The 72089-nt window shown below is 32.6% G+C and overlaps 3 protein-coding genes across 3 annotated transcripts; 1 reads left to right on the top strand and 2 right to left on the bottom strand.

The window, feature by feature from the left end:
• Nucleotides 1–22890: 22890 nt before the first annotated feature.
• Nucleotides 22891–36114, top strand: LOC128550738 (uncharacterized). Its single transcript, XM_053530411.1, has 2 exons — nt 22891–23014; nt 34717–36114. Exon 2 carries the CDS (start codon nt 34989–34991, stop codon nt 35763–35765), a length of 777 nt encoding a protein of 258 aa, XP_053386386.1. The 5' UTR covers nt 22891–23014; nt 34717–34988; the 3' UTR covers nt 35766–36114.
• Nucleotides 36115–39195: 3081 nt separating this feature from the next.
• On the bottom strand, nt 39196–42491 carry LOC123537766 (insoluble matrix shell protein 2-like). The gene is made up of 3 exons (XM_053530480.1): nt 42166–42491; nt 40866–40925; nt 39196–39341 (listed from the first exon to the last, which is right to left on the bottom strand). The coding sequence occupies exons 1-3, from the start codon at nt 42349–42351 to the stop codon at nt 39237–39239; spliced, it is 351 nt and encodes a 116-aa protein (XP_053386455.1). The 5' UTR covers nt 42352–42491; the 3' UTR covers nt 39196–39236.
• A 3359-nt stretch (nt 42492–45850) lies between these two features.
• On the bottom strand, nt 45851–53538 carry LOC123539482 (insoluble matrix shell protein 2-like). The gene is made up of 3 exons (XM_045324123.2): nt 52933–53538; nt 52139–52198; nt 45851–46087 (listed from the first exon to the last, which is right to left on the bottom strand). Exons 1-3 carry the CDS (start codon nt 53125–53127, stop codon nt 45983–45985), a joined length of 360 nt encoding a protein of 119 aa, XP_045180058.2. The 5' UTR covers nt 53128–53538; the 3' UTR covers nt 45851–45982.
• Between the last annotated feature and the right edge of the window lie 18551 nt (nt 53539–72089).

Genomic DNA, 72089 nt, shown 5'->3' with positions numbered 1-72089 from the left:
AGTTATACGGAAAAATATTCTGTTTTGGTTTGTTTAGATTTTTTACATTCAAATATCGCGCCATTTGGCGCTTTTTGTTCCGTCTAATGTGATCGCTCGCACTGGGTAGAAGCCGAAGTTGATGGGTTATCGAGGTGTAAATAATTCCGAAAGCGATAGAATTCGCTTTATTTCTGCAAAAGTAGCGTTCTTTGGTGGGGATTTCTTATTGTCATTGTTAAATTAATGTAAGACCTTCCGATTAGTACATGAGTGTCAGCGATAGCTTATTTCTATGGAAAGTTATGACCGGTGAAACGGGACGATGTCGGATTCCGTTCATTACCATGTTTTAATATACAGAGGACAGGAAGTAATATATAAGAAAGCACTATTACTTTGATATTTCATTATAAACTGCAAAATAAGGCATGCATTTATGAAAATAGGCCACTCAAAGTTAAATCTGCGGTTCTAGTGCCAGTGGATATCATGCAGTCCCAACATAAGAGCTGTGGAACGATTCCTTTTTCCAAAAAGCACATTCCTTTATTTACTATTAAAGTTAGTGTAGTAAAGTTTTGTAAAGTGTATTTTATACTGCCATGGTGTAATCTGAGGTTATATTTCCACAAATAACTGCTGAAAAAACATCGATACTTTTAAGTTTTCTGATAAGACTAAGTGAACATTTATAAATTCACAATGTAATAGAAGTTAACTGAAATTAATGGCAGAAAACTCGGTTATAGTATTTATTTTCCGTCAAATATACTGGGTAGGAGAGTATATCGCCACATTAAGGATGTACGGGATATCCGCCATTTTGAAAAATGTTTCGTCGAATATTTCTTTCTAACAAAATAAAATATGGCTGATAATGTACCATTTGACCAAACAAATTTTACTTTTTTCGAAAACAAATTGTCACCTTGGCTGGAATTTGCCTAATTTAAAAAAAAATTGATGTTAGATGTAAAAAGAGCTAGTTAATTTCAAATATCTATTAAAGTGGATCAGATTCGGTTCAGATATTTTTCTTACTGTTATATATAAAATAAGCTACAACCGAAATAACAGTTTTGAACATAGCACTTTATTTTATCTAGTAAGTTTATATTAAAACAGAAAGAATTAAAAATATCAAAATAAATACTTTTCAAAGTTTTTTTCTTGATAGATGTCTTAGATGCATGGCGATCCCACTATTTTTTTTTTCATTTTGAAGCATTTTTGTGTGTCATTAAAACAGCAAAATATTTTTAAAATCCTAAGAGCAGAATGTTTTTGGTAGATTTTAATACTTTTTTACCATTCAAAAAAGTGGGTGGGCAATTATGCAAACATGTAAATCTTAAAGAGTTTTTTTTAGTGACATTATTACTTGTATAATACTGATATCACCTTGTATTCAAGTATTAGTAACCTGTAAGGCCTGAAATTCCTGTAACATTATGTGGGATATTACTCGTTTTATAAAATACCCTCGTTTTTGTTCAATCTTGCTTAATATCAGAACTGCTTAATAGTGGATGAAGAAAATGCTATATATAATAAAAATGAGTGCGGTGACCCATATATTTCTTTGAAACTAATATTCTTCAAGCTCACAGAGTATAAAATATTCTTAAGGGTAGAAAACAAAATGATCATACATCCTTAAGCGGAAGTACATGATCGGTCTCTTCATATAAACAGTTGTTCAAGCTGCAGACAAGGATGCAAACATTAGATATAATGACGAAGGATAATAGTAAAACTTATTTGCAAGGTTTCAAGTCTTCATCACTCCACTGTTCACGTCTGAATTTGCTAAGGGTATTTTTTTTACAGCAGCAGCATTAATATTTAGCCATTCTAAGCAAATTTATGCATCAAGATAACTTCAAGAACCCTCAAATGGTAATATTTTGTATAATTCCGTTTACCTATACATTTGTAATTATGGTCATGACAAAGTCAGTTATAGAGGGGCTTCTAATTTTGACTGTGCAACGCTTCTTAAACATTATATCTGCGCTTGTGCATTCGAATCTTTTTGAATGTACGAGTTAACAAATGAAAAAACGAAATTTAAGCTTGCTTTGATAGAGCTGTTTCGCACATTTTTTTAAATAATGACAACTTCCACAATTTTAAAACTTAACCAGAATTACATCAGCCAATCAAATGTGGTCACATGCGCAATTTTCTGGTTTTTATACCTGTTTATGATTAATTTTGAAGCGATACACAAAGTGAATCATTTTGATATAATAAATATAACTCTCAACACATATTCATTGCTAAGGCCTCTTTTGAATTGCAAACCATACTCTGAACACATTGTACAAAGAATTCAAACAACAAGCATCAAACATTCAATCAGATAACAACTCTCTGGTGACGACGAATTACGCTATATGTGTACAACATAGAGAAAACTTCAAACGCCAGTTATTCTAATGGAGAATTTAAAGAACATTCAACTAATTGAATTATTTTGTTTGCTAGTCCTTAAGCGCTATTAAGTCTCATTTTGTAATTATTTCATGCTATCTAGGTGACAGAAGTCTGCCCAAAAGCTATTTTATGACAGAATTATACCATTGGAAACAAAAATATCCCATATATGCTTTTCTTAAAAACTTTGCCGCTTGATTTGTATTCAATCGGATATTCTTTTTTCCCCACTTTATTACCATATGATTTCGAAACCCACTTATGTTTAAACTACTGGGGGATACTTTTATCGTACTATTCATGACTACAGGAAAATATTGTATCATATTTTACTAGTTCATTACATGTTACTAGAGACTACTGGCTTAATCATTTTATCCTATGTAAAGTGTATAAACTTTACAAGGATGTTTTTCCTACCTGAAGAGTATTTAAAACAACCTTTTGAAGGGCATGTTTGATATAAGAGTGTTATATTGGCTAAAAAGTTACGGTTATACTATTGATGTATATGGCCCGGATGTCCACGAATAAATCAGAATAAGTTAGTGATTGACCTGCCATATGATTTCGGAAGAACAACATCCCGAGAAATGCACTTACAACACACAGGCCGCCTCAACACACAGGCCGCCTCAATGCGCTTATTAGTAGAATGCCCGCCTAGTGTGTTCAGTCTCTGGCTACCTATTACCGAAGAGGTGAGAACTGGTATTGGTTGCTACCTTGCTCGGCATTCAGTAATTAAATACTTATACCTGGAGGTAAAATAAGCCCAAATAAGTGTCTGTTGCTTTGTAGTTTATGTTGTCTACTGATTATATGCAACGTTATATAAACCTTACTTCTACCTTGAAACATCCAGTAAATAACACACATTCTGCTAGGCATGATTTGTTTATCTATTCTATTCCATAAAGATATTCGAACTTTGTTCTTATTGCTTTTGCCGGTGTGTAAAATAGAATGAACTTGTTGAAAATAGATTTGATATAGATTGCCTCTGTACATAAGCATGGAATAAATTCTTACTCATTGTAAATAAGAACTGACCAGGACAGTTTTGAGATTATTCTCACATTGCGGACCTGTCATATATTTGTTTTCAAATTCAGCATGAAGCAACATGATGATTGCTGAATGTATGAACTTAGTATCAAAATAAGTTTAATCTTTCAAATTGCTCACATCACGTTAGCGTTTTGATAAATGACATCTGAAGAATTGATCAACAGTATTAACCGTGCTAGTTCCCAACCAGAGGCAATCAAATTTCTATTCATCTGGACAATTTGCTCGGCTTCTACAGATTTCCTCAGAATATCAATAAATGTTAAAGGCATAACTCATTTTGATATTGTATAAATATTTCATGTTTGTCCTTACTGATCATACAAAAATACATGGCATATTCAGTACACAGGGAGATGTCTGAAAATAGTTTACAAATTTTGTACCTGCTAGAAATCTGACATCGTTTTTTCCTTCACATTACTTTGCGTGTTTTGAAATATTCGCTGAATTAAGGAACACAGTGGTTTAAAATCATTTTGCAGGTAATAGGATTATTGTATTAAGCTTACTGCAGTCGAAACAATTTTTAGTATCCTTGGTAAATTGTCTAGATCAGAGAAGTAAATTAAGAGGTTACCAAATGGTAAGGATAAAGAGAGAAGTTGGCAGTTACCTGCGGTAAGCAGGTTGGTACTGGTACGGAACATATATTGTATATATGTCTTAAATTGAATTATATATATATCGTAAAATTATCAAATGACTTCACACGCTCGTATAGATTTTTTCAAATTTAATAGAAAAGTCACAAACTAGTTTCGCCGTGAATGGCTCATCAGTGTGTCTAAATATATAACAATAAATGAAAGGGAAGCAATTCAATAGTTCTGATGTTGACGTCAAGGTAACAAGGTACGTAATTTTTTGACGTCAAACAGGGGAATTAATGACCTTATGACGTTATTTATATATCCGTATCATGTGAATTGTTCCGCATGTTTAATTTCGGTTTAAAACAGTCAATAAAGTATTTTTCTGTTAATATAGCTAATAAACTGTTCGTTTATAGTCATATAGACATTTATTGTAAAAAAAACCCCCAAAATTTACAATATTCCCATTTTGTAAAATGAAAACGAACAGTTTGTCAGCTAGATTAACGTTTCATGTCAAAACGCAATGGTATAACGGTCCCATAACGCATGATTTTACAAGTTAAGGAAGGCATTTTTGTCGAGCGACGAACGTTAAGCCAACATTATTCCGTGTTTTATATGAGTTTGGCTAGTATGTTATCAGAACCTTAAAATGTTTAAATATCCCAAAGCAATACTTATGAATTTTGAATCACGCGCCAAGGGAAAGTTTCTAGAGTAAGGTAATTCAATATTTGTAAAAAAAGTCGTCACCATGAGATTGGTCATGAATACACACCCAGACGTCCTATCTACTAACTTCAGCTCAAAACTCTTCAAATTGATCGTATTTTCATCTTCGTGTAGGATTTCTAAAGTATGAATTATTCAATGCAAAAAGCAGAGCTATGTTTGTTTTAAAAGATCAGTTAGCATATTCTCCTGATTTCAATCAATTCTAAGGTTGTATGACTTAACAAGAATTGCATTCGCCTCTCAATGATTACCTCATGTGCAGTTTCCTGTCTTTTATTGTGCTTTGTAATTAATTTGACGGCGAGATACAAAACGAAGCACTTTAGAAAAAGAATTAAAACTACTCCGCGTTGTATCACACAATCACTATAATTATCTAATTTTAAGTCAATACCTTAAGCTGTTTTGTTTTGCATAACTGCTCGTTTGCGGCTCATTGCTGCTTAACAGTAGTGCAACTGAGAACAAAAGTTCGTATGACGACTTACTCTATTTCGTTTCTTCTGGCATTTTCGTGTGACTTTTAGCTGAGTCACAAAGATATACAAACTTTACAGAATGTAAATACCGACAAAGGACGTCCTTGCTCCGGAAGGTTTTATAGGATATATCTCGTATAGATTTCATAAAGTATTAGTAGTACTAGACGGAATGGTTATTGTTATAAAACTGTGTACCAATGCACAATTGTAAGTAGTCAGTTCAAATGGATTTATTGGCGACATGGGAACAGAAGTAACATGCGGTTTATGTACAATGTACATTTATGCTAGACAAAATTTCTGTGAATTATCGAAGGTCATTCGCAGTTTTCTTAGTACTATATATGCACAATAAACTAAGATTTCTCAAATATATTTGCCAAAAACACAGCCTGTTATATTGCATATACTCCGCGTATTTTAAACAAAACCATTCTAAGAACAGGAATGTTAAATTCAATTAGACTGCAACCCCCTGGTGACGACAAATTACGGAAAATGTGCACGTTTAAAACAAAACTTCAAACAGTAATTATTCCAGTAGAGAGCATTTGGCAGCATTTTGGTTTATTGAACTGAATCTTCAAACGCTTGTAGGACTCATTTACTAAATGATTAGATTCCTGTACACAGGCTGAGAGAAATGTATAGAACTGCCTAGAACTTACTAAATTTTATTCAGTGTAGTTTCAATATACTATAGCTATCAACAGAAAACAATACTGTCTTTGTGTCTTATAGTAAGGCATACCCATAAATGTGTTAAAGAGCCGCGTCAAAGAAACGTAGCCTCTATATGAAAATAAATCTGTGTTTACCAAATACTCTAAATGATTTGATTGCAGGCTGTCTTAGGTCGGTCAGCGATCAGTCGATACTGCTAGTATGTGTCATATGTAAAGTAACATGGTTCTCGATCAGTAGGCCTGATTCATTTTCTTTTTGTACAATCAAAACTTTATAGAAATAGGAAATAAGTTAACGTTTTGTTGAAAGTAAAGATGTTTAGTTATAAAATTGAGTTTTGGGTCTAGACTCTGAAACATCTCAGTATACGTACTCGTTATACTAAATTTCGAAATATCATTGTTTGCTGGTTTATCATGATAGCGTTTTAGAGGTCTCATACGCAATATATTATGCAGTAAACGAACACTAATAAATGTTAATTCTTCTAGATGAGTTTCTGGTATTGTGAATTGAAAGATTAAAACTGTCAGACAGTATTCCCAGACCGATGTTCACATACTTTGTAATATACCCTTTAAAGTTCCATTGTTGCTGGAGAATCAAGGCATTTTATGACCTCTTCTTGCTTCTGCAAATATTTGTCTAGCACAGTTTTCTGATACAGTATCATAATCAAATAATCTAAATCACCCAGGATTCATTATGTAGCATGTGGCATAAGGTAGATTTTATAAATTCCGGAAAAGGGTCAATTTCAAAGAAATTCTTGAAATTATTCTTATGAATGCTGTTTACATATGTTACATAAGTTTATTACATATGAAAACCTGGTACTGAATTTGACAGCATTTTATTTTAGATTTACTTTTCCTTTATGTGTAACAGGTATTTTGGCAGTTATGTTTGCCTGCACCAGTAACTTTAAGGTTTTGTTTTTGATATATTATGATATCCAAATGTGTTCTCTGCTTTTTAATTGCTTGAAGCAAGATTAAGCACAATCTACATATTTTCTTGTACTATTTTACAAAAACTATTCACAATGTCAGCACCAGCTGTTTTTGTTTCGACGCAACAATGTGTTAATTATCTGTATTAATCAGAAGACGCAAGGGGACCACTTTGCTACATAAAATACTTATGCATAAGACATTGGGTGAGATCATTCAAAATCATCTCTTTAGTCTTGCTCTCTTGACTTGTCTGATATATGACGGATATGAATATATTTCAACGAAATAGAAAGACATGTCAAAAAATTGATTAACCTAAACTATTTGGTACAACAAATATTAATATCTCTTAGAACATTATTCACATTAATGCAGCACAAACAGCCTTTAATAACATATAAACGATAACAAGCTTATTATTTACTGTTTTGGGCATAACAGTCGTAGTCTTCGCTATCATGAGTTCGCGAATGCAGATGAAAGGTATTCGAATATATTTTAATTATTAAGGATTGTCGATGAATTCACATTGTCGATGAATTCATATTTTACAGTATTGAGTATGAATTAATATAAAAGTGTTTCATTTTTTAATCAACTGGCGCCATGTTCTGTACAATTATCCATTCATTGTATTAACTTTCTTGAGGACGAATGTCGATATTGCAATCTGACATGAAAATATGTTTTTCATAACAGAAAAAAGCAGTTAAAGATTTGAATAGATATTATAAAGTTGATTAATAAGATAGTACTGCGGACACGGCCAATACAACAGTCCTCGGCAAAGCAAGAAAGCAAATTTGAAAAATAATATTATAATATTATATTCAACCATCCCGTTGAAACGTAAGAGTTTGAACTAGTTTACTGACATATTTGTCAAGGGTGTTTTAAGATCATTAATGAAATGTTATTGTTCCAAAAGAAGTTTAAAGGTATATATAGTTCCTGCAGATGGATTATGTATATATTTCACATTAAAATAAACGTTTGCACTCGTAAGCTGTGTCACATTAAACATAGCGTATTTTGGCTCGAATACGTTTTCTGAATAAATGAGATTTGTGCTGTTAACAGACATTTATATTTGATGGGTTTTTAAAGAAATATTTATAGATCTTAATGATTATCTATAATAAGATATTGCTGAGTAAAATGAAAGAATGCTTAGATCGAATTCTGAGCAAATTTTGTATCTTTCGCCCTCATATTTCTTATAGCTGTTCCTATGACCTTTCCAACGAAACGAAACCTGTCTTCCAAATAATGACTAAAACCTGACTGTGATACTATATATTATGATATTTGTGCCTGCGGAAAGTCGGCTACTCATTTCGTTTGGTTAAAACACTATTCAAAGTACTGACTTGACTATGAACAGCTTAAACTGATTTACAATTAGAACTGTTAAGCACAAATATCTTTACAGTTATACTGCCTAAATGGTAATTGTAAGTAGAATATTCATGGTATCATATGGGTTACATCATTTATCTGACATGTCCATGCATAATGTAAATCAAAAGTTCTTATGATTCTTTGAACACGATCCAAAGGGGTTAGAACAGCGGATCAGTTTGAAGAACTGAAATCTTAGACTTGCCACTTTGTAAATTATAGGATATTTTCTCGCACTAAGCTGTTGCGATAACCATATTAGTCGTCAATTTTGTATCTGTATGCTGCACATTGCATAATTGTGCATCTCTCATCAATCATATGTCGATCTGTTATCGGTTGCAATAGAGTTGGACCAATACTCAAAACGCATTTTAGAAGAAAAATTCACAGACACAGGAATATAATATTTTTTTTAATCTCTATATCTGTTTAAACCCATTTTAATTAGCAATGCGATCATCGGCATATTTCTAATATGACATGAATTTCTATTAAAATATATAATGAAATTGTAGAAATTGTTGTGTAAAATTTGTTTAAAATGATTCAGCTCTCGAATCAAATTAATCCGTTCTTTGCTTAACAAGTAGTGATATTCATTTGATAATTATTCTTTAGCAATCATATTTTGTTATCGTTAATTGATTGTGCCTTGTTTCATTTTTACTGTCTTTTTATCAAATACAAGGCTATATGTACAAGACAACCAATTTTATATTAACCTGAACGAAATATATATATTAGCAGGCGACGTTCGATCGAAGTGTAGACATTTAACGCATCAAACGTCCATTTTGCCAAGTACCTGGGTCATTTTATGGTCTCTCTCTATATAAATATTTGTTAAAGAAAAACATATGAACGTAGTCATTATAGATAGACATTAATATTTCATGAGAAGTCAATTTAGGCAAAAAGAACTAAACAACAAATAAGTCATCTGCAAGACCTCTGCTCGAATTTGCATAAATATCATTTTATTGTCTATTGTTTGTAAAAAAACATCCTTGAATTAACAAAATAAGACACGCTATCCTAAAACTTAAAACCCTCCTGTGACAAGGTTCAGATTTACAAGGACTAGTCTTTTAGTTCGAATTTATACTGTCTCGTATTACTTTAGGTACAGTACATATTTTTGTATAACTTAAATATTTGCGTACTGTTCAAGTGGCAGTTACACGAGCTTCTAATACCAATTCTATACCTGCTAATTTTAAAAATACTTCTAGCATTTATGATGTTTACCAATGATTATATCTCCCTGTATGCAAATATTTGCCATTAATGTGCAATTCGAGTAAATGCTTCTATAAAACCAATTAGCGGAACATGCCATATTCAGTTGATTGAAAGTGTTTGTTTTGCGCAATAAAATGTCCCTTTATCGATATATGATCCAATTATTAGTTTTAGTTTGGTGCAAAAACTTGTTTCCTCTTGGTCAATTCATTGAATTTGGAACATGTTTGTCATCATGATCACTTCGTATGTCGAAATGTACATGTGTCCGGAAGGGTACTGATTCTGTAATTGTACTATTTAATTAATTAGATAATTTTTAATTTAAGAGTTGTCCTAAAAAGACGTAAACCTCAGTGGTAAACCTAAGCCTGCTATTTATTTCTTATAACTCTTAAGAACAAATCACAAGATCAGATGCAGTATGTATAGATAGTGTGTACTGTTACAAAAGAAGGCAATAACCTAAAATTTGGCAGCAGTAGAAAAACTGAAATTTGATGAGTCTTTCGTGGATATCTGTTTTATATAAGAACTGACATACACGGTTCAGTCTGCGGTCAGTCAATACATTGTGCATAAATATTTCCCATTCATCACTACATTTATGACAACATAATTGTTCTATGTACAAAATGAGGTGTAATATTACAGTCATTGTGCCAGTTTATTTTACAATGCATAAACCCTGATCTGTCTTAGGGTTTATTCGAAAAATAACTTTCATTCATTGGTATACTTAATTCTCCGATGGATGGAATCACGATTTATTAACAGTTTAATTGAGATGTGATTCCTGGTAATCTACACCTAATTATATTCAACCTGAAAATAATATGAAAAATATACGGGGCTTCTGTTTTGTTTAAGAGGCACCTTAAAGATATATTTTGCCAAAATTTCATATTTCAAAATACAAGTATGAACACTTTGAAATATCTATGTAAGCAGTGAATGGGCATGTTATATAACAGACAACGATTCAGTAAGTGTTCTGAGAAAACATATTACAGATCAGTTGACTGTGTAATTTGATAACAGAAGTTGTTCTTCAAACAATATCAAAATGGTTTTCCATGCTCAGTTTGTTGTCAATTAAGTGTCATACAACATTGTAAAGAAGTTCTTAGGCCGTAAAGTTTTTAAAAAGACGTCTACAGTGCATATATTTTCAGAATTCTACTTCCGGCACGTATTTATGTAATATATTTCGGACATTCTTTTCTTCAAAAATTCGCCTTCAAACGATCAACAACATTCTCAGAACCATAACCATAAAAAGGACAAACTATCCGATACGAGTAACTTTAGTACAGTCAATATTGGTTTCGCACTTATCTTCAAAGCTTTAGGACAAATTGTTTGAACAATTACAGTTGAACAACTGTTCAACAGTTGGACATTGCGTTCGGCAGGATATTGCCATCTAGGCTTTCTAATATCTGTGAAGTATTATAAACATAATTTAAAGTAAGCAGTTTAAGAGTTTATAAAGTGTAAAAATAATTTTGTCTGAATGGTCTGAGCAACTCTTTAATCGGATCAGTCAGTTCTAAATGTGAGAATTTTATTTTACTATCAATATATAAAAACAACTATATCATATTGAATAAGAAAAGAGGATGCAAAGAATTATATTTGTCCAGCATATGCATCTGAATGACTCATACGCAATTAAATAATGTAGTAAAGGGAAAAGGAAAGGGTATTTTCGATTGTCAGTAAACTACTTGGAGCAGTTAGTGGTAAAACCAACACTGGGAAGTTAAAACCGAATGATTTTGCACACATCCACCATGATCTTTAGTCACACGACAGTAAAAATTGAAACTTTCCTATCTAGATGAATACAATATACATGCACCAGTAACAAAAGCCACAAAACTCACTTTATTACTACAAAAAGAATTCTAACAAACAATATACGCATGTACTCAATCCCCGTGTAGGGGGCAGAACACTTTCAGAAACATCAATTTGAACCTGACGGGGCCAGCCAGAAGACTCCTACTCCCAGTGAGCTTTTAAAACCGTGACCTGTAAGTCACTGTTTCATTTTTTATGTCTGATGTTGCATTTTGTACATTTCTATTATCTAAATTTTATGTGGTTTTGACCATTTTGAACAATCATTCTTCTTCTGGGAAGCAACATATAATAATGTATTGATATTATATATTTGCACTGTATCAAATCCTATTTGTGAAGATTCTATTGCGAAAATAAAAATACTCAGAAGTGTTGTATAAAGATATGTACCTAAAATTTATCAGTAGGTATTCATGGAATACAGTGAAGAAATATTAGGTACCTCAGTGGCCGAGCGGTTAAGGCCGCTGACTTCAGATCACTTGCTCCTCACCAATATGGGTTTGAACTTTACTTGGAGCGTATACTTCTTCATTTGAGGAAGCCTTCCAGTTCTACCCAGGTACCCATCCGAGATGAAATAATGCCCGGAGAGGCACGTGAGGTCGGTCTTCCTTCACCAAGAAAAGCTGGAAAGTTAAACCCAACAAACATAGTGAGGACATATTATTTATTATATGCTTTAGCTTCAGTTTCCGTTATCGTTTACAAGTGAATGTTTGCCTTTGAGTAATTTTCAAATATTCAAAATTAAGCCGTCGTTTCAGTTATGTGAATTCATAATACTGTGAAATCACTCCGCCAGTCTTCAGATCAGCCGTTTTAACTGTAATTCTGAAACTGCTATTGGCAAGATAAAAGACTAAGTAAGAATGTGCTAAAATAATAATTCATCTCCGTTGCCGAGTTGTTTAGGTTCTTTCTTCGAATTACTTCTCCCTAACCCCTGATCGGGTACATGTAGGTACGTAAGGAAGCCATCTCGAAGAAGGTCACTAGTTCTACATGGTGCACATTTAAGCCTGAAATAATGCCCGGAAGATCACCTGAGGTCTTTCTCCATCATTAAAGCAGCCATATGACCTAAACTGTGTCTGTGACTGATAACCAAACCAATGGTCATATACATGTAATGACCAGATAGAAATTGCGCAACAAGTACTGGCACTGATCGTTTATTTCGGAAAATATTCTCCAGTCGCAACATGTTACCACAAATTAGTAATGACATTATACTGGCTTTGAATATGAAATAGATGGTATCTAAAGGTCAGACGCATTTACGTCGGGGAGACCAAGGTTAGGTATTCTATATTTGGAAAATCTGCAGACAAAGCAGTCTTGCTGTTTAGTATTTTGGTTCTACATTTATCACGGTGAACCACATATTTTACTCGATTTATCAAAATTCAACGTTACAAAACGTATTGGTGGGACTATGCAGTGATACAATAATAACTGTTTACAGATTACGCCAAATAAAGGTATTTTAAGAATGTGTATTTATATCTTTATAAAGTTTCATCATGACACTTAGTCTGTGCACGGAAAATCTAAATATTCAGATATATTGTAACATTCTTTATACAAGTTGTCAAAACTTGAAATTCTCATGCGAATGTAGCATTGTACTTCATGTCACGATGTAAGCATGCATAATTTCTACTAAAAGGAAAAGCTTTATATTCAAACGAATATTTCAGTTCGTGGAAATAGTACACCTTTCAAGTCTGAAATCTCTTTGATAAAATTTTATTGTGTTTAACAAGGCGAGAAGAAAAAATAGTTTGACAAAAGGTATCGCAAAAGTGGCGTACAGTGTGTAGATTTACAAGAATTTCGTTTGGGTTTCGATTTTCCAAGACAATTTAGTTGCATGCACGCTTCCCGTGTAGCAAAATAGACAAATTCATATCAGCTATAATTTTATAACACGTTAGACTGTTCGATAAGATTGTTTCATTTATTTACCACACTTAATCAGATATTTGCGTTATAAGTTGGTGCATAGTAGTAATAACGAGGTATGTTTTCAGTACCACTCAACATTCTCCCAAGAATGAATATATACGATGATACATTTGGAACATTCATTTTGGCTTTAAGGCCACTTACATAATATTTGTACGAAATAAACACTTGTATTATTTATTGGTGGGACATTTCATTATATTTATCACACACTTTTGATACGGATGTTTGCGTTTATGCAACGGGAAATGTGCCTAAAATACGCCAACTGGTCATGTAGGCATCAAGGTCTTTTTTATATGAAGAGACAGTCATTAACTTTTTTTCCGGCCTTACAAAATCGTGATATTAACGGATTACGATAAAACCACAATGTCGGCGCCTACAGATTAGCTTGATTTTCAAGTTTCAGAGGGTAATTTTTGTTTCGGTGAAAGTCTGTATTGAATCATATATATACGTACATGTTGCATATTTACGGGAATCTTATTTGACGTTGTAAACCTAGACGAAAGGCATATGTGACAATTCATCTGACAGGGTTAATTGTTGTGAATAATAAAATCTATGAAGAGATCATTTGGAAGCATAAAGAGCAAACAAGCAGAACAATAACAGACTCGGTTTGACTGAGTCTTTTCATAAGAAGTAATGAAATGTGCAACACCCCTCAGTCATGCTAGTACCAGCTTACGCGGAATCTATGACCACAAAGGACCAGAAAATATTACAACACTGAAAATTTATCTGGAAATCAATCTGAGGTGATCTTTTAATGCAAATACATTCAAGTGTGTAAAGTATCAAATCTCAAGCTGAATTGATCTTAATGAGACTGACTTTATGCTGAAAGGAACATTAAATAACATTTTGGCAAGTTATTACCATCATTTTCTGCGCACATACTACATATTTTCTTTGTTTAGTTGTATCTTTAGAACAAAACTGCCTAGCATTATAGTTAAGTATTTTCTTATGGATTTTGAAATGACCAGTTCTAAAAGACCATTTGTACTGAGCTACTGGGATATCGTTTTATTGTCTACTGCGTTGGACCCTTTATGGCTATTTGCTTGTTCTGCTTTCTGAAAAGGCATTGAGCACATTTGTTTTTGGTACGTTATGTTTCTTTGTATATACATGTACATCTTTCAAAGGCTTTCTTGCATTTAAGATAACGTATATTTATATGTCCAGTACGTTTGAAATGGGTTTACACTGTCCTGTAGCTTAGGAACATGAAGCTAATTTAAAACGCGTGTATGTGCGTAGTAATTGTCTCATGTTGTATCCTTGCTGTCCACTTACTTACTTTTTCTGTGCACTTTGTTTAACTATAGCCTATAGTCTCCATCTCATTTTCATATATACATTGGTGTATGGTTTTGTTCTGAGGATGTTGCGAGCTTGGATATTCATATTAAACCTTTGTACTTGCTTTTCACAGAAATCCAAGGAAAAATTAGTATGTTGAAATTACCTGTGATACATAAGTACAATTATGTAGGAGATGAATACAATTGGATTCTCAATATTACAATATATTCTACAATATTTAATATTGATATAGATGGGTGGAATTACTATTGAAATTTATTTTAGAGATATTCAAACATTTCGTAGTGATAGACTGATGTTAAATAGAAAAAAAGTAGAAACACACTACAAATGTCGCCCAACACGACAAAAGCTGAAAATGTTGCAGGCTTTTACTGAATGAGTTTTCAGCTTTGTTATATTTTCTGGTCCTTTGGGATCATGGAGTCCATTCAGTATTTATGTAATAAGAGTTCCGCATAGGGGTCGCTGGAGGTGTTGCACTTTCCATTACCTCTCATGAACAGACTAAATCAAACCGAGTCTGCTACTATTTTGCATGGTGCATTTTGTGCTTCCAAAGGATCTTTTTTACAGACTTTATTGACCAACCGTGATTTCATACAATAATTCTAAAAAACGTCTAGGCCTGTGACGTAAAATTTTCAATACTAGTAAATAGTAAAATTTACTTTCAAACATATACTTTTGGTATTTGCTATTTCACATCTAAGACAGATATCGCAACATAGTAAATACAAATATTAATAATCTTATTTCCAATGCTATTACACTCGCCGACTTCAAACGAAATACGCATTCATAAAATGGGTAAACTATCTGATACGGGCAACTGTTTTTTTTATGTCAACATTCGTTTCAGATTTAACTTCAAAGCTTCATTTGAGAACTGCTTAGCAATTACAATGGAATAGCTAAAAGAAATGTCAAGCTAACCTACATAAACTGCATAACATCTTTCAACATTGCATAAGGCATTGGCTTGTTTTTTACTGTTATTTTCTATAAATATGTACATATATTAGAGATACAAGATTCATTGGGAAAAATAGGTCGTGAAATGTCAAGTACATATAGTTTTTGAACGATATGGACACACTTTTGCTTCAAATAGAGAGACAGATCGATAGAGAGATAGAATCTCTTTGGGGAAATAGAACGATAGAGAGATAGGATCTCTTTGGGGAGATAGAACGATAGAGAGATAGAATCTCTTTGGGGAGATAGAACGGTAGAGAGATAGAATCCCTTTGGGGGTACAACGGAAATACATGTAATAATATCAGGAATATCAGTTTTATAACTTCTGTAATTAGCATGTAATTTCAAATACAGATGAGTTCAAAATCATTGGTCTCGTAACGGAAATACGGCAACTGTAGAAATAAATCAGTTTTAACACGATTCCATTAAGCGATATTAAATGTGAAAACATATAATGATAATAGCATAATTATGATAATTACTTTTGCTTAACTAAAAGGATAGCATGGCATGTCTATAGTATCTAGTTTCTAGTATCTTATATTTCGCTAAAAACCTCGTTCCATTATCATTAAATAAAAATATCAAATGTATTGACCTTAGTCTTTTGAAAATTCTTTTATACTTTAAAAATTATAAAAGTTCTTGTTTATGTATGTCATGTAAAAATATATTTAAAATACGGATTTTTTTTTAATTTAATAAAGAACGGAACAAATCTGATCAACATCTTTCTAAAAATCTGAGAAAAAATCCTTTCGAAGTATAGAAAGTAACCAAGAAACAAAATAGCAGGCTCAGTTTGATTAGTCTGTTCATGAGGTAATGAAATACCCTTCACACCCCAAGCACCAGCTTAAGCGGAATTCTTTTAAAGTACAAATGAGTGCTCTCCGTGATCACAGAAGACCACGAATATTCTAGAGGCCTGTTCTTATCAGATATTCTATCAATGTGTTAAACTTACATTAAAGAGCACCAGTTAGGACTTTGGCTTTGTTTATATGAAAGATTTATGTAACTTTGATGATTATCTCACGAATCTAATAATGACAGAGAGGAAAGAAAATAAAACATTTGAATACTTTGAACGTTGGTAAACAAAATGGTAGGGAGAAGCTGTTTATTGAGTGTTTAACTTATATGTAAATAAAATCTGAAAAGTAGATCCCTCGGAAGCACCGACAACAAGGCAAACAGTTAAAATTGCAGACTCGGTTTGATTGAGTCTGTTCATGAGCAGTAATGGGATATGCAACACTGCCCACGCCCACTGCCTTGTGAAAATGTATCTAGAGAAAATGTATGGAACAGAAGTATCACAGACAATATTGATGGCGTTTGATGTCTGTCAAGATCTGTATGCCATTTTATTTGAAATAAAGGTTTATATACTTGAAAACTGAAGATGGTGATAGCTGAATATTGTAAAATGTGTTTATACTGTTAAAAAAAAGTGCTAATACTGTCTTGCAATAACTGAATTTAATAGGCTCTTCTGCTTTTTTGTTTAGTTATAAATCATGATAAAAGTAATGAAGATATGTACTGTTAACTGTTACATATTAAAACATAACATTGTAATGCAATAAAATTGTTTCTACTTGCATTACTGAACATGGTGTTTTTATATATGGTATATAACAATAAAACAACCTAAATATTCACCTCATTTGCAACACTACCAATAGATATAGATATAAACAATAATGCCTTTGGGACATTCAACACATAATTGATATATTATATAGTATTTGGATGATGTAAAATCTATAAGAAGATCCTTGCATTATTCATTGTATGGACCTATCATAATACCCATACTACTTAGGGGATCTCTATGTGTCTGATATTTGTTACGGAAACATCCTGAACAGTAAAGACTTGATGTAAATAGTAATTCCAGCAATGTGATGTTTCGGAACAGTTATGTTGACTAGATTGTTTAGACACAAAGAACATTAGGTCTAAAATACTAAATTTACACGGGCTTATGTAGCATTTGATGAATTTCTGTTGTCCTGATTTCTCAAAGCATTGTGATCTTCTAAGAACATTAATCTTGTCTGGGTCGGTACATATAATGTCATATTAATATTATTACTGTATCAAATTCCAGTGTATAATATCTTAATGTGCATACTTGTCTGCCACAATAATACTTTGTACAGTTAAGCACAAATTACACTAAGTATGTAAACAAATGTCATATTGCTTAGTAAGGCATTTTCCTGTCTGTATATATATAGCAATATTTGTGAAATACAAAACGCGCGGAACTTTCGGTCACTGAACCTGAATTATACAATGTAAACAAATGTCATATTGCTTAGTAAGGCATTTTCTTGTCTGTATATATATTGCTATATTTGTAAAATACAAAATGCGCGGAACTTTCGGTTACGGAGAAAAATAACAAACCTGATCAATTCTCTTGATGATGTCTCGATTGAGTATACCGCCCACAGTACCAGATTGCATTCTATACTGCGATGGAAATTGCAACCATGTCAAAATTAAGATATTTATCGTGGCACTAAAAAGAATATCAATTACTTGCATGACGATGTGGGCTGGCAAATCCATTTACAATACAAAAAAGATTAGCAGACTCATATATTTGTTAACAGGCTTATTAATTTATACTCTAGCAATTTTTTAACATCATATGATATATTGTTATTTGTCCTGTACCTTTTGGATGTAGTGTCAATTCAGTTTGACGAACAAGTTCAGTTAAAGATAAACTGCTATTATCTTACGTGGTTAAGTTATCTGCTTTCAAAGGATCATTTTTAAATATTTAACTTCTGGAAAAAACTGACATATTTATATATGCTAATGTTAGAATTTCAAACTTTTCAAATATTTACCTTGTCCGCGATCCAAGCTAATACTGAGAGTAAAGTACGTTCTTGAATACAATTCTTGCCACAAACTAACATAAAACATTGGTCTAATTTGGCGCTTAGGGAACAACGTCTTGTTTGGAAAGAAAATAACAGGAAACCTCAGAGATATGATATCTCTTAGACTTAGTCTTCATATTAATGTCCTCTGACGGAATGAGTTAGGAGGTTGGACTACAACGCCAGCGGCCCGAGTTCGATTCCCGGTCGCCGTTGATATTCCGACTAGTGTTCAGTGCTTGGTGATTTACTTAAATTGTTACGGTTTACCACAAAATCGGCCTAAACTGGATGTTGGGCGGGAGTGGGGGGGGGGGGGGATATGATACCAGCCGTGAGCTTGGCTGGAAAAAAGTTGTTCCATCCATTCCAGCTGGGTACTGTCGTCGACTACCCACGTTAAACAAAAAACTATTTTCAATCAATTTAAGTCAGACGTTGAATCTATATCCCTTCAGTATCTTAATTAGAATTTGTACTCTATCCTGATAAATATATTTATTTATAAGAAGCCTAACTCATATCTGAAAATGACAAATAAGTGTGACAGGCATTTAACAACGTAACCATTCCGTCAATGTCTAATATTATACAATGTCAAGTAATCTGAGAATGCATCAACTGTATTACACATATTCTGCAATACATTGATTCAATGCAGGGAGAAGCACGTTTGAAGGACATTGATCTATACTTAGTTCCTCAGTTAATGATTTATCTAAACTGAACTGAAATAAAAGTGGTAAACTGTCTGCTTGGTTTCCAACCAGGCCCCAGTTTCACAAAAAACTTAAGTCCGTTGTAACTACTTAAATTCAGTAGTGTACTCGTCTTTTGACTTAAGCTGAGTAATTATTTGAGATGTGTTTCACGAACATTTTATCGAATCATGCTTTTATGGCAATGATGTCAGACGAATGCCAAACAATGTTCTGTCTGAAAATATAAGGCGTCATCATGAAAATGTTTTCATTTGCAACACTTAATTTCGATAAACCAGTCACACTATTATACACAGCGCCAATATCAAGCTTGATTTCCAATAACACAATACTACCATTAAATTGGTAGATGCGATAGTACTTTTGGAACATTTGCTAGGCATAACAATCACCTATATGATACTTCCAGGAAATAAACACATGCGTTATTTACTGTAGGGACATATCGATAAGTTTATTATTCCTAAGAGGCAAATATGTCTGCGATTTGCAGCGGGGAACGTCCTGCGCTTGGCTAAGCCAAACTGTGCATTTTTAACATAATTATCTTATACATTGTACTTAGTACATTTTGTACTGTTTATTTCTTATCCTGAATAATATCTCAGCAACAGGCAAAAGGTTCGGTTTTAGCTGAGTCTGTTTATAACGGGTAGTGAAAAAAGCAACACCTCGCACGTCCCCTAGCATCGACTGTATCGATATTCCGTTATGCGTTAAGTTTGTATTTTCATTAGCAATGTTTATATTTAGTCACATTCATTTATCTACGTCAGAAGATAAAATTATTGCATTTTGTTATACATTTTATGCTTTAATAATGCACAGTAAAATGTGTGAAAGTACGATGCAATCATATTTTTACGACCATGAATACGTTTTGTGCTTGATGATATAGCAAGCATTTATTTTTTAAACGTGCCTCTGGCCAACTTTAATCAGTGTATTATTCAAGACTTCTATAAGCCTATCAGGAACATGTGATTCAATGTCACTATGGCATTACTTGTACCAATGACTGTAACTGGTATGTAATGTAAAATACCACTCACGCCCCATAGCACCTGCTTATCAATTAATGCAAGATAATGTTGTTGCAAATATAATGAAATCGTTTTGCAACACTTAACCTGTTGTTCTATTTATATGTGGTACCTAACAATAAAACAGCCTAAATTATCCACCTCATTTGCAGCACTATTAATTAATAGATGTAAACAATGATTCCTTTGGGACATTCAACACATACCAATATATATTATATAGTATTTGGATGATGTAAAATCTATCAGAAGGTTCGTACATTATTCATGTATGGACGTATCATAATACCCATACTACTTAGGGGACCTCAGTGTGTCTTATATTGGTAACGAAAACATAATAAACGGCAAAGACTTGGGGTAAATGGTAATTCCAGCAATATGATGTTTCGGAACAGTTATGCTGACTAGATTGTTTAGAAAAATCGCCCTTTAGGTCCAAAATACTACATTTACACGGGCTTATGTAGAATTTGATGAATTTCTGTTGTCTTGATATCGCAAAGCTTTGAAATTATCGAAGAACATTAATCCTGTCTGGGTCGTTACATATAGTGTCATATTAATATAATTACTCTATCAAATTCCAATGTATCATATCTTAATGTGCATACTTGTCTGCCACAATATTACTTTGTCAGATAAGCGCAAATCACAATAGTAAACAAAGTTCATATTGCTTAGTAAGGCATTTTTCCTGTCTGAATATACTTTGCGATCATTGCGATATACAAAACAGGCGGAACTTTCAGGTACGGAGAAAAATAACAAACCTGATAAATTCTCTTGATGTTGTCTCGATTGACTATACCGCCCACAGTACCAGATTGCATTTTATATTGCGATAAAAATTGCAACCATGTGAAAATTAAGATATTTATCTTGGCACTGAAAAGCATATCAATTATTTGCATGACGGCGTGGGCTGGCAAATCCATTTACAATACAAAAGTAGATTAGCAGACTCATTTATTTGTTAATAGGCTTGTTAATTAATATTCTAACAAATCTTTTGCATCATATGATATATTGTTATATGTCCTGGACCTATTGGATGTACTGTCAATTCAATTTGACGTACAGCAGAATTCCACTAAAACTGGTTTTATATTGTTTATTTCATTAACTCTAAATTCAGTTTAAGTGAAAGTGCTATTATCTTACGTGGTTAAGTTATCTGCTTTCAAAGGATCATTTTTAAATATTTAACTTATGGAAAACATTACCTTGTCCGCGATCCAAGCTTATTGAGAGTAAAATACGATATTGAATACCATTCTTGCCACAAACTACTAATTACATAAAACATTGGTCTACTTTGGCGCTTAGGGAACAACTTCTTGTTTGGAAAGAAAATAACAGACAACCTCAGATATATGATATCTCTTAGACTTAGTCTTCATATTAATGTTCTCTGATGAAATGAGTCAGTGGCGCAGTAGTTAGCAGGTTGGACTACAACGCCTGCGGTCCGAGTAAGCTTCCAGGTAGCGGCTGATATCCCGACGATTGTCAAGTGCTGTGTGATTTACTTAAATTGATACGTTTTCCTACAGAATCAGCCTAGACTGGATGTTTGGGAGGTAAATATGATACCAGCCGTGTGTTCAGCTGGAAATAAATTGTTCCATCCATTCCGGGTGGGGACTGTCGTAGACTACTCACGTTAAACAAGAAATTATTTTTAATCAATGTAAGTGAGACGTTGAATCTCCCTCCCTTCAATATCTTAATCAAAATTATAACTCTGTCCTGATAAATACATATATTTGTATGAAACCTAACTCATTTCTGAAAATGGCAAATAAGTGTGACAGGCAGTTAACATAGTAATCATTCTGTGACTGTCTAAGATTATACGATGCCAAGCAATCTTGGAATGCATCAACTGAATTACACACATTTTGCAATACATTGACACAATGCAGTGCGAAGCACGTTTGAAGGACCTAGATCTATACTTAGTTCCTCAGTTAATGATTTATCTAAACTGAACTGACATAAAAGTGGTATACTCTCTGCTTGGTTTCCAACCTCATATAGAAAAGTACGATGCAATCATGATTTTACGGCGAATGCCAAACAATGTTCTGTCTGAAAATATAAGGCGTCATCATGAAAATGGTTTCATTTGCAACATTTAATTTCGATATAGAATGTGATACAAAGAGCCAATAACAAGCTAGATTTCATATTACACAATACTGCCATTAGATGGATATATACAATATTATTTTTGGGACATTTGCTAGGCAAAACACATCTATAGGATACTTCCTGGAAAAAAACACATGCGTTATTTACTGTAGGAAAATATCGTTAAGTAGTTTATACCTTAGAGGCAAACATGTCTGCGCTTAGCTAAGCCAAACCGTGCAGTTATAACACAATTATCTCATACATTGTACTTATTACATTTTTGTACTGTTTATTTCTTATATCTAAATAATATTTCAGCAACAGGCAAACTACTAGATGCGGTTTGGTTGAGTCTTTTCATGACGGGTAGTAAAAAGTGTACTGACACCTCTCACGTCCTCTAGCATCGACGCGACTGAAGCGATATCCTATTATGCGTCAAGTTCGTATCTTCATTACCAATGTTTATATATTCAGTTACATTCATTTATCTACGTCATAATTTTATCATACATTTTATGTTTTATTAATGCACAGTTACAGTTAAATGTGAAGACAGCAATTCAGTTTAGAGTGGTTTATTCTCTGCTTGGTTTCCAATTTGGTAAAAAAAAGAACGATGCAATTATGCTTTTACGACCATGAAGAAGTTTTGTGCTTGATGGTATAGCAAGCAATTTTTTTTTGAAACGTGCCTCTGTCCAACTTTAATCAGTGTATTATTCAAGAAGTATATAAGCCTATCAGGAACCTGTGATTTAAAGTCACTATGGCATTACTTGTGCCAACGACTATATCTGGTATGTAATGTAAAATACGTCTCACGCCCCATAGCATCGGCTTAGGCGGAAACCAAAGGCGGAAACCAATTAATGCAAACTAATGTTGCAAATATAATGAAATCGTTTTGCAACACTTAACCTGGTGTATTGTTTATTATGTGATACATAACAATAAAGCAGGCTCATTTGCAACACTACTAATAAATAGATATAAACAATAATCCCTTTGGGACATTCAGCACATAACGATATATTATATAGTATTTGTATGATGTAAAATCTATAAGGAAATCCTTGCATTATTCATTGTATGGACTGATACTGCTTAGAGGACATTTATAAGTCTGATATTGGTTACGGAAACAAACTAAACAGTAAAGACCTGAGGCAAATGGTAATGCCAGCAATATGATGTTTCCGAACAGTTATGTTGACTTGATTGTTTAGACACAAAGCTCTCTAGGTCCAAAATACTAAATTTACATTGGCCTATGTAGCATTTGATGATTTTCTGTTGCCTTGATTTCGAAACGCATTGTTATCTTCGAAGAACATTAATATTGTCTGGGTCGGTACATATAATGTCATATTAATATAATTAGTTATCCAATTCTAATGTATCATATCTTAATGTGCATACTTGTCTGCCACAATAATACTTTGTACAGTTAAGCGCAAATCACATAAGTATGTAAAAAATGTCATATTGCTTAGTAACGCGTTTTCCTCTCTAGATATATATTGCGATATTTGTAAAATACAAAAAGGGCGGAACTTCCGGTTACGGAAAAAATAACAAACCTGATCAATTCTCTTGATGTTGTCTCAATTTCACTTCTGAAAAAAAAATGACACAAGTTACAATTTCAAACTTTTTTTCAGTCAAATAATTACCTTCTCCGCGATCAAAGCTAATACTTTAACGTTTCTATTGAGAGTAAAATACGATATTATATACAATTCTTGCCACAAACTAACATAAATCATTGGTCTAATTTGACGCTTTGGGAACAACTTCTTGTTTGGAAAAAAAATATAACAAATAACCTCAGATATACGATATCTCTTATACTTAGTCTCCATATTAATGTTCTCAGTGGCGCTGGACTACAACTGAATTACACGCATTCTGCAATACATTGACACAATACAAGGCGAAGCACATTTGATGGATCTAGATCTATACTTACTCCCTCAGATAATGATTCATCTAAACTGATCTGACATAAATGTGAAATACTCTCTGCCTGGTTTTCAATCTAGTGTAGAAAAGTGCGATGCAATCATGCTTTTATGGCCATGATGTCAGACTAATGGCACACAATGTTCTGTCCGAAATTAAAGGCGGCAACATGAAAATGGTTTCATTTCCAGCACTTAATTTCGATATATCGGTCACAATATTATACACAGCGCCAATAACAAGCTTGATTTCCAATAACACAATACTGCCATTAAATGGGTATATACGATAGTACTTTTGGGACCTTCGCTAGGCATAACAATCGCCTATATGATACTTCCAGGAAATAAACACTTGCGTTATTTACGTCAGGGACATATCGTTAATATGTCTGCGTTTTGCAACAGGGAACGTCCTGCGCTTGGCTTAGCCAAACTGTGCAATAATAACATAATTATCATATATATTGTAATTACTATATTTTGTTGTTGTTTATTATACCTGAATAATATTTTAACAACAAAATAATACTAAGCTCGGTTTGGTCGAGTCTGTTTTCATGACGGGTAGTGAAAAGTGCAAATCTCTCATGCCCCCCCCCCCCCCACACACACACACACACACTCCCCCTGCACCGACAGAAGCGATTTTCTTTTATCCGTCAAGTCCTTATCGTCATTTGCAAAGTTTATATTAAATAACATTCATTTGTCTACGTCCAAAAATAAAATTATTGCCTTTTGTAATACATTTTATGTTTTACTAATGCACAAGTAAATGTGTTATGTTTATTATGAAACCAGAACGTTATTACAATTAGTCTGTCACATATTTCCTCGAAAGTGTTGTTTTTTACGAGGATAATTATTTGGTTTATTGACATACTTCTCATGGGTATTACTCTTATTGAACCCAATACTGGTAAATTTAGCAGAAGTATGTATTTGTAAAAGTCAGTAAAATGGTGCAATTTATGAAGATAGTAATTTAGGCGGAAGATCAATTGTAAACTCTAGCCATGAAACCTTTCCTTTACATTAGCTTTTTATTTTTTTATCTAGTTAAAAGTGTCACCGTAGTTCTCACGGACAAAGTAAGTGCATTGGTACAAAATCTATAGTAGACGGGAAAAGTTATTTCATTATACATATCCAATAACTCTGAGACAACATAGTCCAGGTCAATGTTGTAATAAGATAAACATAACTCGTTATCCATCGATAATGGCAAAAATATCAGGTCAAAATATTTACCACGACAAAACAAATGGAAATATCTCTTGTTCACTCATGCATAATTACATAGACATCGTATTACCTAAGGGACGTCGTGCACGACTGGATTGTGCAGTTTTTCGTGAAACTTATGATTATTTTTACGTAACGTGTTTCATTAGAATTATAAAACATCAAATATGGAGACGTATTTAATGGTCAATATTAAAAAAAACAACAATTATTTGTAGCTGGCTACATGTTACCCAATTACGAAGTTTAAATATATCTCTTTCTCGGAAAAGGTTTCACAATATTATTATCAGAAAATTGCTTAAAGATCTAAATATAAATCAAGAACAGATACAAAAATGGTAAAATATATTTAAGCTGCTAAAATAAAGTGCTTATACAACCTTGCAATAAGTTAATTTACTAGGTTCTTCTGCTGATTTGGTTGTTTATTATTCTAACACGACCAGCAAATAACCTATATACATGTAGAGACATGTCATCCGATCCAGGTGCGTAGCACGGTCGTAATAAGTAGTTACCATTTTTTCTAACACTTTTGATACTAGTATGTCGTGTTAGAATTGAAATAATAAGTTCCCAAGTGTGATTTATCGTAGAATAACCCGAGTTTTTCGTTCTTATGCGAAACAATATATCACTCAGGCCTACGGCCTTCGTGATATATTCATACGCATAAGAACTCAAAACTCGGGTTATTCTGAGATAAACCACGTTTGGGAACTTATTATTTCTTTAATAATGGCAAAGATAACATTGACGAAGCAATGAAGGTCAAAAAAACTGTTTTTACATTTTAAAACATTTCACTGTATAGCAATAAAATCATTTTATTTGCAACACTTATAACAATAAGATGCAGAATTCTTTCATGTAAGGAAGACTGCAGGCTTTTTATCACATTACTTTAAGAAAATGATTCTTATCGCACATTGAATGATGATATATTTTAACAGATGGCATAAAACCGATTATCAAGTAAATATTCAGGTGTCTTAGATAAGTGCTTCAATAGCAAAATCTTATTTTTTGTCATTATAAACAAATCATTTTCATATAATAACTAACAATTTAGTAAATGATAAAATCTGTAAAAAGATCCTTTGGAATCAAAGAATGCAACCAAGAAAAATAATAGCAGACTCGGTTTGATTGAGTGTGTTTATGAGAGGTAATGACAATTTTGACAATTTTATGGATATAAAACTTACAAAATTGTGTTTGCAAAATTTGCGAAGAAATTTGGAATTTGCCAAGCAGTAGTTCCAACACTTTATACAAAACGTTATGATATGATCTATACAACAACCTGAAATTTGTAGTGGCATTTTTGGACATTTCTGTTTTCTTGGTTTTGCAAAGAATTGCACATTTCCTAGAAGGTTACTTTTGTCCGGGCCACTATAAATGATGACATATTGATATTACCGTATCAAATGACAATCTATCATATCTTAAAGTCCCTGTTTGTCTGCCGATGAAAAGCAAATTTCTCTGTTTGAAAGCGATACGTTGCACAATTCAGCACAAAACATGATGGTGCTTGATATTTTGTTTAATCAATTACGCAAAAACGACATATTGCATGTTAAGACTTTTCTGTCTTAATATACATTGGGAAATGGAGAATTTTACCTATGGGGGGAATTTAACAAACTAACCGCCTTATTTTATCTGACAGCTCCTGATTTTTTTCTCGACTGTGTAAATCACAAAACAGTACCGGATTGGGTTAAATAAAGCGATGAAATTACTCGCATGTGGATGATTTTAATTACATCTTCAGACATGTATAGAGGAAAGGAGTACTTCAACTTTTATTGTTATGTGGCCTATCTTTAGATATTTTTGGCACGGACATAACGACATATATATAAAACAAAAATATACACACCCCGCGTTAACATTTTATGGCAGTTCTAGAAGAGTGTTTTATTTTCTGCACCTAATCATAGCTTTTTGTCACAATATGGCACACAGCAGTAATATCATTCTACTGTTTTATCTACATTGTCAGTAACGAGGATTTTGTCCGGATTTCTCTTTAAACTTAAAGTAACACCAACGATTATATATTATATATAATTCTGAAAAACTCACTGGGTGATAGTATCAATTTTAATTTAAATTTGCAGAATAACATGCCAAGTTTTGACTTTATCGCTTAATAACAGTTTTGATTGGGGTATTTTTCCATTGTAAATTTCAGGATTTTTGACAGTCATCATAATTTAAAAAAACATCTTTTTTCACTTAAGTTTTGAATGGATTGTGAAACAACTTTGAAGATTCTTAGGTAGCATAAAAAATGATAATTCTGTGTAAAACATTTGTGTAATGTTTCAGTTGGTTTTGGAAATTATGGTTTGCGAAAAATACATTTTTTGCTATAAAACTGACATTTTGAAAAATCAAAATAGTTCGAATTCCTACTTCAAAGGCATTTAGAATGACACATGACTCATATCTGGAACTTTCAAATCAAACCCGCAATGTACGAAAGAAAAAAACTTTGTTACGAATAAGGAGAACCAATCAGTAGATTTCCAATAATACTGCCATTAAATAGATATATACGATATCACTTTTGGAACCTTCGCTATGCATAACAGTCTCTTATACGATATCTACACGAACTAAACCAATGCATTATTTACAGTAGGGATAAATCGTAATGTTTATTATACCTAGGAGGCAAATATGTCTGCAATTTTGCAACAGGAAATGTTCCACGCATAGAAATATTTTATTCGAAGTATGCATTTATGTCATACCTGTTACCTTGTCCCGTATGATATATAACACTTATTCCATGGCGCTGTAAAACAAATTTGTTCACACTTCATGTCTTTGTGCTAGGCTCGGTTCACTCTTGTACAATTTTGTTACTTTTTTTGCTGTCATTTATAGTAAGGTATATTATTATAATTACCATTCTCTTTAAAACGTTTTCATGACTGTGTAATCATTTTTGATTTTAAAATAGGGTATCTCACAGAATAAAAATCAGATGATGAAAAATTTAACGCATACTCAAACGCTTCAAGTTTTTTCAAACAGTATTCTACTCAGCTTTTCAGTGTATAGGTTTATTCATAATAACATCATGGTTCGTTTCGAATATTAAAACATCCAGACCGCCCGTTTGATGTAAACAAAATCAACACACCATTAAACACTTTAATGTTTAAACGTCGATAAATTGAACGCCGTATTTTTCGGTACAACCGAATTTAAAACTATTTACCCAATAATCATTCATAAAAATCTTACTTTCGAAACTACTTAAGTTTAGATTATGAAATTACGTAAAAGCACCATAGTTTGCTTGGTCGTACATAGAACAATTCTAACAATTTATTTGTAAATAGAAAAAGTGGAAACTCCACAGCTCGCTCAACACAACAAAAACGAAAATGTTGCAGGTTCGGTTTGATTGAGCCTGTTCATGGACGGTAATTGCATTTGTTAGAGATTTTATGAAAATCTTCAATGTATAAGCTTTTCGAATTTGTCATAGAAATCTTAATATTTCTATACGTTTCTTACTTTCTTTTAAACTTCATGACTGTCAATTCTTCCTTTTTCAGTCTGACTAAAGAACAAACATTCTACCCGGTTTGCCCTCCTAAACTTTCTTCAGTATATTTTAAGGTGGAATGCGCCCCAAATTTTTTTTCCGAATTTCGTCCTGAAATTTATACTGTACAAAATTCAGGATATATGCGATTAGGTTCCGGTTTTACTTTGTCGCCATATTGTTCGAGTTTTTTGCTATTGTGTCACAAACATGGCCCCTGACGTCACTTTTCGTGCAACGCCCAGTTTCGAATGCTCTCGGCATTTTTCCTTTCCTGCGCTCTGAATGTCATAATAATGAAAAATACAAACTAATTATCACTTTGCGTACATAAAATGCTACTCAATGGTACAAAATTCAGCGAAATAAGATTGATGCTTAAAACGTCAAAGACGATATTGTGACGTCAGAACGGAAAAACTCACATCAAGTTTTGCTATAAATTATGCCTTAAAATCCAGTTTACAAAAAATCGGCTCGATAAAAAAGTGTATAACTTTGGTATGTTGTTTCACAGTATGTGGTCGTCTAACAGACACATAAATACTTAGGGGTCACCGACTTCTATTTTTCGCAATATAATATAACTTTACCCCCACCCCCACATGGTTTTAGGCTATATGACGTTAGAGTTAAAAAGAATGCGTTTTCAACTTGCACAACTTACGTTCGTGTTAAAAACGAGATGTATTTAATATAAGAAATGTTCACGATATATTCGATCTGAACTGCAGAAGAAAAGAAAACAACTCTGAAAACAAGAGCTGTCACAGGAGACAGCACGCTCGACTATTTCGATGCTGGATAGTGAAACTGGGTACATCTGAGGAAACTAGAGCTGTCACTGGAGTGTTTAATGACTCCAATTGTGGCTGAAGATATTGCACAACAGCCTGAGTCTGTGTCAAAAATATCAACTTAAAGTAATAAGAGAGGTAAAGATAATATGTATCAAAACACAATATAAGTATATCCTAAGCAAAAAGGGGCATAATTCATTAAATATTGGTGCCAGAGTTATGCAGCTTGTGTCATACAGTGTGGGTGATGATGTTGAAAAACTATTTTAAGTTTGAATCAAATCCATTCAGTAATAACAGAGACAGAGTGGAGGTGCATCAAAACTTTAACCTAAAATTCTAAGTAAAAAGGGGGGGAATAATTAATGAAAAATTGGTGCCAGAGTTATGCATCTTGCATCATATGGTGTGGATGATGATGTTGAACAACTATTTTAAGTTTGAATCAAATCCATTCAGTAATAACAGAGACAGAGTGAAAGTGCATCAAAACTTTAACCTAAAATTCTAAGTAAAAAGGGGAAATAATTCATGAAAAATTGGTCCCAGAGTTATGCTCCTTGTGTCATATGATAAGGGTAATGATGTTGAACAATTGTTTAAGTTTGAATCAGATCCATTCAGTAATAACAGAGACAGAGTGAAAGTGCATAAAATTTTAACCTAAAATTCGAAGTAAAAAGGGGAATAATTCATGCAAAATTGTGCCAGAGTTATGCATCTTGTGTCATATGATGTGGGTGATGATGCTGAAAACTATTTATAAGTTTGAATCAAATACCATTCAGTGAGTGGAAATGTGCACCAAACTTTAAACCTGAAAATCAAAGTTAAAGGGGGATAATCATGAAATAATGGCCAGATAGCCATGGTAATGATTTAAGTGTAAAATAAATGTTTCAACTTTTGAATAATATTCAGTTATTCTGATTTGTTGTTTATAATACAGAAAGGACCATCAAATAACCAAAGCGTGAGACAGATCCGAGTCCAGGACGCGCGCCGGCGAGTAAGAGTACCTTCTCCTTTATACTTAGTATTCGAGCTAAAATGAATATACTTTAAGTTATTTTCCGTAATAATTGCTGGCACATTAATCTCGGATACGGTTCGTTATTTAACGCAAAGTATGTATTCTGAATAAATCATTTGGGAACTAATAATCTTTATAATAACCGTTAACTTGACGACTTAACGCGGGTTCAAAATAAACATGTTTTTATATTCTAATACAATTCATGTAAGCTAATCGTTTATTGCAACATGTATCTTTACATGGTTCTTTCTGGAAATATTTACACATTTTAAAATTTGTTATCGCACATTGAATATGAATTTTTTCGGGAGTAAATTGTTTATCAAGTAACTTTATACACATGTCTACATAAGTGCTTAATACAAATTTTATTTCTTTTCATTAATAAACAATCAAATTTGAATACAACTAAAATTAGTAATTAAATTCTGTAAAAATTTTGGAAAACAAGATATCAACAGAGACACAACCTACAACCCGAGATTGATGGTTAATGGAGGTCACCGACATATTTACAGCATTATTATGGTTACACTACAAAATAGTGTTAGCAATAGTGCCGGAACGGAAATTAATTTGCAACAGTACGAACATTATGACAAATACTTTATGATCTATACACAACTAATTTACTATCCATTTTTGAATTTCTAGTTTCTTGGTTTTCAAAATGCAATTTTCAATAGGTTAATGAGAATATGATTTACGTATCAAGACAGTCTCATGCAAATGCTAACTGTTGTCTATGAAAAAAGCACTTGTTTGGCGTCCGTTGCTTCAGCAAAATAGTCTGAAAATTGTAACATTAAAACGTTTGTCATTTAAGTACTTTCTGTAATATATGGAAATGGAGCAATTTACCTGAATTTAACAAAATATTCTATCGACGCAGGGCTGACTGTTAATCACACTACCGATTGGTTAAATCAGCGACGAAAATATGTAATTTTAATCATCTTCATATATCTATAGAGAAAGTATATTTCAACTTTTAATTTTATGGTGAATCTTGAGAAAAAATTTTTCGACTAATATTAGAACAAAATACACCCCGACATTACATTTCATGGCAGTTTAGAGAGGTTTTAGCAAAGATCTATTTTATCCCAATATGGCAAAGGTATCATTTTGTTTTCACATTGTAGTAAGACCGAATTTGGCACAAGATAATATATAATTCGCTCACCGAGGTGATAGACTCAACTAATTAATTCGCGAAATAACTTGCAAGTTTTGCTCGCTATAAAGTGTTGACTTGGGCGATTTTCGGATTGTAACTCCCACGGAATAGAAGAGTAAAATAAAACAGACAATCAGACTTCAGACTTAATTTTGACAGGATGTAAACACTTTGCAGATACTACTCAGTAGCAAGAACATTAATTCTGAAAGGAATATCTTCAGTTGGTTGGAAATTATGTTTGCGAGACAGATAATTTTTCTATAAACTGTCATTTTGAATATAAATTGAACCTACTCAAGTGATGCAAGAATCATTTTTGGAAACCTTTAATCAACGCATGCAAGAAAAAACTTTATGTTACGAAAAGGAGAAAACCTCAAGTAGGTTCAATTTACGGCATTAAAAGATATAGTAAAATCACTTTTTGGAATGTCCTGATGAAAATTATTATACGATTCACATCGAACTAAACTAACCATATTTACAGAGGCAAAATGTTTTTACGATGATACCTAGTACAAATTCGTTCATGTACATTTTGCAAAGAATGTTCCACCAAGAAATTTATATCTCAATTACTGCTTTTGAACCTGTCCGTATGATATATAAATTATTCCATGGCGTGTAAAAAATCTGTTTTCTAACACTTTTCTTTGCAGCTCTGGTTCCATCTTTCACATTGATTTTTTGTCCGTTATATGAATCAATTATTTAATTACATTCTCTGTTAAAAACACGTTTTATGACTGTGTAAAACATTTTGATTCTAAATAGTATCTACATGAGTAAAAATAATGTGAAAATTAAATACTCAAACGTAGTTTTCAACCCTAGTATTTCTATCTGCTTAGTGTATAGATATTAAATAACATCATAGTTTCGTTTGAATATTACATCGCCGCGTGATGTAAACAAATTCATTAAAACTAATGTTTAACGCGAAAATTGATAGCGTATTTTTCGTTACACCAATTAACGTTTGACCCATTAATCAATCTAATTTACTGAACTTACTTAGTTAGATTATGAAATCGTAAAGCACATATTTGCTTGTGTATTGCATTCACAATTTATTGAATAGAGAAAAGTGAAAAAGCTCGAACATACGAAAACGAATGTTGCACGATATTGATGACCGTCATGGGGTATGTTTGTGAAGATTTATGAAAAACTCAATATAATTTGCGAAATGTTAGAAATCTAATATTTGCTATAGTTTACCTAAATTATGATGTAATTTTTTTCAGGACTAAACGGAAAAAAATTTGGGCCATTCCTACCTTAAGTTTTAAGTAAAACCAAAAACAAAGTTAGTATACAATTACATTGTAGATCAATACAAAAACAATGCAAATTAATATATTCGCACTGTAGATTAATACAAACGTAGAGTAGATTAATGCAAACGCAGCCTTGGTTAAAACAAACACAGTCTTCTTTAATACAGACACGGCGTAGATTAATAAAAACGTAACCTTAATTTATACAAACGAAGAGTAGATTTTTACAAACGCAGAATAGATTCATTCAACACAGTGTAGATACAAACAAACACGGAGTAGATTAATACAAACTCAGCCTTGGTTAATACAAATGCAGCGTAAATTAATACAAACGCAGTGTAATTTGATACAGCCGCGAAGTAGATTTATACAAACGAAGCCTTGGTTAACACATGTAGAGTAAATTAATACAAAGTCAGGGTAGATTTATATAACACAGTATAGATTAATAAAACGCGTACACTGTTGTCATTTAATAAAATTTACCAACATGCCAGAAATATATTTGCGCACCAGTACGACAAATATATGGTATTTGTCGTTCAGCGACCTATTTGGTGTTCTGGCATTAAAACGCACCAACACGCCAAAACGACAAATAAGCGTGCCGATATGACAAATACGGCTTATGTCGTTTTGGCGCGGTAGTTTGTCATTTTAACGTGTTGGCGTTTTCGTGTTCCTCCAAAGCGCCAACATACCAGAATGTAATGTCAGACATCAGCCATCATAGTCACTAGAATATGTATGATCAGTCACCTAAGCAAAATAGGTAATGTATAGCAAATGATTTGGTTGCTTGGCTATTTTGTTTTAAAGCTAAAGGACCGTGCCAAATTCTACAGAATACAACTTCTTTCGCCCCCTGTGTATAAACAGTTTGTCCTAAACAGAAACATATAATAATTCCAAATATATAATAGATACAACATTAAGTGATTAACAGTCCGACAAAAATCTAAGGAGAAAATTATGTTAATGGTTCATCGACAGAAGAAACTGAATATCCCTTGATTAGCATCTATTTGTATGTTGTTGTCTTTTTTTCAGATGATGTACTTGCGAGTTCATATACAAAACAAATACATTCACCCAGGTCACTAAACAGTGGTGAACAAAATTGTGCTGAAAGTGATAGCGATTATATTTGCTTAAAACACGGATAAGAGATTTACTATTAAAGTAAAGGAGAACAGCGCAGAAAGTATGGCAAGATTTGCAACAAAATCCAACAGAATCTGATAATAATAAAAGATAAGTGTTTTTTTAAATATTTTGGATAATTTATCTTTACGTGCAAAACTCGATCTGGCTGTTTGAAAATGTACTCGCAATCTGTTGGTAGAAAGCATTCTTTTCAAGGCGTACCGCCGGAATATTCAACAGTGGTTGGTCTTGACGGTTCAACAAACTTGATAAATGTTGGCGTTTCTTGTAGTGATAGTGCATTGAATCAAGAAATAGATAATGCTCCAAAGAAGCCAGCACGATTGCAGAATAAACAAGGAATGTCTGTTGAGGACTGCCGGAAATTATCGAAGACACAAAATCAGTATAGTATTAAAAGTGCAGAGCTCCGGAGAAAAAGTGAAGCGTCTTCCAACCTTCACAGAGATAGTGACCTTACAAAAGATCAGAAACGTGACGACTTTAGACGTAAGAGTGACGTAGTGCTACGTAAAAGGCAATTGCCAGGAGTGAACTACCGTGGGAAATATATACCAAAGGACTCAGTAGTTTTGGCGCATCAGCGCCGCAGTGTTGTACATGTTTCAGGGGGCAGTAAAATGAATCGTAACGTAAACTACAATACGTTACCTGGTGGAAGTAGACGTGCTGTTACCAGTCAGCCAATGTCAAGTTCTTTTCCAGGGCCATCTGAAAACCCAGACTGGCCAGTGTTGAGTGAGAATGAATGTGAAAATAATGGAAATAATTCTGTGATATTTAAAACAGGAAATTATGGTATTTCTTCTGTTACGGAAAGTGTGAAAGGATTTATGAAAATTCTTCATATTCCATTCCAGTGCTGTAAGAGAAAGGTATGTCGGCAGTGTTGTAGTATGTTGTGTTGTGATTTTTCATTACTTCAATATTAGTTGCCGTGTAAGGGTATGAACTTCTATTTTTGAGACACAAAATCAGTTGTAGAGTGACCTAATGAAATATCTTATCGCCTCTAGAAACTTTCGAATCAACGGAATACATATTTAAAATATCGAAAGCGACTAGAAAAGATTAGTTTCATGGAAAACAAACATAATGGTCCCTTGAGGTAATGGACCCATAAAGACAATCGGCAATTTCCGTGCAATTAAGTGTCCTCCGAATGATATTTCGGCATCTTTCGACCATTACAGAAATTGCTCTTTATAAGAACTGAAGAATGCCAAAATCGTTTATGGATAATACGTAGAAAATGAATAGAAATTGCCATTTGTCATTAAAGGTCCAATACCTTAATTCACTGTTGAATTGCTACAAATAGATGAGTGGACAAAGGGTCTATAACACAATCACTTAAACCTGAACAGACGTTTGTTGTATATGAGATGTTCTATATGTAACATGTCTTAATGATACTTTTAATTTGTCATTTAAACGCTGATTTTGTGAGGATAATTGGCTTTTCTTTTCAAGGATGTTTTAGAGCTATTTCCAACACTTGCATTATTTTTCGACAATGGAGAGAATATTCAAATATCAAGCATTGTTAAATCTATCACACAAAAAATTGATATTCTCAACAGCAAATACAGAAGACATTGAAATGACTCGTTCCATCATAATTGTGGTGTAATTATCATTTCTAATTATATGAAATCGTAATTATATCATGTTACCCGAAATCATAATCAGGTAATATTATACGGAATCATAATATGTGATAGAAGACATTGAAATAACTCATTCCATCATAATAGTAGTGTAATTATCATTTCATGTTATATGAAATCATAATTCTATCTTGTTACCCATCATACTCAGGTCATACTATACGGAAGCATAATTATTTGACAGGTGATAGTCAGAAGACATTGAAATAACTCATTCCATCATAATTTTAATTATCATTTCATGTGATAATCATATCGTGTTACCCAGCATAATCGGGACATACTATACGGAATCATAATCCTTGTTATATCTGAGATAGGGGATAGTCTTTGGATATATACAAAGAGACAAAGAGACAATTTCTTAATTAGATCGGCATGTCTTGTTTCTATAGATAGATAGATTTATTTCTGCATAAAATGTATAAAACATGGCATCACCATACATTATCCGTGAAAACAGAAACAAACATGATTTTGATAATGATCCATGTCAACTACATTATATACAAAGGATGACACAAAAAAGAGACATGGAATCTCTTATTTCTATTGTGGTCCTTTAAATACGAAACAGTTTGACATAGGAAGACAATTTTAAAAAATACCACAGCAATTGGCAAAAAAATGTATGGTGCACTATTAAATGCTAGACATGGACTTTTTCATGTATCACAGATTTTAGATAATCACTACAATATTAAAATGATAAATCTATCTATAAATTAAAAACATGACTAGAATATTTATAGATACTAACTACAAAATATAAACTGTCTTATCTGGGATTTCCAGTCTATACGACATGAAGTCGTGATTATTAGATGTGTTTTTATGTTAATTACTATTAAAACCATTATGATTTTCTTTAAGATAAAATGTCCATAAATGAATATTAAAGTATTATTATAGGAAATGTTGAATGCACGTTAAAATACAAAGGTTAACTGTTATTTTCAGTATTATAATGATATGAGCCGTGCCATGAGAAAACCAACATAGTGGGTGTGCGACCAGCATGGATCCAGACCAGCCTGCGCATCCGCACAGTCTGGTCAGGATCCATGCTGTTCGCGTTTAAAGCCTACTGCAATTAGAGAAACCGTTAGCGAACAGCATAGATTCTGACCAGACTGCGCGGATGCGAAGGCTGGTCTGGATCCATGCTGGTCGCAAAGCCATTATGTTGGTTTTCCCATGGCACGGCTCATATCATGTTATACTGGTGATTTGTCGTAGACATTGGAAACATCCTAGAGGCAAATTCTGCTTAGGTCGGCATAATTTATATCGTTATTCATATCTGACAAATCTTCTACTACAACAATACAGCCTAACTTCCTTTCCAACTTGGGAGTTCCAAATCAATAATACATGAATCCATAATAATGTTAGAGTTCCATAGAACATATTCTTAGAGAATTAATTTGCTTATTTACTGTAAGTTATACTTGACTGCTACATATGCCATTGAAACAAGCGTTACAAAACACTTTCTAGGTCTAAGATGCAAATGTCGCAAATATTTGAGCATCTGACGATACTAATATTGTTTTATGCAAAAGGGATGGTTTGATAAGTAAACAGATTCTTCCAAAAGTATATGTAATTTCACAGAGAAAAAGAGGTCAAATTAAAACGTTCAGGTCAAAATATCATTTTGTGGCTCATACTTTACTGTAACAAAAAATTCAATACTTGCCTGCATGTGTGTATAGATTTGTAATTTCGCCTGAATTTCTTTTACTTGATCATTCCGAAAAAAACTTCATACAGAGATTGTCACACTGGATAGAAATATTCTAAATGTTTGCAATGAGGTAATGGAAACATAGATACGCTGTCGAGATAACACGTTATAATTCTATATTAACAGTTTGCTTGCTTCAAGAAATAATAATGAAAAATAAGTGCTTGCACTGCTTTGAGCATACGTTTTAACTTTCAGTTGAAAATATTTTCCAAATAATATCAAGCAAAATGTAACCAGGAGACTATAAACAATTGCAGCCTCTTTGGAAATATCTTGTTAATTGACATGATTTTGAACGGACTGATTTATTCGTTATCATTTTGAACAAATATTATTAAAATCCGTTTGCACAAAGAAACGTCTTCATTTAATTTTGTAAAAATCTAATTTAGGAAGAGTCAAAAGTTATGAAATAACAAGTTGTCAGTATTCTATATCTTTTATACAAAATTTTTAATGTGAGGGCGAACAAATAAATATATGGTTGTGTCGCGTTTAAAAGGCCAGACAAGATTTAATAAAACATGAGACACTTGTGTTTTTCGGATCAAATTTTCTTTTTGGGTATTATTTTCGACGAAACGTTTAGACAAGAGGTAAAAACGTAGAATGATCTCACGCTTAAAACTATTTCCAACAAAATGCTGCTTTACCTGTCATGTTATCAAGGTTATAATGTAAAGTACACGGAAATATCAGACATCATAAATACTGATAGGGTAATAAAACATGTAACAAACTTTGAATTAGTAGGTTGACTGTTCATAATAATGAGTCATACAGCGAGAGTTCATATTTAAAGAATGATATAGCCTAGTTCTTTGCCAGTTGAGACCCTTGTGCGTCATATACAGTAAACTATAAACCCAGTGTATTTGCTAAAACATCACTGATCATAGTACATATACACCTAAGACGAAGTAAAACCAAACGAAACAATTCGGGCACTATTTTTATTTATTATCCTCGTTACATAAAACCTATGGCAAGAGTTTGCTACTCCAAGGAGGGTTACATCTTATATTGAACGTGGTTTTCTTCAATGGTTCGAAGGTCCAGAGAACATCAGTTTGACATTTACGTGTCTGAAACGAGAAAATAGAATAGGTAGGTAACTAAAAATACAGATCAACCTATGAGTTATTTTGGACAGATATATGTAAATATATGGGTCAAACTGTGACAAAATGTTTTTCGTTAAATTGATTAATATATAGTAGGTACTATTTAGTTATCGTAATCGGGACCTCTGTGCTAAAATGATGAAGCAGATGTCTGATAAACGAGGAATGACTGTTCAGCAGAAGAAACATTTATGACAACAGTGTTATAAAACAGGGTAAACACATGGAGCCCGTTTCACAAAAGTTTACAAGTTTCAAGTTCTGTCCTCGGTATGTATTTCTTAAACAAAATACTTTCACGTTAGGTTTTACTTGCGTCAAAACATGTCCGTAATTTAACTTTTTAAAAGAATTGTCCTATTTTTGTTCGACTCATGTTCAGGAACAGCCGAATAATTAACATGAATGTACGTGAAACGATATTCGTGGAACCTTTCACCTAAATTCTAACTCTGTCCTAAGTAGATTTCGTGAAACGGGCTCCCGGTCTTTGATTTTAAATACAAGAGAGTATTGTTCCGAAAATACCAATAGCACAGAATGGCACACTTTAATATATTACCATCATATACTTTAATATCTTTTTCACTTTACTTATTTCTTACATGTTTATCTACAGGCATGTTCATTCTTCAATACATAATGTCCGTTACATTACTGCGTTAGTGTTAACAAATCTGAACTAGAATTAAGTGACAAACATTAGGGACTTTATTTAACCTTTCAAATATGAAAATTTGAAAAAGCTATCTTTAGAGTTCAAACTATTTATGATGCAAAACTTATATCAGGAAACTAATACAGTTTTTTTCATGGAATGACATATATTTTCGTTTATAATAACGGGCGACCATTATACGTTTCATTCTAAAAAAAGTTTCTATTGCCAGCATTTTATTGATGTGTTTAAAATGGCAAAGCTAGTAACCGATAGAGATGCAAGTGTATTTAGAGATGTTTTCGATTCCATTTATTTTCTCTCTAAACGATAAGTAAGGACCAGGAAAGTATCATAGTCTGACATATTGTAACATATACGAGATTAAAGAAAACATATATTCAAAATGCATACCAAAGATATAAACACATGCTTTACTTACAGAACACTAATTTTTTTACTTAAAAAATGACATGTCATGTTTCAAACAAAGTCGTAGTACAATACTTGTTGCCGCAATAGTATTCTGTTACTTTCATTTGATGGTAATTATTGGCAATTTCTGTGGGATAACGTATTATATTTCATCCGGAGAAATGCCGAAATCGCAAACGGGAAATACGAAACCGAACGGAAAATGCCGATTGTCACCTTAATCATACCTTTCAATAAAAAAAAATTGTTATTAGAGTGCCACTATGAAATATTTCCACGATCATCCTGCTCCGAGCAATTTACAAAATACAAAATGCGATAACATATATATACTGTTTGTCGGGCTGAATTGTAAAATAGTAAAAATAGTGAAATATAATGGTATTGCTTACAATGCCATCCCTGAATCCAGCTATAAAATCCACTTTGTATATATCAAAATTAGGCTGGAGCTGAAATGAAAAAAATATATATATCAACAATTTATCTTTATTAAATTTGCATTTTATGATTATTCAATTTGCATAAAATGATGACAAAATTACATATCTATCATCGAATGTTTTGCAACAATTACACACGATTAATTTTAGTTTGAATAATTAAGCGTGAAATCAGCCGAGTGGTCCTTATCAAGTATATAAAAAAAATGAGCCGTTCCATGAGAAAACCTGTTTTAGTGACAAAAAATTAAAATTGATGTAGCAAAATATTCATAAAAAACAATCTTTTACCTTTCAAATCTGAAAATTTAAAGTAATTATCTTTACTATTTCAATAGTTATAATAACTTTTAAGTAAATCACCGGAGATATTTTGAGACGTAACGTTAAGAACGTGACGTCGCCGTGCATGGCGGGATTAGTGCAATAGATTTTGCGTATCACCCACTAAACACCATATGTTTGAATATTTTGGAACAGTTTAAAATGATTTTACTGAAAAATAACTTAACTGTATAATTTTGATTTCACCACGGGATATTTATCATCACACCTCTATATTTTCATGATGCATGGGTACTTTGGAATTTCCGTTGCCATGACAACACAACTAACATTTATTTGTTAAATATTCTACAGTATGATTTCCCTTCGAAAATGTTATTACATTTGTTCCTAGAGTTTCTGCATGAACATAAGAAAAATAATGGTTTTCCAGTAGTTTAAAATAATTATTATGCAATAATTATATCATGTACAAATACAGGTTTCCTCATGGAACGGCCTATATAAATAAATAAATAAATAAATATATAGCTTCTCTGGTCCCAGTCAGTTAAAAGACTAAAATGTCACATGTATATATAGGACACGCTTTCTTAGTGTTGTACATTTAGGGCACTCTTTCTTAGTGATGTACATTAAACTTGCTCAAGAGACAACTTTGTCATGGTAAGAATTTATTATGTTGTAAGAGACACGTTGCGTAAAGAAGCCATCTTTCTAGACTACAGACATATACCGCCGTAAAATTTACGCGCTTGTTGATCTATGTGCATGTTAGATAAAACATATTTTTTATTTATTCACTTTTCATTTCAACAAGTACAGTTTCGATATGTTTTGTTACTAAAAATGTTATATATTAACAATAAGCAAATGAGAATTGTAACAAGTACCCGCCGCCCCCCCCCCCCCCCAACCCCACCTCCCCCGCCAAAAAAAGAAGAAATGAATAAAGGAGACAAACCTCGAACCATCGTTGAGCTAATGCTGGTGCAGGGAAATGTCCACCGATGTATCGTGCGGCTGCATAAATCGAGTCCAAACTTTTGGGTGAACCAAGAGGAATCACTTTCCAACCACCTGGAGCACATGTTGAGTTGTCCATCAAAACGCAAACAATAAACGCGTATACAATAATTGGTCGCATCATGGAGCACCTGGATATAGCCCCAAAGACAAAGGTAATCGTCAACTATTTGAAATCAAGTTGAATACTGTTAAAACTTTGCCTTATTGTACTCTCATATTAGCAGTTCTGTCTAGTTTGATACGTGAGTGTAATAATTCGAATCATTTAAATAAATAATGCATGTCATCAATTAATTTCACATAAATTAATAAAAATAGGCGAGAATCTAATATGTGATACGTCAAGATAAAAGGAACCTTTAAGTAACTTTTCGAAATGTTTGCATCAAAATTTCTGAAGCTGTTTGCAGTATTGAGTTCGACAAAGAAATCATTAGATTTTATAGAAATTATATCTTTATGTTTTTTTTTTCATTTTATGTCGACTAAATGATGCCTTATGAAGATGATAACTACAAGTCATAGGTATAGGAGCATATTTAAAGTGGGGCGAAGACGGGGACTGGCAATTCAGTTTCTCAGGGAAAGTTTCCCCCGCCGCATTAAAAATACCGCAATAAAAGACAAAGAACACAAGTTACACAACTAATTTTTATCACTTCCACTTTTTCCATTTCAGTACCAATTTTTTACCACAAATTTAGAGAAAGAGGTACAATCTTAGTTGGCCTCACGCTCGCAACATTAGAGAACCCATTTCCATCCAATTATTCCTCCACATATTAAAACATAATGTAAAACGCAGCACGAATATATCTGATCTCAGGTAAAAGCTCATACTGTAATAAAACATAATACACATTTTTAATCAGTAGGTCGAATGTTCAAAATAATCAATCATGCAGCGAGCAGTGAATATTAAAGTAAAGTACAATTACATTAATACGAAGTGTTTCATTATTTTCACCGTGTTAATAATATATATATATATATATATATATATATATATACATAACACATTGTCAATAAAGACTGTGTCTAATCGATTCGACTTGAAATGAGAATTTACGCACAATTAAACACCTTACCTGTATTCTATTTTGAAAGCAAAAATGGTAATTATCTCCCTTTAAATTGACCAGAAACGATTTAAAATGTCAGATAACACCAGAATGAATTTGGTATATTTGTTTTTTCATCATCAACTTTGATTGTTACAGTCACAAATTCAATTTCAGACTGAGTCTTCAAAATGTCATTTCTATACCAAGGCATACATCCGCCTATATTTGTAACATATAGGATTTTCCCATATATTTTTCTCTGAATGAACTAATTGTTTTCAGTATTCAGTAACAAAGACCTGTCCTAACATAAACTGTGGTTTAGGCAAAGCTGTCGTATATCTATAAACATGCATAGGACTGTAGCATAATTTTTGTCGTTTTCTCAAGTAAGTTAAATACTTTCATCGATGTTAAATGTAAGTGTCGAGCTGTATTCAAAACAGCATGAAGCCAAACGATAATGCGTGTACCTTTCAGTTCTGTTATGAATTAAACTTATGTTAGACATTCTATTTTGACATAATTAGTTTCCAAATATTTGGCAAATTTTATTGGCTATGTTTCTAATCAATAATTACAGATGAATCAAAAATAAGGTCAGAGTTCTGATGAACTAAATCTTGTAGAATTAATTGGCTTAATCAAAAACTTAGAAATTTGTTTACACAAGTGTTCCCTTTTTATGAGTCCCCTACCGGTGGAAAACCGGAGGGGACTATAGGAAAGACCTCCGTCCTTCCGTCCGTCTGTCCGTCCGCAAATATGGATCTTGTCATTACTAAAATACGTACTGAAACTATGCAAATATTCAAGAGGGCAATATGTAGATTATGCATAATACATACTTGTAGGTCACAATCTAAGGTCAAGTAAAATTGTGTCCGCTCCATAACTTTTATATGCGTTAATGGATTATCTTAGTGATACATACTAACATTCCCCTTGATGATACAATGTGTAAACACATGATGTATGCTTGTCGGTTAAAGGTCAAGGTCACTATTTAATGTCAAGTAAAATTTGTTTCCACTCCATAACTTTTCTATGCATTGAAGGATTTTGTATGACTACACAGAAAGGTTTCCCATGATTAGACTATGTGTCGCGCACATGACCCATGGTTGTCGGTCAAAGGTCAAGGTCACTATTGAAGGTCAAGTAAAATTGTTTCCGCTCCATAACTTTTATGTGCATTGATATAACATCTTAGTATACTGCACAAAAATGTTCCCGATAATGTGACAATGTGTCGCGTACATAATCTATACTTTTGGGTCAAGGTCACTATTGAAATTTAAGTAAAAATAGTTTTCAACTCCTAAATACCCTGAAGCATTTAAGGCCTAACACTGTTGCCAACAACAACAAGGCACGAACACGAACAATTTGTTCCACCAGTAGAGGACTTATGTATTGCCAACTCAGTCACTCGTTACATAATTGAATTAAACTGTAATACTGACAAAATCTCGCAAGAAACCAAGACAACAGGAAACGTATTGAAATCTAAGAATATTTGAATTTCTTAATGCAGTTTTATCATTATAAGGCATTTTAAGATTTGATAGAAATTGCGTATATCATATAATACCGGCGAATTGATATCAAACAACGGCTTGTGTCAGTTGAATCATATTATTTTTCCAAGTACGTGACTGAATACGATATGTTATGTCATTTCAAAAATGATATACACATGTTTAAGCAACTGGCACAAGAGTGTGTTCAATGTGAGTTTTAGGAGTAGGAAGGAGCGGAACAGGTATTCAATTTGACCAAACTTCTCAGAGAAAATGTCCTCCACCGCGTAAAAAATATAGTATGATTTTTATCAAACATTTCTCATTCAAAAAGTTCTATTTTTTCTTTTTCGAATAAAATTAACGAAATGGTTTAGAGAGCGATACAAGTGTCAGTTGATCCCATGCTCGCAACGTTAGATCCGTTTCCATTCAATTGCTGCTTCACCAATGAAAGTATGATATAATGCGCGCGGAAATATCTGACATCAGGTAAATGCTTACAATATAGTAAAATATGTTACACATTTAAAATAAGTATGTCGAATGTTCAAAACAATGATACAGCGAACATTCAAATGTAAAGAATGACTTTGCCTCGATCTTTGCAAATGGACGCCTAATTCTTTTTAAAGCGTTCGGTGTTTTACACCGACACATGAATAGCCCTGTCTCTGTATTGCCTCTTAGTTGGTTGGGAGAAACTCAAGAGCATCTCAGATATTTGCAGTGCCTGGATAGCAATTTGACTGGGTTGGGAATCAAGACCACCGGTCCACCAACTGACAGAATCAAAATTAACTTTCATTGTTATTGCGTAGCAACAATAAAACTATACGCTATCAACAAGAGTAACAGTTTTTTTTTTTAAATAATCATGCTAATCCCTCTATTAAAGCAGCATGTATCTGACTTAATGCTATATGTATATTTTATAATTTGCTAAAACATCCGCATCTTTGTTTTTCATACAGACGATATTGAAGTCAACTACTTGTAAAAAGGAACGACAGTGCAGATTATTCGTATCATATACAGAATACTCTAAACCAACGTGTATGTCAAAAGCATCACTGACCTTAGTACATATAAACCTAAGGCGACGAAACAATTCGGTCACTATTTTTTTAATTTCTTATCGTTACATATCAGCTATGAAAAACGACTACGGCAAAAGTTTACTACTCCATGGAGGATTACATCGTATATTGAACGTGGTTTTCTTCAAAGGTTTGAAGGTCCAGAGAACATCAGTTTGACATTTACGTGTCTGAAAAGAGAAAACATCAAGTTAGGAAAACCTGAATATACTGATCAACCTAATAGTTCTGGAGAAAGAAAATGAAACACATATGTAGATATAAATTGTGAGTCAACCTATAGTTATTCTACTGACACTGCATGAAAATTGGAATTTACTTCTCAATTAAATTTTCTTAGATTTCATGTGTAAAAAATATAATTCCAATTTACTGCAAGTAAATTTGAATTAAACTTGCTTTATGTATATTTCAAATGCAGGTAAATTTCATACAACGTAAATTCCAGTAAACTTTATATCTCACATTTACTTGAAATTAAATTTGTTAAAAATAATACATGTACAAAACTCCAACTGTGTATCGGACATGTTAAGCTATGATTTCTTCCAAGTTTGACCCAGATAAGGGAAGTAATTGAATAACAAAGTAGTTATAATATAAATTTAATTCAACGTTAACTGGATGATATTAACCCATGGGGTAACCTCAAACTGGGCACGGTGCCCTGGTGAGGCATTCTGAACCATCCGCTCTTGTTGGACACCCACACACCTCCCTTAACATTATGTATCAGGGACCCAGATTATCCCCATGATGGGTCCCCTTTAATCTGCTACGCATGGGTTGATGGTCACCAGAATGCTTAAATCACAGAAAGGCAAAAAGCGACTGATAAAAAGATATGAATTGAATACAAAGAATGGAACAGTTTTTTATGTCTGACTCATCACTGTAAACTATGCTCTTATATTCCAATGAAAATATGAATAAAATGATGGAATGTTTATAAAGTATTATAAGACAGACTGATTGAATGGATGATTAATTGTTTGAGTGAATGATTGACTCATTATATGAAAATTCCGAAAATTAATTAAATTAATATAGACTGACTCACTGACTGACATCTACAAATGATATGAAATGAAAAATTATAAGACTGACCTAAAAAGTACAAATCAATAAATTTTTTGAATGAATGTGTGATGAATAGATTGATTGATAGACTGACTAAATGACTAATTGATCGACTAAAAAATAAGTCATTCTTTAAACGAATAATTGTATCCTAAATTTTATTAAGGAAATATACACTTGAGAAGAATGACTGAATGAATACTAAAATCAGCGGTTGATTGCTATATCGACTGATTGATTGAATGATTCAGTGAAAGAATGAAGAAGTTAATACATAAATAAAGGTTTGCAAATCAATCGAAATGAATGAATGTAAGCATTCTTGTGGGAACTAACTAGGTAATATGACAAATAAATAACTGATAATCAATAAGATGTAATATTAAACATATATAATTATCAGTTAAATAAACAAGGGAAAAGGTGAATATATAATTATATATAAAGCAAAATACCATATTATTCAAAGTCAAATAAATAAGTTAAAGTTGCTAAAGATTTCCAATTAATGTGAAACATAACGCAGTTAAATATTTAAATCAGCCGCGCTAAAGTACAGAACTTATCAATTAACTGCGGTCACCTTTGTGTCTGCTAGACAAGGGTATTGGTGGATTAGAAAAATCAGTCTGCATATTTACCGTATGATCTTGAAAGGAATATCTCGCCATTTCTAATTATTATATGACCTGGACCAGGTGCTAATTCATGTGGGTACCGTTATATTATCTCCAAGAGCCTGAAGAAATCATTCTCAGTTTTATACATTCATTTAGACTGTGCACTAGCCGGATTGACTGGTTATTTACTTCTCAAAAAAAAAAAAAAAACATTACTTGGACAAAATTACTTCTATTATATGTATCTTTTATGACACAATACAGAAACCAGTTTACCTGTTACTTTTGTACGCTATACAAAATTTACGAGAACCTGGGCACGGGTCCTTGTGAGGCATTCTGAACCATCCGCACCCCACCCCTGCCTTACCTTCACGGCATTAAATTTTACGATATAGACATATTGCGTAAAGTTTAATTCAATGACCTTCACATTTACTTGTGTGAAGATTCTCTAAATTCATATAAATCATCAGATTATTTTTCCAATCATTTCATTAAATTCGGGATTATTTGAAATTTTGGTTAATTAAATTTCTTTATACAGACATTTTGTTAAATCTGGCCAGTGGCATTCAAAATTTACTTGCATGAAGTTCCACTAAATTCATATAAATCGTCAGATTTATTGTCCTAACATTTCATTAAATTTGGGATTGTATGAAATTTTGGTAAATTAAATTTCAGTTTATATAGACATTGTGTGAAATTCGATCAGTAGCATTCAAAATTTACTTGCATGAAGATCCATTAAATTCAAACAAATCATCAGATCTATTTTCCTAAAATTACAACTAAATCAGAAATTTCATAATATTTAAGAGCATCTTAAAAGCAAAGTAAATAGGGGAATTTCATGAAAAATTAAACGCAAATTAAATTGAAAGTAATTTTGAAATTTAATTTACATTATATTTATATTTACATAAATTCACTTTAGTGCAATTGCATTCAAAATTGACATGTAATTTAAATTACATTTAATTTTGTATTAAATACCAAAATTCATGGAGTGATACACTATAACTTTATTGCGTTGAAAATACGTACACACCGAAAACTTTATACAGTAAATTATTATTAAATATGATTGATTAAATTGTGTAAAAAGGTATAAATGTTATTTTAAGTGTGCATATGAAGAACTATAAATCGTTCCTGTTTTAAATTTATAAATTATAAAAACACACAGCTCAAAGTTTGATAAGTAAATAAGTCTTTCAGACAATTATAAGGTATATAAAGATAAATATAGAATTTCTACAGGCACGGAGGGTACAAAACGCAACAAAGGTCAAATGGATAATTATAATAGAAAGATATACTAGAGGGTGTATATTATAAATTTCTTCAGTGAAATACATTAAAAATACGTTATGATAACAAAATCTAGTTTTTGCGCAAACTTGGACATTGCATTATGATATACAAAACGATACATGAAAAAAATAAACGCAAAGTAAATTGAAAGAAAATTTTGAAATTTAATTTACATTAAATTCACTTTAATGCAATTGCACTTCAATTGCATTCAAAATTTACATGTATTTTAAATTACATTTAATTTTGTATTAAATCCCCAAAGTCATGCAGGGTGAATGATGAAACACCTTTCAATTTGTCGATCAGTTTATAGTGTATACCGTTTAACCCACAATCGAGATCTCTGTACTAAAGTTATGTAGCAGATTTCTAAATATATGAGGACTGGCTATTCAGTAGACTATAATTGTACGGTTTGGTATTTGTAGTCAGTGGTGTCAGAAAGGATGACTTGGTTGGTAATCTTAAAAACAAGAGTTTACTGTTCCAAACATACACAGGAGGGCGAAATGGTATTCTCATAAAACACTAGCATAATGTTTATTTATATCATTTTTACTTGCCTATTGTCTTAATTGTTTATCTGTAGGCATGCTTATTTATATTGCCATTGTTTAATACATAACCTTAGGACGGCCAGCACATATTTATGCAATCTCGCGCGTGGACTTCTTTTTTTTTTTTTTGCTATCGGGGAGCCAATTTTCAGCATTTTATTACGAATTGAAATTACCTGGGCTTTAGTACAGCATGTCAGCTTTTAATCTATGAAAAAATAGTTGAGCTCTGGATAAACAGAAATCCCACAGGGGTCCGTAACGGACCAAGGGTACATCGATAATTTTGGAACTTCATCAAATCGCTCAAAATGTCATTTTTGATGTTGTCTGAGAGTGTCAGTATATGACTCAGATGTAAAATATAACCGTATTTGAGAGCTGCAGACCTAGACATTTCGGAAATATTTTCAAAATAAGTTTCGTGTAATAAATGTTGTTTCTACGGAAGCGTGAAAGGGCCATCAGACGCTAATACGTTTTAGTACGTTAAGGCTGCGGAAAAGATATACAGATTTCCTAAAATGCATTTTAGTTTAGCCATTTTTGTCTCAAACGTCAGTTTTCGTACAGACGTGTTAAAAAATGTCTAAAAGGCACTGATTTTTAGATAAAAAATGATTTCTCTAATAACCTTAGGACGGCCAGCACATATTTATGCAATCTCGCCAGGCACATGTATATTTTTGACAACACAGAAAATGATGTCACTCGACCTTCAGCTATTTCCGGAAGTAAATAAAATGAAAGAAGAAATGCTAAACTTGAAAACGAAAGCCGCATTTTGATTCGTAGATAGTCAGGGGTCACGCGCAGGGTCACCACGTCTAAATGTATGCGCGTGGACTTCTTTTTTTTTTTTTTTTTTTTGCTATCGGGGAGCCAATTTTCAGCACTTTATTACGAATTGAAATTACCTGGGCTTTAGTACAGCATGTCAGCTTTCAATCTATGAAAAAATAGTTGAGCTCTGGATAAACAGAAATCCCACAGGGGTCCGTAACGGACCAAGGGTACATCGATAATTTTGGAACTTCATCAAATCGCTCAAAATGTCATTTTTGATGTTGTCTGAGAGTGTCAGTATATGACTCAGATGTAAGATATAACCGTATTTGAGAGCTGCAGACCTAGACATTTCGGAAATATTTTCAAAATAAGTTTCGTGTAATAAATGTTGCTTCTACGGAAGCGTGAAAGGGCCATCAGACGCTAATACGTTTTAGTACGTTAAGGCTGCGGAAAGGATATAGGACGTTCTATGACTAAAGCTTTATAAGAAGCAACAATCCAAAGTTTAAATAGAATAAAATGAAGAAAATTATTTTACCCCTATAATATGCCTCTTTGAAAAAGTTTTCTTAACTCTTTCAAAAAACTTAAAATGCTTTTATGCAAGTCATCAAACGCGTTTCGAGACGTGACTTGAACGTTTTGAGAAGCAGTATGATGTCGTCTTGCATGGTTTGTGTATTGCGCGTCGAAGACTTATGTATCCTTACATTGACATCATATATTCGATATTAAGGAACTTGAAACATTTTACTAAAATATAATATAACCGTGTAATTTTATGTCATCACGGATCTTCTAGTTACAAAATGTACAAACCTTTTTTCTATTATTGTGCATGAATTGTTCTAAATTTCGGTTGTCGTAACATATCAAGTCACATTTATTTGTAAAATATCGTAAAATTTGCTTTGTCTTGGATAAATATCAATACACTAGTTTCTAGTTTCTATATAAACACAACAGAAACAACTATTTTCAAGTATTATAAACTACGATGCCGATGCAAAAATATGTCATGTAAGTAATATAGGTTTTCTCACGGTATAGCCAAAATAATTTTAGCAGAAATACAACATTATTACGTGTATATAAATTTCATTTTAAATGTGTTTTCGTGTCAACATTTTAAATTCTAGAATGGCACTAAGTAAAAGAACGCAAGTTTCAGAAATGAAAATACGAATGTGCTTAATATAATGTTTTCGATTCCATTTATTCACCTCAAATGACAAGTATTTACCGGGAGCCGATTGCATTCTGGCATTTTAAAACTTTGAAATCATTTACCCAATAAACATTCAAAATACTTACAGAAGACAACAAACTCACTGTTTCACCACACACTCTCCTTATACGAACGGATTTTGTAACTTAGAATTAATATTTTGACAAAAACGTTTCGTGTAACTGGTTGCCACAATACAGTTATGTTAGATTCATTTTAAGGTAATGGACCCTAATGACTTTCGTTAATATCCGTTCAATTACGTGTAAGATGTACGAATGACTCATTTTGTCGAAAATTTGCACACTTTTTCTGCAATTTCTCGCTGAATAATATCCTGTTTGCGCCAGGATTTCGTCCTTTCCAAATGGGGAATCAATCTGTATGATTCTTTTTGCTAAGATATTGTGGAAAATGTAAAAAATAGGCCAATACTCACCTTTACCAAAATAGGTACATGTATATACTGTACTGTCGTCGGCAGATCAACGGTATTCACTAGATTCCGTTGAACGGTGTGTATATACAATATGTGACATAAAAAAAACTGTTCTGTGATTTGGATAGCAAGATTGTTGAAATAGCGTTATTATGCAAATGAGATTAAATTTTATTACTTACAATGCCATCCCGGAATCCAGCTATAAAATCCACTTTGTATATGTCAAAATTGGGCTGGAACTGAAAAGATAAAAATATATATCAACAGATTTATATATATCATACTTACATTGCATATTGGATAAAATGATTAAACAATTACACATTTATCATCATTTATCATTTAGTAACCAAACTGATTTAACTTGAATCGAAAAATTAAAGGCAATTTCAACGGATTTTCACTATCAAGTAAATAAGCTTCTTTTTAATGTTGTACATTTCCAGATTTGGTACACACAACTCCTGATATAAAGTTTGAGAGCACACTTTTTCTGTTCTTTTTAAAGTTATTAAAGGAGCAAATTATGTTGTATTTAGAGACCAGTTGTGTTAAGAAAACTTATTGTCTGCTATACTAGAAACACCAATATGTTATTGTGTTTAATATTCCATACAAACTAGTATCAACTAATCTCAACCAATGATCAATCGAACTCCTCCTTAATTCAAAGTGAAATCAATTCTCTTTTAACTGAGACTGGTTTCACCGGATTGCAACATGGCAGGTTTGTACACAGAACAACAAAAAATGTAAATGCATAGTTTAAAAGGTCCTATTCTAGTCTACTTTTCATCTGCTACAAATATGTGCTCTATGAAATTATAAACACTGCTCTGTTTGTGTTTAATTTTATTTAGCTATTTCTTTGAAACATTACAATACTGATATTTTTAAGATAAATTTTTGAAAGTATCAAATGAAAAACACACGTACATAAAAATGTAACAAAGCAAATATATTAGAGACAAACCTCAAGCCACTTTCGAGCGGAGAGTGGAGATGGGAAACTCCCACCGATATATCGTGCCGCTGCATCAATCGAGTTTATACTTTTAGGTGAACCAAGAGGAATCTGGTACCAACCACCTGGAAAACAGGTCGAATAGTCCATCAAACTATTAAAGATAAATATGTATGCTATAGTAAGTCGCATCCTGTACCGCATATAAACTCAAATACACCTCGGCAGTCGTGAACTATTTGTAATCAACTTAGACAATCGTCCTCATTTGGCCTTTATATACTCTTATCCCTGTAAACATGAAGTCATCGGGCCAACGACAGAAAACCGTCAATGGATAATCGTTGTTAGGCCACTGTTGGCCCAATAATGATTAATAAGTATTGTAAATACAGCTGTTGGGCCGAAGTTGAACCAACTTTAAATTTCAGTCAGAGATATCTCTGCATTGGCCCAGTATCGATTTTCAGGGAAATACTTACATAGAGAAAACATCGTTGGCCCAACGTTGGCCCATTAGAAGTAATAATATAATAATTATATATTTTACAGGTCACTGTTTTATCACAAGCCCCTACAGGTAAACACGTTGTGTAGGTGTAACATGCAGTATTTAATTAAATACTTTTTTCCCCCAATTCGTTATCATAGTTTGGACTAATTAAAGTTAATACTTATCTGCAGCCGTTATGATATTTTGAACTATTTCAAATCTACTACCTGAAGAATCTAATTTGTGAAAAAAAGTTGAAGAAAAAACTGCTATAACAAGTATTTAATGTTGCACAATCATAAAATGTTTACAATAAACCGGGTGAATATTCCAGAACATGATATTTTGAACTATTTCAAATCTACTACCTGAAGAATCTAATTTGTGAAAAAAAAGTTGAAGAAAAAACTGCTATAACAAGTATTTAATGTTGCACAATCATAAAATGTTTACAATAAACCGGGTGAATATTCCAGAACATGAACTCTCGATAACCCGAGTTATGTAAGAAATCTCAGAAAATTTGGTTAATTCTACTCTTTAGGCCAGATTTATTGGTGTAAAAAATAGTAGAGGGAACTCTTTTTTTTCTGTTTTAAGCTTTATGCATACAGCGGTCAATATTTTGTGTATTTTTGCATCAAAAAATGCGTATATATCATGTACACATTGTAAAATCTGCATGTTACGCCTGTAAATGCTGCTAAAATATTTCTTTCTGGTAGAATTTTCTGTTGAAATAAAAGGACATATGAAAGTTGGGGGGGGGGGGGGGGGGGGGGCGGGGTTTCAGAACACATTTCTGCCACAGCATTCAGCGGAAATTTCTGCCGAAATATTAGTTTGTTCTGTTCGCGAAAATGGTCGGCCCAATATCAGCTGTTTCCAACATAAATTTCTGATGAACATCTCGCAAGTTTATGTCAGCGGACATTTCTTCCCAAATTTTTTACGGCGGAAATTTCCATTGCATCACACTTTACAAAAAAACTATAACATTGTAGGTTTCGATGTATATTTCAAAAACAAAAGTAAATATCAAATAGTTTTTATGATTTGAATTAGTATTCAATCGATTCATTTCCGTTTGATTGCAATTATTACGATCATTAAAAAGACGTAACATACAGGCTAGTCATTACATACGTGCTAAGGAAAAACGTGCAGTTGGAGACTTCATAAAGAGTTTTCTCTTAAAAAATAAGTCTGGTCAACAGCTGGTCAAATTTAATATTTAAACAACATTCAATCAGCCATAATAAACATTTTACATATTCGTCTCACAGCAAAGACACAAACGGTACTCGTCCGCTAGTCATGACATATAAAATGTAAAGCTTACATGCTAAACGTTTACACCAACGCCTTAATATGGGTTTTTGTAAAAAAGAAAGAACATCTCTCTTTCGAGCAGTCAAAGCAGATTTAAGGTGACAATGGCAGATCAAAAAATGTTTTCCTTCTACTACGATTGTATGATAACGGATTAGTTAACTTAAATAATCAACGCCTCGGAAAACATATTCATTCAAAATTTAATGAAAATGGATATGCTGATACTGAAGAAAATGTAAAAAAAAAACTCCAGTCTATTGCCCGATCAATTTATGTTAATGTGTTGCCTTTGTTGAGGAAATAATAAAAAGATGATCTAACTAAATCATGAATATGCAGCTTTGATAAGGAAACATTAAGAAGACAATTAAACTGGACAATACCACAGTATATATACCATTTTGAATTAATAATTATGTATTATGTTCGACAAAAAAGTAAGCGTCTCTCCATTGTATTATTCTATCAACATATCAATAATCCCATGAACAGTTTTGAGGCAGGGCTTATCAGCAGAATCCCAGCTAGAAACTGACTGCTGGATTACATCATGGAGGTAGTATAGATTACACCCGTTTTTTGTTAGAGGTGCTATGCAATAAATATACAAGTTCAATCAAAAATAAAGTGTCACCTAATTAAGCGTTGCTAATTATTTTACACCATGTACAAACAAGTAATAAAATGATAAAGATATTAATGTCAGTTAGGTACACATGTCAAGGATTTATCCTCCGCTAATTTTATTTGATTGTTCACTGTACAAGACATTAGGTTTATCACTGACACTGACATTTTGGTATAAAATCATTTAAATTTGGTATAATAATAAATCAGTCTTTTTATATTGTTAGGTTTAATAAAAAATTTTGAAAAAAAAATAAATATGAAAGTTAATATCCGATGTCATGTAATAAGACACCGCTGGTACTTCAGGATTCAGTAAATAGTTTTGACTGTTGACCACCTTTCCATTCAATAAGTGTATACTATTCGGTATATATTTAATCATTTTTGTAATCAAACGTAACATTATTGGTTGAACTGTTTATACATATTTTTAAAGAGTTATTGACAGGTAGTTAGTCTGGATTTATACTTTGTAACATTATCTGTCATAAATGCATTATATGTAATTGATATACCTGATAGTTGTCAGTTTCAGTTGTATACACTGTACACTATTTACCTGGGAAAAAGCAAAATTATCACAAATGGTACTTGATCTTTGACAGGATAGTGTTAATTGCATTACCACTCAAAGCAACTGGTTGCTGTCAATTAATTAATCATAAAAGCTATGCCAGTGACCTTGTGATGTACAACTGCTATACCTGACCATATTGTTTTATGTGACTAACACTCATCAAGCTTCAAAAGACCAATTTATACATTCATTTAGACTAGCTCCTAGACTATCATATAGCTGCATAGACATGTGAAGTAAAGGAAACTATTATACATGTGATAGATCTAGATTTAACAAAAACCCGGTCTACTAGGTATAAACTGTAAGTAGAAGTTTTTGAATATTTTTGATAAAGTTGCGGAATCTTATCGAGAATTTCTTTTTATAGCCTGTATGCAGGTAGCATCCATGTGAACATATGTTGAGTACTTTTATCTAAAACTGGCGGATGGTACTAGTGTTGATTATTTAATTCTGATTTTAACACATTTTTCTCGGTTTAATACAGACAAAAGTAATATTTATATGTTTTACGCAAGTTTATGTCCAGGGGTTTATGTGCATATGTATATTTATTGTTATCAATTTGACGTATATGGTTTAATCAATATTAAGATTTTCGATCTTTTTACAGGAGTAATAATGCGCCCAGCACAGGAAAAAAAAAAGATAGAAAGTTGCAACTTCAGTGAGAAAAGAAAACAATAAGACAGAACTTGGATATATAATGAGTTAAAATACAGACAGTAATTCATTTTAATACGATTTAATTACTGACTGAAAAAAGAAAAATGACAGGTTTTTTTTCAGTTAGATTTATAAAAGGCTGGAATCAATATTTGACATGTTGTAGTGATGAAATATTCGGTTATATTTGTTCAGGAAACTTGCAAACAAAATTAAAATAAATGTTAGATTTGTTTTTGTTAAATGTTAAACAAAATCAGAATTATTTGAAAAAAATCATGTGTACTAAATAATATATTAGTTTTAGTTTTTTTTTTCAAATTCGTAATCGTTGGGATACTGTAGCATTGGCATCCTTCTTTTGGCCAACAAAGAAATGGAGTTGGCCCAACGTTGGACCAACCATGATAGACAGAAAAATGCTGTTGGCCAAATGGAGGGCCAACGATAAGTGTAGGATACCAGTTGTTGGCCCAATGGAGGGCCAATGATCAGTGTAGGATACCAGTCGTTGGTCAACGGTGTACCAACTGTTGGGCCAACGTTGCGCCAATTAGCAAAATGGCGTTGGGCCAACGTTGGCAATCTTCGTTGGACCAACGACTAGTCTGCAGTTGGTCCAACGTTGGGCCAACGCCTGTCTGCTATCTGGGATATACTTGCAAAATGTTATGTTTGAGTGTTATATTATGCATGCTAATGATTAGTGTATTCTATCATTTGTTACGGGAGTTGTTACTGCGCAGCCTTTCACGCAGTTGCCGATTTGTTACCTACTGTTTATCCTTTTTGGTTCATATGAAGTTTAAGAGTAGCGAATCCGAGTAAACTGAACGGAAATGTTTCAGCAGGTAAAATTCTAAAACGCTGGTTTATATCTAACATATTTAATTTCTTATTAAGATCATACTGGTCCGTCTCAAAGTTTAACTACACAGCGATTTGTCTAGTAATTTTTCGCATATCCCTATGTTAACTAAATCAGGATCACGCTAAAATTCATACATGTATATTATTTCTGCAAAAGAAACACGATATTGCTTTAGCGATTGTATTAGATGAGTTAAAGTAAAGAGGATTTAGTTATTGTATTAGATGAGTTAAAGTATAAAAGCATTTAAAATGGTAAATATTTAACATTATGTATTGATCCTCAGTTCAAGCGAAAAAAAACGACAAAAATGATAAACGACAGAAAGAATAATATAACTCATTTTGCTTGCGACTGATGTAGTCCTTATATAAAGCGCATTGATCAATGGACAAGATCACATTAAGTAGGTAAAACTAGTTTTTATCTTCATGAAAAATACTCTGTGTTTTGCATAAAAAATTCTGCCACTTTGTCACTTTGTCCGTGATGAATGTTATGTGGCCCTTTTCTAAAACCGAGAATTAAAAAAACACTAAATTATTTCACTAAACATATAAAGGCAAACTATTTAAACATTTTTATCCCTAGACATTTTTATAACAGAAAATAATCAGTTCTATGTAATCAAATGAACAATGATACATATTAATTGTACATTTGTTATTTTGTTAGTTTTATATTCGACCCATAAATTTCATAGATATTCAGATTAATATTTTACCATTTTCAACTGTTGAAAAAAAAAGGTCAACCAACATTACAATATAATAATAAAAGCATCTGTAGATCGGCGCTCTCCCTATCGAGCTAAGCGGGCGGGTTCCGTCAATGGACATAATTTTATGTAGAATTTTGTCAAGATTTCAGAGACTAAAACATTGAAACATACTTGACATTGCGAAATATGAAATGAAATAACTTCAGGTGTAAAAGCTAAAACGCAGACAGAACAAAATTTGAAGTTCATCATTAACATATATAGCATAAACTTTTTGTGCTGTAATAGTTTCAAATAGCATTTAAAACGCTCGATTATGTTTGTGCGGATTTGTCTTTTTGTAAATAATCTATCTCAATTAGACATGCAAAACGCATTTAAATATTAAATGATTTATAGTTATGGACTGTTTATTTTATGCTTATACAAAAATGTTCATTCTTTCCACTTCACTTTTTGATAAAATGACAGTTTTTTTTTCTTTGGTGCTCGCTGTTTCACTCTCATGTGTTTTTTAACAGGTAAGCATGCACTTAAAAGTACGTAAAAATAGAATAAAAAAGAATATCGAATGTAAATATAAAACTTCAAATGCACCCGTTTACGACGAATTAATTCGCTATTGTATATTATAAAATAATTCGTCTGGACACGGATAATGTTATTTTGTAATGACGTTCAATCTCTAGTCCGGATCAGTTGAAAAGGCTTGTTAAAGCCATCGCTGAATTCTGAGACATGAACAGAGATAATAAAATGTTAATATGAAAAAAAATATATCAGTCCCAATGTGTTGTACTGTAAGCTATCAATGAAGCATTTATTTTTGTGAATGTGACAATGGTAGTGTAATATGACGGTCCGACTATAGCTAGGCGCCCTGTCGTAGACTGGTTCGAATAACCAAAAAGTTATCAAGTATATATCTTTTGGACACGCTTTCGTGACATTCAAACTTGCTTAGGAGAAGACCTTGTCAGTTTCTTTTTGTGTTGATAAAGAACTTATGTTGTACTTAGAGACCAGATGTGTTAAGAGACCACCTTCTTACAGACCTATTTCAGAGTAAATGTTATGCGTTTCTGGTAGTATGTGCATGTTAAATAATAACAATTATTTTATTGATAAGCCTTTTATTTTAACAATTACAATTTTGATATGTTTGCTACTAAAAGTGTAATTAATGTAAACCATTTATAATGAGAATTGTGACATGTACCAGAAGAAAAAGTAAGAAATAAATAAATAAAGAAGAAAGAAAGATAGATAGATAGAAAGAAACAAGACAAACTTCGAGCCATTGTTGAGATTATGCTGCTGTAGGGCAATTTGCACTGACGTATTGTGTGGCTGCATAAATCGAGTCCAGACTTTGGTTGAACTAAGAATAATCAGTTTCACACTACCTGGATAAACATGTGGAGTTATCCACCTAACAGCAAATAATAAATACATATACAATGAGTGGTTGCACCCTGTAAAGCCATAAATTGCCACAAGGACACCTCGACAGTTAGTATTATATTAGCACTACTGTTTTGTTCGATATATGAATTTAATGATTTGTGGAAACTAGTGACTAGCGTCCTTAAATTATTAAAATAACGTAAGTCATAAATTAATTCAACATAAATTGTTAAAAGTAGGGAGTATATATGTGGTACGTCACGATAAAAGGAACCTTTTGGTAACTTTTCGAAATATTTCTATTAATTTTTAAACTGTCTGCATAGTGTACAAAGTGCGGCAAATACATCTTATGTTACGGTTTATGTCAGTTGAATCTGATATAATCTAAAATATGTATTAGTAAGTATGTGACTGAATATGATATTGTATAAAACATAATTAAAAGATTTCCTGTAAAAGTTTGTTTTAGACAATAAGACTTTTTCCTTATCAGTAAATTACAATGAAATCTATATATCACCAGTCTGAAGTTTGGTGCAAACGTTATTCGCAAAACAGGACCCGCAATGGTTGAAAGGCTTATATATTTCAACTCATATAAAAATGTTAGACAGAACTGTAATACCAGATAAGTAAACACAAAATAACATTTCGATAGTTTTATAGCTTTGCCTTTTTTGTCAATTCATTGAGTTTTTATTCATTATATAACATGCCTTTAAATAAGAGGCATGTACTGGTTCTTCCCAGGAAAGACAGCTTCGCGTGTATCGGTGCTATACACCGGGCACGTTAAAGAACCAGAATGTCTATTCGCAGAGAGCTAGCTAGGTTAGCCGGACAGGCCTGTATCTAAAAATGATTTCTCGCTATCTGTTCTGGGGGCTTTATCTCACTCTGTCCCTCTGGTCAGATCGTTCTGTGTCTGTACTTGTAGAGGATGAATTTCTTTTGCGTTCTGTGTGTTTTCTATAGTTATGTAAAGCGCCTTTGAACGTGTTTATAATAAAAAGGGCGCTATATAAATCTTTTATAATAATAACAATAAGATTGAATGTATTAATTATTACATATATTTGTGAACATGCAATTAGGGCATGAGGTATACTATAAATTTGGTTTGTATCACAAGTAAGATCAATCCTTACATCGACCAACATTTCTGAACGTTAAATATAAGGTAAGTGTCGGACTTTTAGTAAAACAGTATTTAGTACAAAACCTAAGGCACATTCCTTCTCAGTTCTGTTATGAATTATTCCTTGGTTAATCCACCTAATGTATCGTCAGTTTTTGATCCAAAATAGTTGGCAAACTGTCTTGACTATATTTCAACTTCAGCCTGCTAATCAATAATAAGACATAAATCTACAATAAAGTCAAAGTTCTGTTTAACCTGTTCTTGTGGAATTAATTGGCTTGTTCACTCTTCTAGTCAACTGCAATTGCACTCGCGTCTTTGAAAAAAAAGAGATCACGTACACTTCTTGTAACAAATAAAAAAGTGGAAAACCACAGGTTGCCCAACACGACATAAACGAAAATGTTGCAGGCTCGGTTTGATTGAGTCTGTTCAATACTGACAAAATCCCGCAAGATAACCCACAACCATGCATAACTAAGCTCTAATGGACAAAATCCCTATTTTATCTTTCCAGATCATTCCTAATTTATAAGAAAAATCTACTAAGTTATCAAAAAAAAAAAAAAAAAAAAAAAAAAAAAAAAAAAAAAAAAAAAAACAAATATGTATCAACACAATTTAATATTTATAGAATAAAATATTTTCTGTAACTAGTATGTTTTACTAGGTTGCACATTTTGTCCGCCTACGTTAAAATGAAACAGGATGACGGTCTAGTTCCATATTTGATAATAACATAAAATCTGTATAGAAGGTAGTTTGGAAGCATAGATTGCAACCAAGTAAAATAATTGCAGACTCGGTTTGCTTTAGTTGATCAAACATGCAAAACCAACACGGACTTAAGAAAGTAGTTAACCGTAAAACTTGAATGTTCGCATGTACAATCGGATGCAAATATGAGACAATACGACAACATTTATGACTAATAAAAAAAAAAAAAAATATATATATATATATCGGATGCAAATATGAGACAATACGACAACATTTATGACTAATAAAATATATATATATATATAATAATGCTGTAATAATGAATTAACTCCCGGAAAAAACGATACAAAACATTGTAACATTAAAATGACGTCATGCACGTCATAATGTAACGTGTCAATAACCGCGCAAAATTAATAGATTTTATCTTGATATCATTTCATTCTTGAACTTTTTTTGGTCTGTGGGCCAGTTTCTGTAAGTCCTCTAATTTTTCGATTTCGTAACCCAGAAATTAGGCAAAGGTTCATCCACTTCAGCCATTAATACATTCATTCCGGGATATTTTAAGACCGGATGTCGCTTTCTACCGTATGTCAAATGAAAATTATACTCATTTTAGTAAACGTTGTGTATGAAAAATGCGGAATTCTCTCTCTTTGAAAGTATTGTTGGCTACATACGAATTCTTAATAGATTGTTTCAATACTGACTTTCAGATAATAGAGTTTTGCTTATGTAACTATTCTAAATCAATTAAAGATTCACTGTAACAATGATTTTTAAATTTTGACGGTTTCTACCAAAATTTAGGGGTTAAAATACCCCACCCACCCGAGCTACATTTTTGCCATTTTGAATAACTCGTAAAAGCATCAAAATTACTGTATTTTTTAATAAGACATCATCAAATAATTGTGTTAAGATTAACAATTTTATATATTTTCATGAGAAAATATAAAATATTGCAGTCAGTTTAGGTTATAGCCAACATGCATGCAAATGTAATACATATAAATCACATGCTGTTTCTCAATAAATCAAGCCTATTTGAGTTTTATTCAGAAAGATTTTGGGTAACAATAGTTTTCTTCTATTTTAGATGTCAAAGTAAGCTTACATGTATAATGTTGACCTTTATTTGATAAAGATACTTTAAAATGTAACATACGTAACAGTCGCCACTCAGTCGCCACTCAGATTTTCCACCTTGAAGAATTAGCAACATTGAAAATACTCCAACAATTGCATTTTTATGCTTTTAGTTGAAATAAACTATGTTTACTGAACATATAATAACATATAATTTTGTTGGACTTAACCCTGTTACTATTCTCAATTATAGGATGTCGACAAATTACAGTAAAACAAATTAGGCCTAGAGCTGGAAGGTGAAACCCTCCCCCCCTCTAGGGATTTTTGTAGACCCCATTATTTTTGAAGCCCCTTGTATGTAGATTATATTTCTGAATTCTGCCATCTGGCAAGCGGGTTCTCTATGAGTTACAGTCTGTTATTTACGTTACCTTAACAATTATATAATAAATGATAAAACTGGAATGTGGTGATTTATATGGTAGAAACAACCAAAATCATCAGCAAGTGGGTTTAGTAATATGCAGAATATGCTGTTGTCAATGTTCCGGCTTAGTTTTGTTCTCTAAATCGATCATTTCATTTTGTAATTTACGTTACCATTCTGTTTTATAAAAATACGCGTATCAATTAATTCAATGGGTTTAATTGTCAGAAAATATCAGATATGTCTAAAGTATAGTATTTTGAGATACACATTACATTAGTATTTAAGAATGATCGTTCAACAGTTTTAAGAACAAGTACGTTACCATCATTATATACGTTACTAAAATTCACGATATATTATTTTCATTTCTCAGTCAATAGATTGTTTATGTAATCTTTATAATGATGTTCAAACTTAGATAATGCGAGTAACTTATCAAGTTCGAACTGGTTTGATATGAAAATGCCTATAGCCCAGCACTGACATTGTAACCTACATTACGATACGTTACTGAATGTGTATTTTAGTAATTGAAAAATACACGCTTACAACTGCTTATCTGTTTAACCAAATAAATTCACATAAGTCAAATTTGAGAAACAGTTAAGTTGCGGGGTTAAGTCACCTAAGTCATCATAATCACTGTCTGTTTCGTATATGGTGTCAATTATATTGGTCATCTCTACTTCTTCATAGTCATCATCAGAGTCACATGTTGCTGATGTGTCACAAATATCCACTTTCATCTACTTTTGGTAGAATGGGTTAAATTGATAGTTCACACATGTTATGTGCATTCTAAGTGACAATTGGCACAGTGGAAATAGACTCATGTCCATACCATTATATGTACTCGGGACATTGCCAGCACGTACTTGATACTTTGCAAGAAACATGTCATATATAAGTTTGTTGATGTGTTTATATTCTTCAATCCATAGATTGCACAGACAATATTCTCGATGCTGTTAAAGAGGTCATCAGATCAGTGATGTGTATGAACTACTTCTGCTAATGTTGCAACATACACCTGGTTTTTCTCTACTAATTTGAGCGGTGTTACTTTCCCTGTACGAGCACCGGTTATGTCATTGACAACCAGTCAGATGGTGTATAGCAGGCAAAACTGAGCAGATTCTTTGTCCTCTGCTTATAAAGATGTTGTGAGCATTTAAATGGCGTCTATTATTGCCTGTTCCAGTGTGAAATAAAACAGTATTTTGTGTTTTTGAAGATACCACCAATAACACAAACGCGTCTATCTGGGGATCTAACTTTGATTGAGCTTGAACTTTGTTCCCATCTTCACTTGTGAGTAAATAACACTTCACCATTAACAAAATACAGGTTCTTCATCTTTAGTGCATAGGAATCACATTTTCATTGTTCAAAAATAAGATTGATCACTGTGTTTTGTTTTCACTATTTGACATGAATGCTTTTCAGTCACGATGACCGTAAGTGTCAGTTACAAAATCGACTCGAGCTGTCTTAGGTAGTTTACTGAACACAGCTTCGGCTCCGTCGTGGAATGTTGCAGGAATGGTTACTAAGTTTTGCACCAGGGTGTTACTGTCAATCAACAAAACAATGTCATCTTTTTCGACGGCTGCAGCCTCTACATAGTGAAGTCGTTTTGACGTGTATGTTTTCATTGGCATTCCAGTTGCAGTAGCTATAACTGCCAGGTGACAGGTCCTAGAGGAAAAGAAAGTGTCAATTCTAGATCTAAGTTGTGTTGAACAGCCAAAAGTACCAACTGTTCATATATTTTACGTTCTGCTCTTATCTGTAGTATTTTGTTTTGAGAAGCGGTTACTTTCCTTTTGACTTCAGCTGTGGAAAATGTTTTAAGTTTTCTTCTCTTCATGGGGTCTTGGAAAGGAACTGATTTTTCAATCAATCTTCTTTTGATAATCAAATCTATTGTCTGTTCACCTATTTCAGTTGCCTTAAGGTCATGAGCAACTTCTGCTTCGCAAGAATACCAGACGACACACAATAAATTTCATCTTTGTTGTTGTTTTTTTTCAGCCTGGAATGGGTTTGTGAAGGATGCTATGCCATCATAACCCTGTTAACTTCCTCTTCACTCATGCCTATCTGAGCAGGTTATATTTCTTTGTGGTTGGACATGTCTTCACTATGTATGTCTGCATTTTGAAGTGTTGCTTCAACATACCTTGCTCTGTAATGACGAGTCATGCGCCAGTGGAAATATACAGCATAGTTTCTATTGAAACCAAGTATGCCAACCTCAGAATTTTCATGTCTGTTAATTGTCTGCTCTGTAATAATATCTGCAGCATTTCTCAATGCCGGTACAGAAGACCTAGATACACTAAAATCATTACTTCGGGGTAGCTCTTTTGCACCTGGATCAATATTCATCAATGTCAACAGGTAAACAAGGAGGTAGCGAGCAAAATTATTGTGGTCAAATGCGAAGAACAAAGATCACAGTTTGTACAGAGATGCTATATGTAAATCAAGAGCATTGATCTGTGTTGCTTTGATGAGCATCAATATCATGTGAATTAGGTCTACATGCATTGACCAAAATTGAGCAGTTTAGCCACTTTTACCCTTTCTGATTTCTGATTTGAAATACTCTTCAAAGTCAGGAGAGTTATTATTTCAAACACCTTTTTCTTTGCATGGACTTTCAGTCCGTTTCTGTAATATTAATGTCTTCTGAAATGCTTTCCTTGCAGGTTTCTGTCTTTTCAAACTTGCATAAAAGCAAACACTCAAGAGCTTCCATGACAGTCCTTCATTTAGGGCATGGGTGTAGCGTTTACCTGGTAATACTTTATCAAGTGAACCAGTAGAACAAATTCCTGATTCTATTACAAGTTTTGCAAGACCATAGACCTTCATTAATTTTCCTACAGGCCCAAATGTAGAGCAGATTGTGTGAAACACACCCATTCTAACAATTATGTTACTAAATCCACCTCTAGACTGCAGAACCAAAGAATATGCCTTCTTAGCAACAGCCGAGTTACCATAGGATATTTCTGACCAGCTTCATTACTTGCATCTACTGACGTTTTTAACAAATGCTGGACTGTAACATTATAATGGATTGAATAATTCGAAGGTGCTATATATATGAAGCAAGTTTGAGCATTCACTCTCTGCAAATCAGTTCACACATTTGTAATTTATTTCATTTTAATATCTTTTCATTTCCTTTCATTTTCAACTCAATGAAATCAGATTCATTTCACATGAAAAATGTTTTTTTTTTGTTTTGTGTTTTCTTTTTTGTTAATCTTGATGGTGACTTAGTTTGAAGAAAATTATATATAATTTATCTAATTAGTAATTTTCGTTACATAGATTTATACTTTGTGATATATTTATGTTTTAAAATATATAATACATATTTATGAAATTTGTACATGTTACATACCTGTTTAAACAAAATATTTTACCACATCCTAAATACTTTTCGACTTTTTTAAAAATAATAATAATTATAAATTTGAAACTCATATTGTCAACATTATATTATTTTATCTTCTTTACTATACATTACCGCTTAATTTTCTTAATAATTAGAAATATTTAACAACCAATATAATTATGTGAAGCTCTTATCTGTTATAACCTCTTTTTATAACACTTTTGAAATAGACACTTCACATAGTTATATTTTCTATTTTCATTACAATTTTTGGTAACGTACATTTGATAACGTAAAGCACATGCCTATAAATGTAATTTTACCTGCAAAATAAAAATCTGTATATTCTGTCTTTATATATTGATATATTGTGTAGCTAGTAAACCATTTATGGCTAACTGTTGTGCCAGTCAGTATTTTCTAGAAATTATTAATGGTAACGTATAAAGTGGGCTGTAACGTAAAAGAACCCGACTGCCAGGTGGCAGAATTTCTGGAACGATAGCTCATATTATATGCTTCAAGAAAATCATAGCGTAGAAATATCCCTAGAGGGGGGATGGGGGGTTATTGTCAGCTCAAGGTCTAAATATGCCTCTTTCAGTATCACTGTAAAGATAGCATAGATTTAATACCAATTTTTATGGCTTCTGCTTCAAAAGATAGCATATTGATAATTAACAGTAGACTTGGTTACAGTATGTACGCAGTCTGAATATTTTTGACTTTCATTCAAAATAAATACAGAACGTGAGGGTATCTAAGAATCAAATATCCGTTACCTAGGTTTTAGTTTATACTAATTTGTTTTAGCTCGATTGAAATGAAAACATCAAGCTGTTTGAAACCACTCTTGAGTCCGCTTCCTGGAAAAACCAATACTGTTGCCATATGAGAGGTCATGGTCGTGACCCCAGTGGGGCTCGAACCCACAACCCCTGGATTGAGCAGCCGGCACCTTATCCACTCCTCTCTACCTAGGTTTTAAAGGTCACCTATTCAATTTTATATGTCGTATGTTATTATTCCAGGCTAATACATAAATCATGCTTACTGGTATTGCAAAGCACCTACTCAGTCGGCTTTTACAGCATTACAAAGATTAAATGAATCATATATTATGAAACATACGTTACCAAGATTACACAGAACATTAAGTAACATTAAAGCTAGGATAGTTTTGGGGTTTCGATGGACTTAGGTGGATTCAAGACAGAGGATTTTATATTTTTAATGCGTTGTTTTGATATTTATGGAAGGTAAGATTGTATTCATTACTGAAATTATCGGTTTATATGCATTAAGTGTTCAAAGTTGCTGATGTAATTCCTGATGTAAATAAACACGGCACATTTTGAACTTATGGAGCATCATACATATACAGTACAACATGGGTACATGTAGTGAAACAAATGACACTTTTGGCAAAACATGCTTTTTAAAATAGTTCTGTTTCTTTGATAACGGTGATTTTCAAATATCACTTATACTGTGGGGCGGAATTGCTGAACTACGAATTCATATTACATTCCCTTAACGAAAACATAGATAAGACTCCTTGTTCATATCGTGGTTGTGGTATCATTATTGTCAGTTCTAAGTTCTTACTAAAATTCAATATTCTACTTTCAAAACTATTAACAAATACAAACAAACTAGTTCGTTCAAAAATTGGTGTATTTCAACTGTTACATATAGATTACCTCGGTATGAAACTGTGTTTCAACCATTAAGTCTAGTAACTACTTAATCTAATTTCGGTAACGTATGTTTCAGAACTACACAAGAGGACACATTATATATAACACCTATGTACACCATATGACAGAAATATACTCTAATTTTTTATATGAGAGGTTGCGAGAAGTCACTTTTCGGTATCAGTATCAGAATAAGTTCATCATACACACATAGATGCATATGTACATACTTACATACAGAGTCTGCACTATTTGTTTGGAAAACGTATTGATATTTTTATGACATACATGTATCTGTAAAAACTCTTTTATGTTAAGTGAATTATTCCGTAGTAATATCATTAAGCTACATCCTAAAAGGAATTGAAGCATACGTTACGTTAAATATTAATTACAACAATACCAATAATTATTACTCATACAACCAAAAAAAAACCCAGATACGATACACGGCTTCTTGACTTCAGGACTTGCTCAATTTATAGCTGCGAAGCTTTGGACTACCTGTTCATTATGTCAAGCAAATGCATGACTACAGATGTATTCATAATACTTTGGCACTATTCCAGAGGAATACGCATTGAAAGGATTTTGTTGAATGATATTAAAGGGATTTGGCATTATGATATATCTGACAATTTCTATTTCAAATAAAACAGATAAAACGTTCAAGCACAACCAAAAGGTACATCAGTATATATGTATCTTAAATTGCTTTGATAGGTTTAGAACTGTATATGCTAATTTCCGTTTGTGTGATCAGATAGGGCTTTGTTTTTAAAAAGAGGTCGTACATATTTAGCTGAATTTTAACAGAAAAATGCAATTTGCATTGAAACATAAACTTTATAAATCCTTTTAAATATTTCAAAAAAATGTTTAAATGTTTTCTCTTTATTCTACTAGGATACGCTGTACATGTAACATCTATCAGGCAGCCATTCTGATACAAATTATATAACATTTTAGCTACATTCAAAATCCTTTGAATGAAAATTGAGAGTAACATGTTTAGAATAAAAACAGTATTTAAATCATATTATTGCAATGTCTTTTACGGTATGCATTTTGAAAATGGCGGCTTCTTGATTAAAACAAGAGAAGTAGATCGTATTGGTAACGTAGTTTCCAATTGAAATTATTTTAACTTCTATTACAGCAATGATTACTTAGATCTTATCCATATGTATGTTTGCAAACTTATTTCTGGCGGCCAGTCTGAAAATGACAGGACAGTATTTTTATTAGATTGATCTGGATAACCAAACTTCAATCCTTGAAAACTTATTTGGTTTGTTTTATAATACTGAATATTTAAGCAGTAGTAGCTCATCAATATTTGACATGTAACCGATTTCAGGTAGTCATTTTGTGAGCGGTAAAATCCTCTGTAACATGTTTCAGTCAATATCAGATGATTCAGGTTATAGTTTTGACCTTTAAAGAGCTACGCCTCTTTCATATGTGCATGTTTGATCAATTTAATGCAGTTATTTGAAATTTGGAAAGTGGTGGCCGTCTTAATTTGAATAGTCTGTGTAACTAAATAACCTGTTTTGTTGGTAGTTTAACAAACTTAAATTTGGGTTAATTTCTACGTACATAATGACAACTAAGAAGACCTAAGCTAGCATAGAAGAGAATTAAAGTCATTAAAATATAAAAACTTGGTGGCATTAACCCATATGTATAATAATTTTGGATTAATTTGAAATAGCTATCATCTTGAATAAAGACTTATATTGCTGGATTTGCTTCCATTTTGATGTTCCCCATACGGAACTTCCATAAAACTTTTGCGGTCGTATTACTTTTTGCAATGCTTTCATCATTTCTACTGCACTAACAAAGAATAGGTCTGTCAGTATGCAATTCGCCCAGAAATGAAACACAAACCATAGGTTTAGCCACTGACATTAAAGTGCAAAGGTGTCTGAATTTTTAGTTAATTATTCATTCATTTTGTTTTCTTTACTGTTTAGGATTCTGTTCCTTTATAAAGGATTAAAAGTCCTAAAGATTTCCCACATAAGTATATGTACTAATGTGGTGGGTGGGGTACATCAACCCTTACTTTTTACATTTTATTTAGTATATAATACATAGCGTAAGCATTCTTTGACAACCAAAAGAAATTATTGATTATTTCAGGCATTTAAAGATAAGATTTGTTATAAGAAATGTCGCATAAATGTCTCTTTTACCATCAAATCAGCGATATCCCTATGCAATGCTAAATTATATTTATTAGACACCAACGCTTTTAAAATCGTCATTTAATTTTACTGACATGTCGCACAGACCGACATCCACCCTTAAATGTTTCCTGAATGATAGTATAACATCATGGTATAGCTCAACCTTTGCCTAATTTCTGGGTTACGACTTTCAATTTTTTTGGCCTTGGCCCACGGACCATTTTGTTTGACCTTTCATGAATCTACTTTTTTGAACAATGTATTAATGCATATAGTATAACTCAACATTTAAGGCAAAAATCAACATGATGGCAATATATAGCTGAACTTCATTTATTAGGAAACAACATTTTAATGCAATTTATAATATAACAATTTTTAAGGCAACTTTTAATATGTCTAGCATGTTGCTAAGACCAGAATAAAATGTTTCGGATGTGTAAAGCGGCATGTAGATTATTAATTGATATGAGGACATGAATGTGGTTGGTTTGCTTTGTTTTATCAACATTTCAGCGTGCGGTCTCATCAGTATTTTTTTTATATAATAAATGATGAGGTAATTATTTTTAACATTGTACATCATCATTAGACTAATTATGTAACGCAGGCGCATATTAACGAGCAAAAACAATGCACAATAATTCATCTGATTGTTTCATCAAGATTTTCCATCATAATTTTATGACGTTTATAGATGTTTTTATGTTTTAATATTAGGTAGGACAATGCTTTATTTGCCTTTAAATAGAAATTTAACATAAACCTTGTTTACTTTAGGAGAAAAATAGTAGAATCCATTTTAGAATTTTGATGTCACACACTTCTATTCCCTGCTATTGAAAAAAGTGATCTAAGTCACGCTGTTTACAGTCATCAAGTTGTTTTGTTTGATTTTCCCGCCCTTGTACATATTTGTTTTGTACTTTCTCTTTCTACTTGTTATTTCATAAACAAATACCACCTGTAAAATTCAGCAGGTTTTAACTTTTAAAACACTTCGTCTGTACACTGATAAAATTCAGTGCTAGGACATGTCTTATTTCTAACAGTAATTAAACTTTGATAAGTTTAAATCCAAATGTAATAATTTCTCATGGTTGTCCCATGGAAATATGAAAATACAGGGTTTATAGAAGATAAAAACTGCCTTATGATATTAAATCCCGAATTATAAAATATAGTATATATAGTATAGCGGGGTAGTTGCAATTTTTCCTTGCTAAGTGTGCTTTTTTTTGGCTCAAGTAACTCTTCTTTTTACAAATAAGTTTGTACCGTCGAATATGATGCAGTTTACTACACATGCATCTACGTGTGTGTGTATGTTCGAGATCAGCGTCTTTTCATACACTATTTTCAGGCGTCTGCTTGTAGGCGTGAGCAGAGTGCTTAGCTTACTAGAATATTACGCTTGGACACATGACATGATTTCACATCCAGTCACATTACACTGGCACCGGACCGACTAGTCTTAGGACTGTCCTCTTGATGCTGTGTGGTCACCAAGGAATCTATTTCTGGTCGTACTATTTTTCAGGTATCCGGTATGACGCGGTAAGGGAGCGAACCCACGGCCTCCCGCACTCGAAGCGGTCCACTTTGCTATCGGAGCGGTTAGGTTGATGCAGTAAAGTTTTCAATTTAGCGTAAATTTTGAGTTATCTATGTTCGCCAAAGGCTTGATACATTCTAGACTTTCTTTCATTGAGGTGTTTTTAAAATTAATTTTTTCGTCTTGAATACCCAAAAAGGATTTTTGCA

Source organism: Mercenaria mercenaria, chromosome 18, assembly GCF_021730395.1.
Source record: "Mercenaria mercenaria strain notata chromosome 18, MADL_Memer_1, whole genome shotgun sequence".
Taxonomy (NCBI): Eukaryota; Metazoa; Mollusca; class Bivalvia; order Venerida; family Veneridae; genus Mercenaria; species Mercenaria mercenaria.
The sequence above is the reverse complement of the archived record's forward strand: the minus strand, read 5'-3'. Positions and strand labels throughout refer to the sequence as shown.

Excerpts from the sequence above, each read along its gene's own strand:
- LOC128550738 (XM_053530411.1), top strand. The coding sequence starts at position 34,989 with ATGTACTCGCAATCTGTTGGTAGAAAGCATTCTTTTCAAGGCGTACCG.
- LOC123537766 (XM_053530480.1), bottom strand. The coding sequence starts at position 42,351 with ATGATGCGACCAATTATTGTATACGCGTTTATTGTTTGCGTTTTGATG. Across the intron at positions 40,926-42,165 it reads TAGCTCAACGATGGTTCGAG|CTCCAGCCTAATTTTGATAT; the intron begins GTTTGTCTCCTT and ends TTTTCATTTCAG. Across the intron at positions 39,342-40,865 it reads CTGGATTCAGGGATGGCATT|ACACGTAAATGTCAAACTGA; the intron begins GTAAGCAATACC and ends TTCTCGTTTCAG.
- LOC123539482 (XM_045324123.2), bottom strand. The coding sequence starts at position 53,127 with ATGCGGTACAGGATGCGACTTACTATAGCATACATATTTATCTTTAAT. Across the intron at positions 52,199-52,932 it reads CCGCTCGAAAGTGGCTTGAG|TTCCAGCCCAATTTTGACAT; the intron begins GTTTGTCTCTAA and ends TTATCTTTTCAG. Across the intron at positions 46,088-52,138 it reads CTGGATTCCGGGATGGCATT|ACACGTAAATGTCAAACTGA; the intron begins GTAAGTAATAAA and ends TTCTCTTTTCAG.